At 44.5% G+C, this 72,089-nt stretch overlaps 1 protein-coding gene, 1 long non-coding RNA gene and 1 pseudogene across 2 annotated transcripts; 2 read left to right on the plus strand and 1 right to left on the minus strand.

Annotated features, from left to right (window-relative positions):
* The first annotated feature begins 7,395 nt into the window (after positions 1–7,395).
* LOC125537780 lies at positions 7,396–28,127 on the plus strand (annotated as a pseudogene).
* A 30,959-nt stretch (positions 28,128–59,086) lies between these two features.
* On the minus strand, positions 59,087–60,178 carry LOC125534000. The gene is made up of 4 exons (XR_007294396.1): positions 60,007–60,178; positions 59,525–59,681; positions 59,304–59,410; positions 59,087–59,156 (listed from the first exon to the last, which is right to left on the minus strand). It is a non-coding gene; the product is annotated as an uncharacterized LOC125534000 (long non-coding RNA).
* A 6,288-nt stretch (positions 60,179–66,466) lies between these two features.
* On the plus strand, positions 66,467–70,813 carry LOC125539629 (vacuolar cation/proton exchanger 1b-like). Its single transcript, XM_048703127.1, has 11 exons — positions 66,467–66,853; positions 68,485–68,552; positions 68,663–68,691; positions 68,784–68,980; positions 69,082–69,303; positions 69,392–69,523; positions 69,655–69,771; positions 69,872–69,925; positions 70,010–70,126; positions 70,265–70,355; positions 70,444–70,813. Exons 1-11 carry the CDS (start codon positions 66,590–66,592, stop codon positions 70,458–70,460), a joined length of 1,308 nt encoding a protein of 435 aa, XP_048559084.1. The 5' UTR covers positions 66,467–66,589; the 3' UTR covers positions 70,461–70,813.
* Positions 70,814–72,089: the final 1,276 nt, after the last annotated feature.

Below are 72,089 nucleotides of genomic sequence, written 5' to 3' on the forward strand. Positions count from 1 at the left end.
GCATTGTGAAGAGCTCGGGAGTTGTCTTGTTCATCCCTTGCATATTATAGTTCATTACGAAGCTTTTGTAGCTTTGTGGCAATGATTGAAGAACTCTGTCAATGACACTATCAATAGGAAGATTAACTCCAAGTTGAGTTAAGTGATTATGATACCCAGACATTTTGAGTATATGTTCACTGACAGAACTATTCTCCTCCATCTTGCAGCTATAGAACTTATTGGAGACTTCATATCTCTCAATCCGGGTATTTGCTTGAAATATTAACTTCAACTCCTGGAACATCTCATATGCTCCATGACGTTCAAAACATCATTGAAGTCCCGGTTCTAAGCCGTAAAGCATGGCACACTGAACTATCGAGTAGTCATCAGCTTTACTCTTCCAGACGTTCTTAACGTCATCAGCAGCATCTGCAGCAGGCCTGGCACCCAGCGGTGCTTCCAGGACATGATTCTTCTGTGCAGCAATGAGGATAATCCTCAAGTTACGGACCTAGTCCATGTAATTGCTAACATCATCTTTCAACTTTGCTTTCTCAAGGAATGCATTAAAATTCAATGAAACAACAGCACGGGCCATCCTTCTACAATCAACATAGACAAGCAAAATACTATCAAGTACTAAGTTCATGATAAATTTAAGTTCATTTAATCATATTACTTAAGAATTCCCACTTAGATAGACATCCCTCTGATCATCTAAGTAATCACATGATCCAAATCAACTAAACCATGTCCGATCATCACGTGAGATGGAGTAGTTTTCAATGGTGAACATCACTTATGTTGATCATATCTACTATATGATTCACACTCAACCTTTGGGTCTCAGTGTTCCGAGGCCATATATGCATATGCTAGGCTCGTCAAGTTTAACCTGAATATTCTGCGTGTGCAAAACTAGCTTGCACCTGTTGTAGATGAACGTAGAGCTTATCACACTCGATCATCACGTGGTGTCTCGGCACGACGAACTTTGGCAACGATGCATACTCAGGGAGAACACTTTTACCTTGAAATTTAGTGAGAGGTCATCTTATAATGGTACTGTCAAACAAAGCAGAATAAGATGCATAAAGGATAAACATCACATGCAATCAATATAAGTGATATGATATGGCCATCATCATCTTGTGCTTGTGATCTCCATCTCTGAAGCACCGTCATGATCACCATCGTCACCGGCGCGACACCTTGATTTCCATCGTAGCATCGTTGTCATCTCGCCAACTATTGCTTCTACGACTATCGCTACCGCTTAGTGATAAAGTAAAGCAATTACAGGGCGATTGCATTGCATAGAATAAAGTGACAACCATATGGCTCCTGCCAGTTGCCGATAACTCGGTTACAAAACATGATCATCTCATACAACAAAATATAGCATCACGTATTGACCATATCACATCACAACATGCCCTGCAAAAACAAGTTAGATGTCCTCTACTTTGTTGTTGCAAGTTTTACGTGGCTGCTACGGGCTGAGCAAGAACCGTTCTTACCTACGCATCAAAACCACAATGATAGTTTGTCAAGTTAGTGTTGTTTTAACCTTCTCAAGGACCGGGCGTAGCCACACTCGGTTCAACTAAAGTTGGAGAAACTGACACCCGCCAGCCACCTGTGTGCAAAGCACGTCGGTAGAACCAGTCTCGCGTAAGCGTACGCGTAATGTCGGTCCAGGCCGCTTCATCCAACAATACTGCCGAACCAAAGTATGACATGCTGGTAAGCAGTATGACTTGTATCGCCCACAACTCACTTGTGTTCTACTCGTGCATATAACATCTACGCACAAAACCTGGCTCGGATGCCACTATTGGGGAACGTAGTAATTTCAAAAAAATTCCTACGCACACGCAGGATCATGGTGATGCATAGCAACGAGAGGGGAGAGTGTGTCCACGTACCCTTGTAGACCGAAAGCGGAAGCGTTAGCACAACGCGGTTGATATAGTCGTACGTCTTCACGATCCGACCGATCCAAGTACCGAACGCATGGCACCTCCGAGTTCAGCACACGTTCAACTCGATGACGTCCCGGGAGCTCTGATCCATAAAAGCTCCACAAGAGAGTTTCGTCGGCACAACGGCGTGGTGACGGTGATGATGATGCTACCGACGCAGGGCTTCGCCTAAGCACCGCTACGATATGATCCAGGTGGATTATGGTGGAGGGGGGCACCGCACACGGCTAAGGGATCAATGATCAATTGTGTCTATGGGGTGCCCCTGCCCCCGTATATAAAGGAGAAAGGGGGAGGAGGCGGCCGGCCAGGGAGAGGCGCGCCAAGGGGGAGTCCTACTCCCACTAGGAGTAAGACTCCTCCTATTCCTTGTAGGAGTAGGAGAGGGGGAAGGAAAGGGAGAGGAGGAGAAGGAAAGAGGGGGCCGACCCCCCTTGCCCTAAACCAATTCGGTTTGGGCCTTGGGGGGCGTGCCCCACACTCCCCTTGCTGCCCTCTGTTTCCACTAAGGGCCCATGTAGGCCATTAAGCCCCCCCCCGGGGGGGGGGGGGGTTCCGGTGACCCCCGGTACTCCGATATATGTCTGAAACCTTCCGGAACCTTTCCGGTATCCGAACATAGTCGTCCAATATATCGATCTTTACGTCTCGACCATTTCAAGACTCCTCGTCATGTCCGTGATCACATATGGGCCTCCGAACTACCTTCGGTACATCAAAACACAAAACTCATAATACCAATCGTCACCGAACTTTAAGCGTGCAGACCCTACGGGTTCGAGAACTATGTAGACATGACCGAGACACGTCTCCGGTCAATAACCAATAGCGGAACCTGGATGCTCATATTGGCTCCCACATATTCTACGAAGATCTTTATCGGTCAAACCATATAACAACATACGTTGTTCCCTTTGTCATCGGTATGTTACTTGCCCGAGATTCGATCGTCGGTATCTCAATACCTAGTTCAATCTCGTTACCGGCAAGTCTCTTTACTCGTTTCGTAATACATCATCCCGCAACTAACTCATTAGTTACAATGCTTGCAAGGCTTATAGTGATGTGCATTACCGAGTGGGCCCAGAGATACCTCTCCGACAATCGGAGTGACAAATCCTAATCTCAAAATACGCCAACTCAACAAGTACCTTCGGAGACACCTGTAGAGCACCTTTATAATCACGCAGTTACGTTGTGACGTTTGGTAGCACACAAAGTGTTCCTCCTATAAACCGGAGTTGCATAATCTCATAGTCATAGGAACATTTATAAGTCATGAAGAAAGCAATAGCAACATACTAAACGATCAAGTGCTAAGCTAATGGAATGGGTCAAGTCAATCACATCATTCTCCTAATGATGTGATCCCATTAATCAAATGACAACTCATGTCTATGGCTAGGAAACATAACCATCTTTGATAAACGAGCTACTCAAGTAGAGGCATACTAGTGACACTCTGTTTGTCTATGTATTCACACATGTATCATGTTTCCGGTTAATACAATTCTAGCATGAATAATAAACATTTATCATGATATAAGGAAATAAATAATAACTTTATTATTGCCTCTAGGGCATATTTCCTTCAGCTAGGACGTGGATCAGTAGGGGGAGATCTTCGTGCGCACCCCAGTGTTCGAATCTTAAGGGTTTTGCCGGAACCCGTGATCCGACATTTGGCGCGCCAGGTAGGGGCGCGCCGGAGCCGCTCTCCCACCAGTCGATTCACCGACGCGCTGCAGTTCCGATGTCCGGCGACTCAAGGACCAACGCCGACCGCTGGGCAGTCTGGCCAGCCCGGGCGGCACCGCCTGCCCAGGAAGACCTCAACCCCGTGCTCCAGGCGACGTGCGCGCCACCCGACGCTGCGGGGCATGGGCGGCACGGCCAGGCGCCGTCCACCCTCTCCCCACGATAGGCGGCAGCTGTTGCAAGGGCTGCAAGCCACGCCACGGTGACGGCGCCGCACACCCGGAGGGAGCAGGCAAACATGCACGCTGCACTCACGATGGCACGGGAGCTGGTATGGTGCCGGCTGATGGAGAGTGGCCGGGATGCACTACTGGAACGCGTCACCGAGCTACTGGACGCCCTGGCTTCAGGAGCATCGCCCTTCTATTCTCTGCTCACGCCACAAGCTGTCGCCAGGTGACATGGCGGGCCACGCCGCGCCCGCGTGCCTACAGGTGCACCACCAGGCTTCATCGACACCGGCGCAGCCAACAGAGCTGCACGCCCGCTCACGCTCGTGCCACCTCCGCTGGGCGCGGTCACGGGCGCTGCCACCTGCGGTCCGAGCGGGATCCAACCCTGCCATCCTCGAGGCGGCCCACTAGGTCGAACGACGTGGAGTGTGGGGCACTACGGCGAGGTCTTCGAGGTGGCGGCCTCGGAGGCCTACGTGCCCCGCATGGTGGACCAGGACTACATGCTGGAAGACGACCCCGGCTCGTCCCTTGAGCCAGGCTGGGAGGAGGAGGCGCTAGAAGCCGGCGCCTTTCAGGACCCCTCTGGAAGCCTCACCAACCGCGTCGGCAACAACAGCTATAGGGTACCACTAATTCCTCAGGAGAAGGCTTACGCTAACCATGGTGCGCTGGGGGATCAGGTCACAGCAGCAGATGGCGGTCCCAGCTTGTCGGCCTCCCTCCCTCCAGGGGGGCACGCTGGGGACTGGAGGAAGAAAGCCGGGACGAAGGCCCTCCCCAGCGCTGCGCGGAGCAAAGTGTCCCCCGGAGGTAGGCCTACCCCCGGCAGAGGACCCGTGGTTGCCGAGGGTGCCACTGGCGTCCCCTTTTCCCCTTTGGTGTCATCCTGGTCTCCGGTCGCCCCTAACTGTGGCCGAGGGAGGCGCAAGGCGGGGCCCTCGTCTGGCGATATGAAGTAAGGCTCACGCCTGTGAAGGTCGCCGCCGTGACACTCTCATGTAATAACGAGTGGGGCTGTACATGCCCCAGAGTCTTAGGAGTGCCGCCCTCGGGTCTTTGGGGCTCCCTCCCACGTCCTAGTGGCAGCACTTAGCTCCGCGCTGGTGAGAAGACTCAAAACAAGAAGACTAGACTAGGTGCCGGACGCGGCCATTTGCTTTGGATCCCTTTTCTGTAGCCTTGCCTTGTGGATTTGGATTTGAGCTGAAGTTGAATTTTCATTGATGCGTGCGGGGGGTGCCTTTTCTCTTTCGAGCGATTTCTTGCTATCTGGTTCTTTCCTTATTTCAGAGTTCTCACCTGTTGCCCCTCCCTCGCGGGCCCCTCGTGAGCGGGGATGGGCAAGACGCACACGCGCCACGCGCATGTCGCGCCATGGCTAGCGCTTGCTTATCACGCGGTCCCCTCGAGCGTCTCGACGAGTTCCTCAGGAGCTTCCCAGAAACTCACAACCTCACGAGCCGGTTTGGGATTGTCCAGGCTAAGGTAAACCGCAATAGCAACTTTGCCCTAGGATATGTGAGTCCACGAAGACACATATTCAACTCGACCTAACAAAATAGAGGAAGTAGCAAATTTACATCAAGGGCTGCCCCTCCAAAAATGCTCTTACAACTTCAAGGGCTGCGCCCGAGCTTCTGTGTGCAGGACAAACAGCTGGGAAATACGGGATCAGTCAGACATGTCGCTCGCCGCGTCCCCCGGATCGCCCTCATACGCGTCGCTGGCATCGCTGCCACCATCGCTGGCATCACCATCACCTCCACCAGCGCCGCCATCACCATCGTCGACCATGTCGCCCGCGTCCGCCGCGACCACCACCCCATCATCATCGGAAGTGAAGGCCCTGACCAGCGTGTCCAGATTGTCTTCCACCCATCGCGACAGGTCGCCCCAGATGGCCTCGGGTACAAGAGTGATGGCGGCGTCAAAATTGAAGTTCGGGTCGGCGTTCTGGAGATGGCTGAAGACACGGGAGAACGCACGCCCGAGCAGGCCGCGGCTCCTCTCTTCAACAAGTTGGCGAGCCCTCTCAAAACGGTTCTGCAGGCGCATCACCACGTCGGTGAAGAAGCGGAGGTGGTTGGCATAGTCGTTCGCGTGGGGATGAGGAGCATTCCCATCACAGATGTGTCCCAGGGCGATGTTGGCCCTGTTCCTGAGATCCTAGAGCATGGGGGCGTGCACGCGCTCCAGCGTTCGCCGCTGAAGCACTTCCTCCCTGTTCTGCCGCGCGACGGACTCGACGTCAGCAACCCGCTGCTACAGAGGGATCAGCTCGGCGCGGGCGAAGGCCAGTTTCTCCTTTGTGAATTGGATATTCATATTACCTTTGTAGATTGCAAACCCTAGATGACAATCTCTTCGTAGCAAGAATGGACCGGAGACCGTTCGAAGCTTCGTCCCCAACGGAGTCGCCAAAAAGTGTGTTCACACACGAACATGTCACAGTGTACGCTCGACACCGGGGGTGATGCACCGCAGCTCACGTCGAAGGAGACCCGCCAGAAGCGCGGTACGCAAGACAATCCGTCGGGCGCTTTTGTAGACCCGAATTCCACATGCCCGGGAGGAATCCTGTCAGGGCACGCGGCGGCTATGGGCTGCCCTAGGTCGATCTGATCGCCCCTAGGGCCTCGAGGTTTGCCGCCCTGCAATGAAGAAGAATGAACGAAGAACGAGGAAGAAGAAGAACAAGGGAGAAGATAAAAGTAAAGGTAAAAGATGATAGATTGATTTGTCGAATGTGTGTTTTTCAATCGGCCGTCACCCCTTACATATATATGAGGCGGCTGGACTTCCCGTACAAGAAAAGGACTCAAATCTTGTCCAAATCATCAATAGTTACCCTAACTCGGACTACAAGGGCCGGAACTTCCGGGCTCAAATTACATCAAGTAGCCCTCTTGCACTGAATCTCCAGGTCGCATATGACTTCGGATCACGATGGTCCCAAAAGCAAAGTTGTAGATCTTGCAATGGAGAAAAACTCGTCAGTTGATCACTTTTTCATCCAAGGTCATCTTGAGGTTGAATTCGGGCCCGCAATTCTGCAAGTAATGTTAAAACTCCAGTTTTTGGGGCGCACCGCGTGCAAACTTTCGGTTTAGCCCAGAACCTCCCCGAAAGTTGTCTGGAACTTCTGGGGCATACTTTTGTAGCACACTGTTTTACCTGTAACTTTTGCATACAAACTCCGATTTACACCTTTTTTATATACAGATCGACCGTTTCGACAAGATGAAGACAACTCGTGTAGAAAGTTTTCTCATATGAGACCATCTTGGGGCATAATCAGTCGAATAGTGTTATGGATATTAAATCTCAGTACTTCAAACATATTTTCAGCGTTAGAGATGAGACCGGATGGCTATAGCCTAAACATCAAAGTTTCTCCTTTTGACGATACAAAACTTTCTCACTTTGAGCACTTTTCCATCTAAGGCCTTATTAATTATGATTTCGACCATGCCAAAATCTGGTGTTAACACATGGTGCCGCCGCAGACAATCTCCAGAGATCTTGGCAGGCTTCTCCTAATTTAGGGGCAGGGAGTGCCTAAGACGGAGTCGGAGTTGTCGCGAAGATGTTGCATGTTGCCGGACGTGACCTTCATTGTCGAGCAGAGTGAGATACAGGCGCACAAACTCATGCTCGCCATGCAATCACCGGTCTTTGTTGCGGAATTCCGAAGGCACACGACAGAGAGCACGCTGTGGGTCGACGGCATAAGCACCTCCACTTTCAGGGCCATGCTACACTTCATATACACCGATCAGCTCCAACTAAATAGCAACGATGATGGTCGTACGCCTATGGCGCTCGACCTACTTGTGGCTGCGGATCGGTATGACATCGAAAGCCTGAGGCTCATGTGTGAGAACATGTTGTCCGAGAGCATGGAATTCGAATTTGTCATGTCGACATTGATGGAGATTCATGGCCGGCATAGCTGTAGGTCGGTGGAGGCCTCCTGCATCGAGTACATGCTACCTCTTGAGCATGCGTTGGTTTTCCCTTGAAGAGGAAAGGGTGATGCAGCAAAGTAGCGTAAGTATTTCCCTCAGTTTTTGAGAACCAAGGTATCAATCCAGTAGGAGATAACATGAAAGTCACCTAGTACTTGCAAAAACAATCAATAACCTCGCAACCAACGCGATAAAGGGGTTGTCAATCCCTTCACGGTCACTTGCGGAAGTGAGATTTGGTAAAGATAGTAAGATAAATATTTTTGGTATTTTTGTTGTATATATTGGAAAGTAAAGATTGCAAAATAGTAAACGAGATGCGATAATAAAAGAGATGCAATATAATAAGGAAAAGACCCGGGGGCCATAGGTTTCACTAGTGGCTTCTCTCATGATAGCATGTATTACGGTGAGTGAACAAATTACTGCCGAGCAATTGATAGAAGAGCGCATAATTATGAGAATATCTAGGCAATGATTATGAACATAGGAATCACGTCCATGTTAAGTAGACCAAAACAATTCTACATCTACTACTATTACTCCACACATCGACCGCTATCCAGCATGCATCTAGAGTATTAAGTTCATAAGAACAGAGTAATGCTTTAGGCAAGATGACATGATGTAGAGGGATAAACTCAAGCAATATGATATAAACCCCACCTTTTTATCCTCAATGGCAACAATACAATACGTGCCTTGCTGACCCTACTGTCACTGGAAAAGGACACCACAAGATTGAACCCAAAGCTAAGCACTTCTCCCATTGCAAGAAAGATCAATCTAGTAGGCCAAACTAAACCGATAATTCGAAGAGACTTGCAAAGATATCAAATCATGCATATAAGAATTTAGAGAAGAACGAAATATTATTCATAGATAAACTTGATCATAAATCCACAATTCATCGGATCTCGGCAAACACACCGTAAAAAGTATTACATCGAATAGATCTCCAAGAACATCGAGGAGAACCTTGTATTGAGAACCAAAGAGAGAGAAGAAGTCATCTAGCTAATAACTATGGACCCGAAGGTCTGTGGTAAACTACTCAGACATCATCGGAGAGGCTATGGTGTTGATGTAGAAGCCCTCCGTGATCGAATGCCCCTCCGGCAGATCGCCAGAAAAGGCCCCAGATGGGATCTCACGGGTACAAAAGGTTTCGGCGGTGGAAAAGTGGTTTCGTGGCTCCCCCTGATGTTCATCGAATAGGCCCAACTTTAAATATTTTCAATGAACCCAATATGCCCTTAAAAAATGTTCATCATTTTTGGTTCTGGCTAAAACCTCTGCCAAAAATGGGTTCATAAATTTTGGAGCCATTTTGGATTTTTGAATTAAGGCATAACTATTTGCATTTGGGCATTTAAAATACTATAAATACTTTGAAATGCCCAAATACTTTTGAAAGTAATTTTAGGCTGTTGGGAGTAATTCCAAAGGTGCCTATGATTATTTTCAGAATTTTCTAAAATGGATTAGTATTTCTACTAATTCAAAACAAACAACAGAGAATTAAATAAATGGAAACAGAAAGAGAGAGAGAGATAGTACCTGGGCTTACCTGGCGGCCCAAGTGGCCGGCCCAACCCACCACCGCAGCCTCCCTGTCGTCTTCCTCCCCGGACAGAAGGACGAGCGCGTGCTCGCCGTGCGCTGGCCACGCGCCTCGCCAGCTCCTGCTTGCCTCTCCCCGTCGACGCCCTGGCCTTCTATGGAGACGCCACGCAAGCCTCGACCTCTCTCGCACTCTCCCTCGCCCTCGTCCCCTTCTCTGTCTCTCTCTCACGCGCGCGACCGAACGCAGCCGTCGCCGCCGACGAGCTCCCCCCCGGCCACAGCCATCTCTGAGCCTCTCCGACGCGCCCCCGAGCTCCGCCGTGACGCCCGGGTCCTCTCCGCCGAGCCACATGACGCCGGACGCCCTGGAGCGCCATCGTCGATGCCATCTTCGCCCTCTGCATCGACGGCCGTCGTCGACCGATTCGTCGTCACCAGGCCATCCCCGAGCACGCCGAGATCACCGACGACCCCGCGGTGAGCTACCGCTTCGAACCCCTCTCTTCCCCGCCTCGATTGCACCTTGTAGCCCTCGTTCTCACCGGAGCCGAAGCTCGCCGCCGCCGCACCATGTTGCCATCGTGGCTATAGCCACTGGAGCTTCCACCTGAGTACACTACCGTGCTCAGAATGACCCCACGAGACCGTAGCCACCAACATCTCCCCCTCTGGCGCACCGCAACCCCAAACCCGCAACCCACCATGCTCCGTCCGCCGCCGTTTTGGTCGCCGTCGTTGACTCCGTCCATCCCCGCTCGAACCACGGCCACCCACGGATGCGTCTCTGTCCCCTCTTTCAAACGCGCCCTTCCGTGCGTCGAACGGTGGCCCGTAGAGCAAACCCGAAGCGGGCACCGCCGCGGTCTGTCGTCGTCGGCGGTTAAACGCCGGTGGCTGACGTGGCACCATCATTAGGGCCTAAGCACCCTACTGATTACCCCCTGGAGTCAATGAAAACCGGGCCCCACCGCCCAACTAACCGGCTAACTAAAATAGATTAGGTTAGTGTAAATTATCGGTTTAGATTAGTGCTAACCTGGTGGACCCCACGTGTCAGCTTTGACTTTGGTCAAGTCAACGTTGACCGGTCCCACCTGTCATCCACCCAAACCAGCCTGAGACACTGGCGTATGGGTCCCACAGGTCAGGTTTGACCTGGCCGACCCAGTTGACCTGCTGACATCACACCTATGTCATGCTGACGCAATAAGTGATTTTTTGGATTTTTAAATAATTCAGAAAATTCCAGAAAATGCCCAAAACTTCTAAAATTCATAGAAAATCAACCGTAGCTCCAAATCAAATAATTTATATATGAAAAATTATCAGAAAAATTCAAGGAATCTGTTTATGGCATTTGTATGCATGTTTGAACCACCTAGGGTTGCTGTACAGGGCAATTTGCATAATTGATATTTAAATAAGCACATATGGAGTTTGAATTTGAACCCTTGGTTCAAACCAACTTCATTTAATATGATTGCTAGTTGCATTAGCTCAATCACAACATATTGACATGTCATGATCATGCATCATAATGTGCATTGCATTGATTGTATTCTTTCAGTGTTTGCCGGTGATTGTTCCCCCCTCGGTAGACGTATGTTTCGACGATGTGATCAATGACACCGATGAAGAGTTATACTACCTTCAGAAGTGCCAGGCAAGCACAACCCCCTTGTTCATTCTGATACAATCCCACTCTCTCGCTCCTGCTCTCTTTTACTGCATTAGGACAACAACGATTCATCCGTTACTTGTTGCGATAGTTGAACCCCTTATCCTCTGCATGACCTGTCATTGCCACAGTAAATAGATGAAACCCACTAGCATGAGTAGGAGTTGTTTGAGCCCTGATGTGCCTACTCATTCATGCTTGTTTGTCATGCCTGCTATTGCATAGAGTTGTGTCAGGTCTGATTCATCGGGAATGAATCGGAGGTGTGTGAACATGTCCTACTGTGTGTGAGCTAAGTGTGTGAACACGTTTTGGTAAAGGTAGCGGTGAGAGGCCATGTAGGAGTACATGGTGGGTTGTCTCATTGAAACCGTCCTCAGGAACTGAGTTCTGTGTCTGTGATCCATGAACAGCTACTACCACTCATTGGGATCCTTAATTGACCCTCTCGGCTTCTTAATCACCCTAGTACTCTGTCCAGGAGTTGCAACTAGTTTCTGGTGTTTGTAGGTTATGTGTTGGCGGCCGTGCGTAGCGCTGACCCTAGGGGTGGGCTATGATGCGGTAGATACACCGTGGCACGGTGTACCGGGCGCCCGTTTGGTGTCTCGGGAACCCTGTTCACATTGTTCGGGGCCGTATGTGGAAACCTCGGCCGGACTCCCTGCGGATGGAACCTGGATAGGCGATAAACCTGGACTAGAGACTTGAGTGTTTAGGTAGGCCGTGGCCGACACCCTCGTTGGGCTTCCGCTTAAGGTTGCCGAGTACATGTCGTGTAAACGACGGTAAGTGGTGGGAGCGTGTGTGAAGAAGTACACCCCTGCAGGGTTATCATTATCTATTCGAATAGCTAGATTCCTCGGATATGGAAACTTGGACCCCTTGCATAGTTCATAGATAACTTGAAGTGGATACTCTAAAACTCGCAAGCTAAGTGTGAGTACTATGGATGGCCTTCTCGTAGGGAGACGGGAGCGGATCCATAGTGGTGTATTGAATGGTGAACATGTGGACTCATGTGCGCCACGTCAAAAGAGTTGCTTGTAGTCGTAGTTCAGGTTAGCCACTGGGTCAAAGCTGGCTTGCTGCAGTTAAACTCCACTACCCCTTTGTTGATACCGATGCATATGTAGTTAGTTCTGATGTAAGTCTTGCTGAGTACAATTGTACTCACATTTGCTTAATTTATGTTTTGCAGAGAGACGCCAGTCTCGCTAGTAGTTCCGTGTGGGCTTCGATGTTTAGCTTGCTACCTCAGCTACGATCTTGTGCCCTCGGCAGGATATCGTAGATAGTCAGGCTTCTTAGCCTTTTTCATTTGTAGATGTCTGTACTCAGACATGTTAAGCTTCCGTTTGTGCCTTGAATTGTATGCTATGATTGTTGGGTCGTGAGACCCATGTTTGTAATATCTCGCTCCTCGGAGCCTAATGAATAAATACTTGAGTCATAGAGTTATGTTGTGATGCCATGTTGTATTTACACATATCGAGCATATTGTGTGTATGATTGGAATGCTTGGTATGTGTGGGATCCGACAATCTGGTTGTTTATCCTTGGCGGCCTCTCTTATGGGGAAATGTAGTCTGGTGCTTCCATGAGCCATAGTAGTCCGCTACAGCCCGGTTCACCGGAGTCTTGCTAGCCCAGCACTACTGCTCAGGGCACTTGACTGGCGGGCATGTGTTTCACTTCGTTCCTGTGTCTGTCCCTTCGGGGAAATGTCACGCGGTGACATCCGGAGTCCTGCCTAGCCTGCGACAGCCCAGGTTCCCGGAGTCCTATTAGCCCAGTGCTACAACCCGGATTCACACGCTGCTGACCGACATGCTCGATGTGATTCATGTATGCCTGTCCCCATAGGTTGGTGCCGTTTTGGGTTCACGACTAGCCATGTCGGCCCGGGTTCTCTGTCATATGGATGCTAGTGACACTATCATATACGTGAGCCAAAAGGCGCAAACGGTCTCGGGCCATGGTAAGGTGACACCGTGGGAATACCGTGCATGAGGCCGCAAAGTGATATGAGGTGTTACCGGCTAGATCGATGTGACTTGGAATCGGGGTCCTGACAGCTTTGGTATCAGAGCCAGGTTGCCTGTAGGATTACCAAGCTAAACTGGTCGAAGTCGAGTCTAGAAATGCTTTAATTATGTAAGGAAATTGATTGTGGAAGGGAACGTAAGGCTCTTTTTACTCCTTATATCTCATGCCCTCTGATCTGAGTCACCCTCTTCCTTTCTACGGGGTTAAGAAACTAGGCCTTCTCATCTATCTATCAGGATGACGTGTTACTAACCCGTTGACTTATAGGATTGATGGATTCATGCCGCAATTCAGTTTCCAGTACTTCCGTGTGTTCATAATTGATCTCGGAACCTTGATATTGTGATGTTGAGTGGTTATGCCACCATTTTGCAGGATGTCTCAAATCTTTTTGAGCATTTACAGCCGTTATGCTGTCCGAGTCATCCCAGGTTTCTAAGTAGTCTGATGCATTTGCAAACCCCTTCCTCCTGTTCCTGATGTCCATTTGGGCCAGATTAATCACACTAATCGGTGAGTTGAGGTACTTTGTTGCCTCGACATATATGTTGGAGCTATTATTATGACCCTAGGTGTTTTAGGGAGTCACCTAGTAGTCTAGCCATGTTTTGTGTTCCGGTGTGATGATTCTGGCCACCATTCTCGAAAGCATCCCGTGATGCCATGTAGTGGTAGGTATTCTATTCATGGGTTCTTGAACCCGAGATTCACCCTACTTACCTCATGTTGATAGTGTTGCTAGTTCCTTTAGGATATTAGTAACCTTTGCATTAGTCCTCGAGGTCCGTGGTATATCCTTCTTCCAAATACTACGAACCGCCTATGGCAGAAGTTCTTTGAACCAAAAGATCACAACCAGAGTGCTCTTGATGAGTTCTCCATTCTTCATTGTGAATCTGCCAGTCCTACCTTTCTGCATGGATTGTCCGGAAGGAATGTTGAGCTTTGCTCGACATACTAATCTATGCATCCACAACTCAGAAAATTATATGTTCCTTTGAGTTGCCCCTCTTTAGTTGTATTCTGACCCTCGTCCATCAATTGTTGGTCAAGAGTAGTTGTGCATTGGTGTTATCGATGCTTGTTATTCATGTGATCCGTCAAGCCATTCTATTCCAGAATGACTAGGAGAAACAAACTCCAGTACCTCATCCATATCTAGGATTGGGTCAAAACAGTTGTATTCCGCAGATCAAAGTGCCAATCCAGCTTTTGTTCTGTTCTACCTTGGAGTGTTGCCTCCTTATGTCAGAATTGTCATGATAATTGCACCACCTCTTATGAACTCTTGATGCAGTGATACTTCTCGCCATCATCATTCGCTCCTTGGATCCATGTTGTTGCAACCGGAATACCGACAAGTGAACCTTGATGTGTGAAATCAATACTCCTAGCAACTAGTTTCTTGGTAGTAAATGGACAATATCCGCATTCTTAGCGTGTTGGTTATTGAACCATCGTTCTGAGATTGATCGTGCTACCTAGTTTTTTTCCAGTGCACTCTTCGATCAATGAGTTAGGATTATTCAATCCCTTGCTTATTTGATCATGTCGTCTTGCTCTGAAGAGCAAGATTGTTCTCGAGTTTAGTAACATATCGGTGGTTCGTGATTTTCCGAAGATCTTCTCGGAAGTATTACCTGGCTGTCACCTGACCGCTATGTTGAGTTCGTGATCAAGTTGGTTTTCTTATAAATCACCCCTTCTCCAAGAATCTGTGTTGGATATCCCTGAGCTAGTTGGTTGAGCTAGACAACAACTTGGAGAGTTGGAAGATAAAAGCTTGTCTGACTTAGTTCGTGTTAAGGGATATCTTTGTGTGTGTGTGTGTTGAAGAAAGATGATATCTCCATCGATTGGTCCTCGTGATCAGTTGTTGGATCTATTGCCTTGTCAAAACTTTGACTTGAGTATGGGCTATCGTCAAGTCAAATCAGAACCAACGATGTTCGTAATGTTGTCTTACCCGTGGTTGATCCCTCGAGCATACACCATTATATCTTTTGGTCTGACCAATACTATCATCCTGTTCACATGATGGTGGAAGTCCAGTGATATGGAAATTCCAATGAGTTGTTGTTGAGCCCATCAGCAGCATTTTGTCTCCCCCATGATTCATGTTGAACATCAACCTAGTGTTGGAAACTTTATAAGCAATGCCTTCGTGTTCCGTTCATGAAGCTTATGCTTGGATGGAAGAAGTGACTTCCTCGAATTCATGTGCATCTAGTGCAAGTTGCCGTCGTGAGTTCGAGAAAGATTGTTTTTGTTTCCCCTGGTACCATCCCAAGTCAGTTATGCATGTGTGAATGTATTCTATGGTTTGGTAGATTAATTACCTCCACTCCATATGTATTCCCTAGCACACCAAGCCACTGATTGACTTGTTCAAGGCAAAGAAGTCTACGCTTGGGATCTAATCCATGGACTTGCGTAAAGGCTTCGAAATCCTTGATGATGGTTCCCCACCTGAACTCGATGGTGTTTTACTATAAGACTACTACATGGTCATGCTCGTCTTGGATAGCGTGTTCACAGGTTTGTAGCAGAACCAGCTCATGTTTTGGAGCTTGCTATCGCAGTTCATTCCCCGAGAATCTCGCAACGTCATCTCATCAATTGTGTTGCGACTCTCATTTTCCTTCTAGACTGGATGGGTCTGGAATATCCTAACACCAACCAGATCCGAATCTCAGGCAGATATGATGGTTGGAACGTACTCCAAGAACTATGTTGTTGGTCTCTCTATAACCGGTAACGTGGATGTCGTGGCCAACACACCTAGCCGGAAGGCCTATTATTGTAGTATCCTAGTTGAAGAAGTTGGTCACCTCCCCATAAGGATATCGCAGGATCTGCCTCCATAGTTATTCCTTATGGATTCTTGAGCTTCCGAAGTCCGACCTTTTACTTGATGTTCTAGATATACAACCATATCTATGAATGGATTACGCTAGCACATCAAGGAGAACATTAGAAGCGGAGTGCTAAATGTCTCTCGGTCGATCGTCCAGATTCTGTTCCCTTAGCCTCGCTAAGGGAAGATCTGAGAAGGTGTTATCTTCCTTTGTATCCGCATCATCCATCACTAGTCATCATGGTAGTATGTCGTGTTGCCAGGATCCTTGCCACGGATGTTGGTAGAACCTTGATGAATATGGAAATGCTCACGTTCTTGAGAGAACGCGTAAGCAAAATCATCCCTTGCGTTGTCTTCAACAAGGTAGTCCACATCATCCATCCTAGTCCAAGTATGCCGTCTCTTCAAGCTATCTCAAACGATCAATTGTAAATTGCCTTAAGCTGGTATGAAGAGTTTCAATGATTTATGGATCAAAAGTAATTCTTTTTGCCACTTAAGGGAACAGTTCAACGAGTCACCTTCTCCAAGGTGCCCTGTTATGGGTTCATGACAATTATCTCCTCGCAACCTTGAAACCTTGCACCACCTTACTCAAGTGTGGAATTACTACCTACCAACTTGAATCCTCGTCGTCTGATTTCCATCACCCTGATGTGAACTTTGTGTCTCAATTGGAGAGATGTTCCTATGTCTCACTCCATGAGTTGATCCTGAGTTGTTTGATCTTCGAGAAGATCGACCCTTCTAGAGTTTTCCCTTCCCTCTTGTTGTCATGTTGGTGGGAGTTCTCAGAGCAAGACATCGAGACAAAGATGGTGATCGAACCAACGTTCTTATGAAGTGCAACTTGGATCGTGAAGATTGTGTTAAGTTTGCGTCCCCCTTCATCTTACCCTACGCTTGAATCTCGGGACGAGATTCTTGTTTAGTGGGGGTGAGTTGTCATAGCCCTAGCTTTGCTTTGCTTACTCTTGCATGATCATCATGGCAGCATGTTTATTTTTTTATGAAACTGAAATGGGGATGATCAAACCCCTAGCACCAAAGCAATGCAAATAGGCCCAACTTTAAATATTTTCAATGAACCCAATATGCCCTTAAAAATGTTCATCATTTTTGGTTCTGGCTAAAACCTCTGCCAAAAATGGGTTCATAAATTTTGGAGCCATTTTGGATTTTTGAATTAAGATATAACTATTTGCATTTGGGCATTTAAAATACTATAAATACTTTGAAATGCCCAAATACTTTTGAAAGTAATTTTAGGCTGTTGGGAGTAATTCCAAAGGTGCCTATGATTATTTTCAGAATTTTCTAAAATGGATTAGTATTTCTACTAATTCAAAACAAACAACAGAGAATTAAATAAATGGAAACAGAAAGAGAGAGAGAGAGAGAGATAGTACCTGGGCTTACCTGGCGGCCCAAGTGGCCGGCCCAACCCACCACCACAGCCTCCCTGTCGTCTTCCTCCCCGGACAGAAGGACGAGCGCGTGCTCGCCGTGTGCTGGCCACGTGCCTCGCCAGCTCCTGCTTGCCTCTCCCCGTCGACGCCCTGGCCTTCTATGGAGACGCCACGCAAGCCTCGACCTCTCTCGCACTCTCCCTCGCCCTCGTCCCCTTCTCTGTCTCTCTCTCTCACGCGCGTGACCGAACGCAGCCGTCGCCGCCGACGAGCTCCCCCACGGCCACAGCCATCTCTGAGCCTCTCCGACGCGCCCCCGAGCTCCGCCGTGACGCCCCGGTCCTCTCCGCCGAGCCACATGACGCCGGACGCCCTGGAGCGCCATCGTCGACGCCATCTTCGCCCTCTGCATCGACGGCCGTCGTCGACCGATTCGTCGTCACCAGGCCATCCCCGAGCACACTGAGATCACCGACGACCCCGCTGTGAGCTACCGCTTCGAACCCCTCTCTTCCCCGCCTCGATTGCACCTTGTAGCCCTCGTTCTCACCGGAGCCGAAGCTCGCCGCCGCCGCGCCATGTTGCCATCGTGGCTATAGCCACTGGAGCTTCCACCTGAGTACACTACCGTGCTCAGAATGACCCCACGAGACCGTAGCCACCAACATCTCCCCCTCTCGCGCACCGCAACCCCAAACCCGCAACCCACCGTGCTCCAGCCGCCGTCGTTTTGGTCGCCGTCATTGACTCCGTCCATCCCCGCTCGAACCACGGCCACCCACGGATGCGTCTCTCTCCCCTCTTTCAAACGCGCCCTTCCACGCGTCGAACGGTGGCCCGTAGAGCAAACCCAAAGCGGGCACCGACGCGGTCTGTCGTCGCCGGCGGTTAAACACCGGTGGCTGACATGGCAACATCATTAGGGCCTAAGCACCCTACTGATTACCCCCTGGAGTCAATGACAACCGGGCCCCACCGCCCAACTAACCGGCTAACTAAAATAGATTAGGTTAGTGTAAATTATCGGTTTAGATTAGTGCTAACCTGGTGGACCCCACGTGTCAGCTTTGACTTTGGTCAACTCAACGTTGACCGGTCCCACCTGTCATCCACCCAAACCAGCCTGAGACACTGACGTATGGGTCCCACAGGTCAGGTTTGACCTGGCCGACCCAGTTGACCTGCTGACATCACACCTATGTCATGTTGACACAGTAAGTGATTTTCTGGATTTTTAAATAATTCAGAAAATTCCATAAAATGCCCAAAACTTCTAAAATTCATAGAAAATCAACCGTAGCTCCAAATCAAATAATTTATATATGAAAAATTATCAGAAAAATTCAAGGAATCTGTTTATGGCATTTGCATGCATGTTTGAACCACATAGGGTTGCTGTACAGGGCAATTTGCATAATTGACAATTAAATAAGCACATATGGAGTTTGAATTTGAACCCTTGGTTCAAACCAACTTCATTTAATATGATTGCTAGTTGCATTAGCTCAATCACAACATATTGACATGTCATGATCATGCATCATAATGTGCATTGCATTGATTGTATTCTTTCAGTGTTTGCCGATGATTGTTCCCCTCTTGGTAGACATATGTTTCGACGATGTGATAAATGACACCGATGAAGAGTTATACTACCTTCAGAAGTGCCAGGCAAGCACAACCCCCTTGTTCATTCCGATACAATCTCCTCTCGCTCCTGCTCTCTTTTACTGCATTAGGACAACAACGATTCATCCGTTACTTTTTGCGATAGTTGAACCCCTTATCCTCTGCATGACCTGTCATTGCCACAGTAAATAGATGAAACCCACTAGCATGAGTAGGAGTTGTTTGAGCCCTGATGTGCCTACTCATTCATGCTTGTTTGTCATGCCTGCTATTGCATAGAGTTGTGTCAGGTCTGATTCATCGGGAATGAATCGGAGGTGTGTGAACATGTCCTACTGTGTGTGAGCTAAGTGTGTGAACACGTTTTGGTAAAGGTAGCGGTGAGAGGCCATGTAGGAGTACATGGTGGGTTGTCTCATTGAAACCGTCCTCAGGAACTGAGTTCTGTGTCTGTGATCCATGAACAGCTACTACCACTCATTGGGATCCTTAATTGACCCTCTCGGCTTCTTAATCACCCTAGTACTCTGTCCACGAGTTGCAACTAGTTTCTGGTGTTTGTAGGTTATGTGTTGGAGGCCGTGCATAGCGCTGACCCTAGGGGTGGGCTATGATGCGGTAGATACACCGTGGCACGGTGTACCGGGCGCCCGTTTGGTGTCTCGGGAACCCTGTTCATATAGTTCGGGGCCGTAAGTGGAAACCTCGGCCGGACTCCCTACGGATGGAACCTGGATAGGCGATAAACCTGGACTAGAGACTTAAGTGTTTAGGTAGGCCGTGGCCGACACCCTCATTGGGCTTGCACTTGAAGGTTGCCGAGTACATGTCGTGTAAACGACGGTAAGTGGTGGGAGCGTGTGTGAAGAAGTACACCCCTGCAGGGTTATCATTATCTATTCGAATAACCAGATTCCTCGGATATGGAAACTTAGACCCCTTGCATAGTTCATAGATAACTTGAAGTGGATACTGTAAAACTCGCAAGCTAAGTGTGAGTGCTATGGATGGCCTTCTCGTAGGGAGATGGGAGCGGATACATGAGCCAAAAGGCACAAACGGTCCCGGGCCATGGTAAGGCGACACCGTGGGAATACTGTGCGTGAGGCCGCAAAGTGATATGAGGTGTTACCGGCTAGATCGATGTGACTTGGAATCGGGGTCCTGACACAGACTTCCACTCCAAGTCTCCTGGTTTGCGTTTGTTCCAAGAAAGATCCTTGCGAAGGTTTCGTTCCGTTTGGATTCCATTTGATATTCCTTTTATGTGAAACACTGAAACAGGCAAAAACAGAAACTGGAACTGGGCCTCCGGTTAATAGGTTAGTCCCAAAAATAATATAAAAGAGCATATTAAAGCCCATTAAACATCCAAAACAGATAATATAATAGCATGGAACAATCAAAAATTATAGATATGTTGGAGACATATCAAGCATCCCCAAGCTTAATTCCTGCTCATCCTCGAGTAGGTAAATGATAAAAATAGAATTTTTGATGTGGAATGCTACCTAGCATAATTTTCAATGTAATTTTCTTTATTGTTGCATGAATGTTCAGATCCAAAAGATTGAAGACAAAAGTTTAATATTGACATAAAAATAATAATACTTCAAGCATACTAACCAAGCAATTATGTCTTCTCAAAATAACATAGCCAAAGGAAGTTCATCCCTACAAAACCATATAGTTTGGCCATGCTTCATTTCTGTCACATAAAATGCTCCCATCATGCACAACCCCGATGACAAGCCAATCAATTGTTTCATACTTAGCCTTTTCAAACTTTTTTAACTTTCACGCAATATATGAGCACGAGCCATGGACATAGCACTGTAGGTGGAATAGAGTGGTGGTTGTGGAGAAGACAAAAATGAGGAAGATAGTCTCACATCAACTAGGCATATCAATGGGCTATGGAGATGCCTATCAATAGATATTGCCATGCAATGGATGCACTAGAGTTATAAGTGTATGAAAGCTCAACAAAAGAAACTAAGTGGGTGTGCATCCAACTTGCTTGCTCACGAAGACCTAGGGAAATTTGAGGAAGCCCATCATTGGAATATACAAGCCAAGTTCTATAATGAAAAATTCCCACTAGTATATGAAAGTAACAACATAAGAGACTCTCTATAATGAAGATCATGGTGCTACTTTGAAGCACAAGTGTGGAAAAAGATAGTAACATTGCCCCTTCTCTCTTTTTCTCTCATTTATATTTTTTCTGTTTGGGCCTTCTCTTTTTTTATGGCCTCTTTTTTTGTCCGGAGTCTCATCCTGACTTGTGGGGGAATCATAGGTGCCATCATCCTTTCCTCACATGAGACAATGCTCTAATAATGAAGATCATCACACTTTTATTTACATACAACTCAAGAATTACAACTCGATACTCAAAACAAAATATGACTCTATGTGAATGCCTCCGGCGGTGTACCGGGATGTGCAATGAATCAAGAGTGACATGTATAAAAAATTATGAGTGGTGGCCATGCCACAAATACAATGTCAACTACATGATGATGCAAAGCAATATGACTATGATGAAGCATGTCATAATAAAAGGGAACGGTGGAAAGTTGCATGTCAATATATCTCGGAGTGGCTATGAAAATGCCATAATAGGTAGTTATGGTGGCTGTTTTGAGGAAGGTAAATGATAGGTTTATGGTACCGGCGAAAGTTGCGCGACACTAGAGAGGCTAGCAATGGTGGAAGGGTGAGAGTGCGTATAATCCATGAACTCAACATTAGTCATAAAGAACTCACATACTTATTGCAAAACTCTACAAGTCATCAAAACCAAGCACTACGCGCATGCTCCTAGGGGGATAGACTGGTAGGAAAAGACCATCGCTCGTCCCCGACCGCCACTCATAAGGAAGGCAATCAAAGAACACCTCATGCATCAAATTTGTCACACAACGGCTACCATACGTGCATGCTACGGGACTTGCAAACCTCAACACAAGTATTTCTCAATTTCACAATTACTCAAATAGGACGACTCTAATATCACCATCTTTATATCTAAAAACAATTATCAAGTATCAAACTATTCAATGCACTCTATATGAAAGTTTTTATTATACCCATCTTGAATGCCCATCATATTAGGACTAATTTTATAACCAAAGCAAATTGCCATGTTGTTCTAAAAGACTCTCAAAATAATATAAGTGAAGCATGAGAGATCAATAATTTCTATAAAATAAAACCACCACCGTACTCTAAAAAGATATAAGCGAAGCACTAGAGCAAAATTATCTAGCTCAAAAGATATAAGTGAAGCACATAGAGTATTCTAATAAATTCTGATTAATGTGTGTCTCTCCAAAAAGGTGTGTATAGCAAGGATTATTGTGGTAAACTAAAAAGCAAAGACTCAAATCATACAAGACGCTCCAAGCAAAACACATATCATGTGATGAATAAAAATATAGCCTCAAGTAAAGTTACCGATAGACGAAGATGAAAGAGGGGATGCCTTCCGGGGCATCCCCAAGCTTAGGCTTTTGGTTGTCCTTGAATTTTACCTTGGGGTGCCATGGGAATCCCCGATATTAGGCTCTTTCCACTCCTTGTTCCAAAACCCATCAAATCTTTACCCAAAAAACTTGAAGACTTCACAACACAAAACTCAACAGAAAATCTCATGAGCTCCGTTAGTATAAGAAAGCAAACCACCACTTTAATGTACTGTAATTAACTCATTCTTTATTTATATTGGTGTTAAACCTACTGTATTCTAACTTCTCAATGGTTTATAACCCCCGATACTACCTACAGATTCATCAATAAGAAAACAACACACGAAAAACATAATTTTTCAAAACAGAACAGTCTGTAGCAATCTGGAGGTTTCGAATACTTCTGTAACTGAAAAAATTCTGAAAATTTAGGACAGCTTAAATAATTTGTATATTGACCTACTTCAGTTGGATTTGGTATTTTATCGCTCTCTGGAAAAAAATTAAAATTATTTTCGTGAGCGCATACTTTCTGTTTTTTTCCAGCAAGATCAGACAACAATCACCCAAGAAGATCCTAAAGGCTTTACTTGGCACAAACACTAATTAAAACATAAAAAAACAATCATAATAGAGGCTAGATAAATTATTTATTACTAAACAGGAACAAAAGTAAAGAACAGAAATAAAATTGGGTTGCCTCCCAACAAGCGCTATCGTTTAACGCCCCTAGCTAGGCATAAAAGCAAGAATAGATCTTGGTATTGTCATCTTTGCCATGCAATTCATAAGTGGCTCTCATAATTGATTCATAAGGCTTAATTTTATTTCTAGGAAAGTCTTTCATGCCTTTCCTTAACGGAAATTGAAATCTAATATTTCCTTCTTTCATGTCAATAATTGCACCAATCGTTCTAACGAAAGGTCTACCAAGAATAATAGGACATGTAGGATTGCAATCTATATCGAGAACGATGAAATATATTGGCACATAATTTCTATTTGCAACAATAGGAACATCATTAATCCTTCCCATAGGTTTCTTAATGGTGGAATCCACAAGGTGCAAATTTAAAGAACAATCATCAAATTCACTGAAACCTAACACATCACACAAAGTTTTTGGAATCATGGAAACACTAGCACCCAAATCACACAAAGCATAGCATTCATAACCTTTAGTCTTAATCTTAATAGTAGGTTCCCACTCATCATAAAGTTTTCTAGGAATAGAAACTTCTAGTTCAAGTTTTTCTTCATAAGATTGAATTAAAGCATCAACGATATGTTTAGTAAAGCTTTATTTTGATCATAAGCATGAGGAGAATTTAACACGGATTGCAACAAGGAAATACAATCTATCAAAGAGCAATTATCATAATTCAATCCCTTGAAATCCAAAATAGTGGGTTCATTGCTATGTAAAGTTTTGACCTCTTCAATCCCACTTTTATTAATTTTATCATCAAGATCTAAAAACTCTGAATCATTGGGACGCCTTTTAACTAAAGTTGACTCATCTCTAGTCCCATCTTTATCAAGACTTATAGTGGAAAAAAAGATTTAAAAGGAGACACATCAATCACTTTTAGATCTTCATCATTATTATCATGAAAACTAGAAGAACACGCTTTCACAAAGCAATATTTTTTAGCATGCATCCTAGTGGTTCTTTCCTTGCACTCATCAATGGAAATTCTCATGGATTTGTGAGACTCATTGATGTCAAGCTTAGGTGGAATAGATCTAAGTTTCAAAGAACCAATATCAAGAGAAATTCTATCCACGTTCCTAGGCAACTCATCAATCTTAAGCAATTTTTCTTCAACCAAAGCATTGAAATTCTTTTGCGAACTCATAAATTCTTTAACACTAGTCTCAAAATCAGAGGGCATATTATTAAAATTACCATAAGAGTTGTTGTAGGAATTACCATAATTATTAGAAGAATTATTAGGAAACGGCCTAGAATTAAAGTTTCCTCTATACGCGTTGTTACCAAAATTGTTCCTACCAACAAAATTCACATCCATAGATTCATTATTATTCTCAATCAAAGTGGACAAAGGCATATCATTAGGATCAGAATAAACACTCTTATTAGCAAACAATTTTATAAGTTCATCCATCTTTCCACTCAAAACATTAATCTCTTCAATCGCATGAACCTTTTTACTAGTGGATCTTTCAGTGTGCCATTGAGAATAGTTAACCATAATATTATCTAGGAGTTTACTAGCTTCTCCTAAAGTGATTTCCATAAAAGTGCCTCCCGCGGCCGAATCTAAAAGATTTCTAGAAGCAAAATTCAATCCGGCATAAATTTTTTGTATAATCATCCATAAATTCAAACCATGTGTAGGGCAATTACGTATCATTAAGTTCATCCTCTCCTAAGCTTGTGCAACATGCTCATGATCAAGTTGCTTAAAATTCATAATATCATTTCTAAGAGAGATGATCTTAGCGGGAGGAAAATACTTAGAGATAAAAGCATCTTTGCACTTATTCCATGAATCAATACTATTTTTAGGCAAAGAAGAGAACCAAGTTTTAGCATGATCTCCAAGAGAAAACGGAAATAGCTTCAATTTAACAATATCATTATCCACATCTTTCTTCTTTTGCATATCACACAAATCAACAAAGTTGTTTAGATGGGTAGCGACATCTTCACTAGGAAGGCTAGAAAATTGATCTTTCATGACAAGATTCAACAAAGCAGCATTAATTTCACAAGATTCGGCATCGGTAATAGGAGCAACTGGAGTGCTAATAAAATCATTGTTGTTGGTATTGCAGAAGTCACATAATTTAGTATTATCTTGAGCCATCGTGATAAACAATCAATCCAGCACACAATCACACAAGAAGCAAGTGAAAGAAGGCAAACGAAAAAGGGCGAATAAAACGGCAAAGGTGAAGTGGGGGAGAGGAAAACGAGAGACAAATGGAAAATAATGTAATGCGAGGGAGAAGAGTTTATGATGGGTACTTGGTATTTCTTGACTTGAGCGTATATTTCCCCGGCAACGGCGCCAGAAATCCTTCTTGCTACCTCTTGAGAATGCACATTTTCCTTTGAAGAGGAAAGGGTGATGCAGCAAAGTAGTGTAAGTATTTCCCTCAGTTTTCGAGAACCAAGGTATCAATCCAGTAGGAGATAGCACGCAAGTCACCTAGTACCTGCACAAACAATCAAGAACGTCGCAACCAACATGATAAAGGGGTTTTCAATCCCTTCATGGTCACTTGCGAAAGTGAGATCTGATAAAGATAGTAAGATAAATATTTTCTTATTTTTGTTGTATAGATTGGAAAGTAAAGATTGCAAAATAGTAAACAAGATGCGATAATAAAAGAGATGCAATATAATAAGGAAAAGACCTGGGGGCCATATGTTTCACTAGTGGCTTCTCTCATGATAGCATGTATTATGGTGGGTGAACAAATTACTACCGAGCAATTGATAGAAGAGCGCATAATTATGAGAAAATCTAGGCAATGATTATGAACATAGGCATCACGTCCATGTTAAGTAGACCGAAATGATTCTGCATCTACTACTATTACTCAACACATCGATCGCTATCCAGCATGCATCTAGAGTATTAAGTTCATAAGAACAGAGTAATGCTTTAGGCAAGATGACATGATGTAGAGGGATAAACTAAAGTAATATGATATAAACCCCATCTTTTTATCCTCGATGGCAACAATACAATACGTGCCTTGCTGCCCCTACTGTCACTGGGAAAGGACACCGCAAGATTGAACCAAAGCTAAATCACTTCTCCCATTGCAAGAAAGATCAATCTAGTAGGCCAAACTAAACCGATAATTCGAAGAGACTTGCAAAGATATCAAATCATGCATATAAGAATTCAGAGAAGAACCAAATATTATTCATAGATAAACTTGATCATAAATCCACAATTCATCGGATCTCGGCAAACACACCGCAAAAAGTTTTACATCGAATAGATCTCCCAGAACATCGAGGAGAACCTTGTATTGAGAACCAAAGAGAGAGAAGAAGCCATCTAGCTAATAACTATGGACCCGAAGGTCTGTGGTAAACTACTCACACATTATCGGAGAGGCTATGGTGTTGATGTAGAAGCCCTCCGTGATCGAATCCCCCTCCGGCAGATCGCCGGAAAAGGCCCCAGATGGGATCTCACGGGTACAGAAGGTTGCGGCGGTGAAAAAGTGGTTTCGTGGCCCCTATGATGTTTTCACGGCATGGAACAATAAAAAATTATAGATACGTTGGAGACGTATCAGTACATGGCGTCAGATCCTACCGTGTACGCCACTGTGAAGGCAACGGATGACTACTAGGAGTTGAAGGAGAGTTGTTGCTCTTTCATACTCGAGGTCGCTGACAAAGTAGCAGCCATCAACATGACTCATAACTTGTGCTCCAATGCTCCTTCCTCCTCCAGCAGCCGCCCGCAGATGAATGTGTGCACACATTACTCATTGTAGGTGGCCCAGGGCACACATGAGTTTAAAATCCCCCATTTTGTCTTTGTGCAAAGGAGGCATTGAGTTGGCAAAGAAATCAGTTCCGAAGCATTCCTGGTTGGCGATTACGGTTGGAAGATAAGGGTATACCCATCGCCGTCATCGTCAAAGAAGATACAAGGGCACATCTCCGTGTACGCCAAGCTATTGACTGATCCTGGACCTGAAGGTGTCAATGTGACATTGGGCTTTAAGTTGGATGATCATAGTGGCGAGTCACCGCATTTGATGAAATGGTCAGAGAAAACCTTTACGGCCAAGTCAGATTGGGGATATGCAAAGTTCGTCACCATTGAATCTACCAAGTCATGTCACCTTGCAGATGATGGATCCCTTACCATACGTTGTGTTGTTGCCATCACCAGGAAGGTCCACACTTGTAGTACTAGGACCACCACCATGGGCACCAGAGCCACAATGCCACCGTCTGATATTGCCTCTCACCTGAAGCTGTTGTTGGTGAGCAAGCACGGGTCGGATGTAAGTTTCCTGGTCGAGGACTGTGAGCTCTGCGCGCACAGCCTTATGATAGCTGCATGATCACCAACCCTATGTGAGATGATGGTAATGGGTAACAAGGATGACCACGTCATGTCGGTTCACGATGTGACAGTCGAGGTCTTCAAGGCCGTGCTCCACTTCATCTACACCGATGAGTTGCCTCCAATTCAAGACCTAGTCCATGATGGTGCTGACCAAGATGAGGTGATGATAGCAGAAGATATGTTGGTTGAGGCGTGCTGGTTCGGTCTCGATAGGATGAAGGCCATGTATGAGAATTTGCTGGTTAGGTTCCTCGACTCGGAAGAAGATGCATTACAAACGGTAAAGTTGGGCTGCGATCTCCAATGCTCAAAGCTCATAAATTACTATCACCAGTTCATCATGTTGACAAAACTTAGGCAAATACTAGGTGAAAATTTTCCCTGGTCGACCGTTTTGGCACATATTGTTTGAGTCTTTTTATTCTAGTCCACATGATTTTCGTTGTCGCTTACTTGCTTATATATATAAGGTATTTCTTCTTTGCCAAGATAAAAAGGCTTTCGTTTCTGGCCTAGGCAGCGAAAGGAAAAACACTTCTTTGTTTTCTTGCCGACCTAGACATCTAGTAACCCTATAGAGATGAGCAGGGGTTGCTATTGTACAATACTAGATCATTGATGGTGTGTGTTGCCGTGCTTGTCCATTTTTACACTATAATGAAATTTCATAAATATGTGAAAAGAACACAATATATATTATTGAGGGCAATTTTGTGCTAATGTATTATATGTTTACTTTGAGCTATCAATTATGTTGTGGTTGGCTCTAAAATAGCAGTACCAAAAAAATAATGCAGCTTCACATTGCATATAAATTATTTCCAAATGTTTGAAGCAAAAGTGATGATCAAATTTGTTAATAGAAAAAGTTAAATACTACATATCGGGTGTCCACGAATCGTTAATTAAACTTCAACACATATCGTTATTTGAACAACAGCAACACAAATTGTTCCATCAAGTTTTGAATGATATTGATTCTCATGAAATCCATTACATCAATGACCTTCAGAATATGTGAGATAAAATGAATTAGATTAGGAAAGATGTAGTACGAGATCTTAGGTACCCTGCTGACAGAATATTGCGTGTGATGAGTCCAAAGGCTTCCAAGGGCACATATGAGTCATGAAGTAGTCGGCGAGATATATATCAAGGCCTTCATACATGCTCAACACCAGAGTTGTAGTGGTTGCCGAGCTCATCGAGTGCGCTGGGAACACGTGACAAATGTGTGACAAGTGCATGCTATTGAATGCATGCTCTAGTCAACTCATCCAAAAGTTTAAATTGATGGAGGGAGCTGGGCAATATATTTTAACACTCCACCTCATGTTTATGCTATTTTAGTCCTTAGATGTGGGATCAATGTAGATCACATAATCGTTTTAGGTCTTAAACTCAACACCGCTTGGCTCGGATACCATATTGAATTTATGCTCCAACTAGTTGGTCCAAAAGTCCGAACTGATGGAGAGAGATAGGCAATATATTTCAACACACGGGACGTGCATCCTTGGCTTCTTCTTGGCCTCTAACCATTGTGCAGCTCCCGTATAAATTTGATAGCACCATTCGTTGATGTACTTCTATTCATGGTATTACGATGGCCGGGAGAAATTTTTGGTAGTTGCTCATCTGTAATTGCAGGTCGCTAATCTATCGTCACCATAGAATGGTCGGGCGACCCTTGCTTAAAATGAGGGGTGAGGGGTGCCTCCGAGGGAAAGCATGGCTACGAGCCACTTCCCAGCCTTCTCACGCACTCAGCAATTTTTTACATCGGATGTCATGTTTCAATTATTTCTGGTCGTTTAATTGTTGTGTTGTTTTGTATTTTCCAGCTAAATGGGCCGACTGTCTTTCTAGGGTTACCATGGGATCAACAGAAGGAAGGCGAAATAAATACAAGAGTGTTCAACGGATGACGACGTGTGTGGTGACCACGCGTGAGGCGGTTCCACCCGATCGCCGATGGGTGGTTCATCTCGTCGCCGATCTAGCGACGTCGGCGCTGCTGATCTTCAAGCGAGGCGTCCTGATCCAGCGCGGTGGCTCCCCGGTGTTGACCCTCATCGACGACTGCGGCGTACGCATCGACTCAATGCGGGTACACGATGAGATCTTGATTGGAGAGGGGACACATGTACGTTTCCCATGTCACGTTGTTCTGGTCGACAGGGCGTTGGGTCCCGAGGCGGAGGCACGGCGCGACGCGCAGATCGAGGTAGAGGAGGAGAGGGAACGTCGGGAACAGAGACGAATTAAAGTCGTAGCGCGGTGCGGTGCGGCCATCCCCTCCCCACGCGACGAAATCCGCTACCCCTCTTCCCCACAAGTGAGCGTGCCGCAAACGAGCATCCATGGAGCCCTGGAAGCTGAGACTCGAGAAGAGGGCTCGGGTGATCACCGACGGGGACGAATCGAAGCTGGAGAAGCTGATGGAGATCATTGTCAGGTTCTCAACGGAGAGAAATCTGAAGGAGGCAGCAGGGTGTGCCTACAGGAAGCTCACCGAGGCAGAAGATTGGCGCCTCACACCAACAGGCGAGCCGGTGGGGGCGCTCAGGATGCTGCTGTGCGCAATGGAGGAGGCGGAATCGGACGATCCGATGCAGGCCATGAATTGGGTGGCGTTCCGCTCACGCCGCTGCTCTCTGACGGGCCCGACAGGATTCGTGGTTGGTGCGGTGATGGCTCTGCCGGCCGCGGTCCCGGCGATGACCATGGAGAGGGGCCCTACTTCTGCGGTGGTGTCGGAGGCGCAGACAGATCTGGGGCGCGGCAAGGGCGGGAAGGGGACGAAGCCTGGGACAACGAAGAAGATCCAGAAGAAGATGTCGTTGATTTTGAGGAGGTAACCGCACTTCCCACGCTGCTCCCCGCGCCTGCTCAGTCTCGCTTGCCCCACTGGGCGGGGGTAGGGGTCTCGCCAGCAGGCGGCCGCTTCTGGCTGCTCGCTGGGGAGGATTCTGACAAGGAGACTGGGCTCCCGTTGGATTACCAAGGTACGATTCCCTCCATATCACTTTACCGAACCTACTTCGTTAAGGGAAAACAGAAGAATCAAAAGGGGAAAAAGCGGCTGATAGCCGCAGAAATTACAAGGGAATTAGAGGGAGATTGTTGTAATAGCCCTCCTCAGGGGAAAAAAGAGGGGACAACAATTAATCCAAACCAAGTATTACTTGGTAGAGAGATTATGGAGAAAATGAACAGAAAACATTATGCCCAAATTCCAGATATCGGGTCTAATGAGGCGAATTATATTGATGAAATGGAAATTGAGACTGGTGGGTTGGCCTGGGGAAAAATTGCTAATGAGGAAGGATTCGATGATAAAGAGAATCGAGGGCAAAAGGGAAAATGGGTAGAGATGCCCTGTAAAAATACGCTTTCTGCAAGCTTTAACAGTATAAATAATGAGACTCTCTCTCTCTGTGGAGAGGAGAGTGTGATCCCCTCAAGGATTTAGGGTTTCCCCCCTCTCTCCGCCACCAGAGGAAAAGGGAGAGGGAGAGATGAATAGATGCTATGGAGGAAATCGTGGGGGGGGGGGGTAGATTCAACCGAGGAGGTCGAGAGGGATTCCAATACAGAAAGAAAGAAGAAGAGATTGAAAAATATAAGGGGAATCTACCACAGTTTGGCAGGGGTCCCGAAGGGTTTGGATCTGGATCCACAACTGGCGCCTCAAGTTATCTGGAAAATGGAGGAGAAATGGTAAATTCAGAAACAAAGAAAGCTGCTGAAGAAAAAGGGGGAGAAGAGAATAAGTTAGAGGCTGGCCGTGCTGGATCCGAGGGCAAAGGTAAAGATCCTGTTCATGGTTTCAACCCTCCTCTTGAGTTCTTTCAGCATCAACAGTGGTTTGGGGCTCTTCTTGCCCTGATGGCCCAACAAGGGGCAGGAGTGACTTCTGGATCAGGGAAACAAGGAGAAGGAGAGAAAAAACCTGAAGGGGATAGAGAAAAAGGAAATCAAATGTACAACAGAGATACCAACTATGGAGGAGATGCAGATACTGGTTCAGGATCTAGACAAAATCAGAAAACTTGGAGTGGGACTGGTAGATTTGCACAAAGAGAAGGGCCTGAGCTGGTGAAAGGTGGGAACAATTTTAGAATGATGTGTAACAAATCCAAGGATTCAGACATCTGACTAGGGATTGCAAGCTCCCAAATTGCATAATCTGTGCAAAAAAACTCACACATCTCTGAGGACTGCAACTGGCTGAAACAAATGAAACCTCTACCTAAATATGTAGGATATGTAGTCAGAGGGCTGGGAGTACTTCTGATCCAGAATTCTAAGGAAGTGGTGAGTAGTGAACATGTTAACCCAATGGCAATCATCAATATTGCTTCTGGAGAGATCAATGAGACACATTTCTTGAAGGGCTTCAACTACATGTTCAAGTGGGACTAGCAATGGAGATGTAAAAGACATGGAGACAGGGCATATCTTATGAGATTTCCAAACAAGAGCAGGCTGATTGAACTTCACATTTTTTGGAATTTCAATCTGCTAGGAACTAAAGCAGTCATAAATGTGGATAGTTGGACTTATAACACTCAAGCCATAGGGAAGTTACACACTGTGTGGGTGTAGATTGGTAAAATGCCAGAATGCTTTAGACATTTTTTTGGTGCTTGTGAGGTAGCTGCCACCATTGGCCCAGTTTTAGAGATTGACATGACAACTATCCTGATGGAAAAAATCAGAGCCAAGGTGGGAGTCAGAGACATTGAAAAAATTCCAAAACACACTGAAGTAACTGATAAGGACCTCATGATTTACAGAGTGGCTTTAGAGCTTGAAAAGGTGGTGGAGCAGGGATGGTATGAAGATAAAAGGAAACGTACTAAAACTAATTCAAACAGGGAAGCTGATACAGATGACATGAGGAAAAAATCAAGATTGGTGGAGCTATTGTAGAAGGGACCAAAGAAAACATCTATCTAGGGAGTGTGGGACTCAAGCAATTTGAAGAAGTAAAGAAGAAGAATGATGAGATTTTGAGTATTCATAAGGAATATCTAGCTGAGGTCGGTTTAAGGAAAAAAGCTGAAGTTGATCTGGACAGACTGCTACAGAAGATGCAAGAAATGGAAGAAAATAAATATAAACATGAAGCTTGGAGGGCAGTGGAGGAAAAAAGCATAATGCATGGGAAGAAGAGAAGAACAGAATGGTGGAGATGATTAAAAAACAACAGGAGTTGATAGACAAATGCATGGAGAAAGTGGACCAGTGGGATGAAAAAGAAATTTCTTGTGAAGAGTTGGTAGAGAAAAATGATCTTGACAAAGATGCTCCACAAGATCCCCTGATAGAAGATAATTATGTTGAAAATGTGGATTATAGTGCCAGTCAGGACTCTGTGGAGTCTCTGGGGTCAAAATTGGGGATCACTGCCAGAGATGACAAAGATAAGGACAAGGATGGACCAACCAGAAGAAGTGACAGAAACCTGGACAAGAAAGATGCTAAGATTGAAGATTTGGCTAAAGAAAGAGCTACTGACAAAGACAACTATGGTAAGTCTACAACACTTTCTGAAGGGCAAATTTCTTTATTTGAGATGGATAGGAAAGTGGGGGTTGAGTTGGGGTGCACCATTGATATGGTCCACCAAAACCTAGACCTGATTTCCAGTATGGAACAAGCTAGAAGAGATATCTGTCTACAAAATATTAAAAATCAGGAAGAAAGAGAAAGGGAAAAGCTCTCCTGATCTAATTGATATTGGACATGCTAGACTAGAGGAATTGTGCTCCGAAGATGACCACTCTAATGCAGAGCTAGAGTTAGATTATTATAATAATCTCAAAAAAATATTTTCCAGCAATAAGAAAATCAAGATTGGCACCTCAGCCACTAGTGCTGGGAAACATGCCACATCCATTGGGGAAGGGGGAACAAGAAAAAGAAAAAGAAACAATGAAAGGAATGTTTTGGAATGTGAGAGGGATTAGACAAGACATCAAAAGAAATTTCATTACGGAAACAATTGTAGAAAAACATTTAGATTTTGTTGGTCTACTTGAGACTATTAAATGAGAATATACTAGAAATGAATTGCATAATCTTTCTGGAGGAAGGAATTTTCTCTCGGAATGGATTGCCCCTGGTGGAAAATCTGGGGGGATTCTAGTTGGGATTAACAATGATGACTTTGATTTAATACAAGTTGAAAAAGGCATCTACTTTGTTAGGACACTCCTCTTTGATAAAAAACCTAAATTTAGCTGGAACTTAGTGACAGTTTATGGGGATGCTCAAAAAGAAGGTAAAACAAATTTTTTAGCTGAATTATATAGATTATATCAAGATAACCCTCTCCCTTGTGTGATTGGGGGAGATTTTAACATCATTAGGAACAGTGCTGAGAAAAACAAACCTGGGGGGATTGATCACTTCAGTTTTGTCTTCAATGCCATTATAGACATGCTGGATTGAGAGACATCCCCATCAGTGGGAGACAATATACTTGGGCTAATAATATGCCTGACCCCACCTATGAGAAACTTGACAGAATATTAATTTGCCCGGATTGGGAAGATAAATACCCTATGACCATGGTTACTTCCTGATAAGTCTCCAACGTATCTATAATTTTTGATTGTTCCATGCTATTATATTATCTGTTTTGGATGTTAATGGGCTTTATTTTACACTTTTATATTATTTTTGGGACTAACCTATTAACCCAAGGCCCAGTGCAAATTGCTGTTTTTTTGCCTATTTCAGTGTTTCGCAGAAACGGAATATCAAACGGAGTCCAAACGGAATGAAATCTTTGGAAGCGTGATTTTTGGAACAAACGTGATCCAGAGGACTTGGAGTGGACGTCAAGCAACCAACAAGGAGTCCACGAGGTAGGGGGCGCGCCCTCCCCCCTCGTGGGCCCATTGTGGCTCAACCGACCTACTTTTTCCTCCTATATATGTTCACATACCCCGAAAACATCCAGGAGCACCACAAAACCCTATTTCCACTGCCGCAACCTTCTGTACCCAAGAGATCTCATCTTGGGGCCTTTTCTGGAGCTCCGCCGGAGGGGGCATTGATCACGGAGGGCCCCTATGGCCCCTCCGATGATGTGTGAGTAGTTTACTTTAGACCTTCGGGTCCATAGCTAGTAGCTAGATGGCTTCTTCTCTCTCTTTGGATCTCAATACAAAGTTCTCCTAGATCTTCTTGGAGATCTATTCGATGTAACTCCTTTTGCGGTGTGTTTGTCGAGATCCGATGAATTGTGGGTTTATGTCAAGTCTATCTATGAACACTATTTGATTCTTCTCTGAAATCTTTTATGCATGATTGGTTATCTTTGCAAGTCTCTTCGAATTATCAGTTTGGTTTGGCCTACTAGATTGATCTTTCTTGCAATGGGAGAAGTTCTTAGCTTTGGGTTCAATCTTGCGGTGCTTGATCCCAGTGACAGAAAGGGAAACGACATGTATTGTATTGTTGCCATCGAGGATAAAAAGATGGGGTTTATATCATATTGCTTGAGTTATCCCTCTATATCATGTCATCTTACCTAAGGCGTTACTCTGTTCTTATGAACTTAATACTCTATATGCATGCTGGATAGCGGTCGATGTGTGGAGTAATAGTAGTGGATGCAGGCAGGAGTCGGTCTACTTGTCATGAACATGATGCCTATATACATGATCATGCCTAGATATTCTCATAATTATTCGCTTTTCTATCAATTGCTCGACAGTAATTCGTTCACCCACCGTAATACTTATGCTATCTTGAGAGAAGCCACTAATTAAACCTATGGCCCCCGGGTCTATTCTCCATCATATAAGTTTCCAATATATTTTATTTTGCAATCTTTAATTTTAATCTATATCATAAAAATACCAAAAATATTTATCTTATCATTATTATCTCTATCAGATCTCACTCTCGTAAGTGACCATGAAAGGATTGACAACCCATTTATCGCGTTGGTTGCGAGGTTCTTATTTGTTTGTGTAGGTACGAGGGACTTGCGTGTGGCCTCCTACTGGATTGATACCTTGGTTCTCAAAAACTGAGGGAAATACTTACGCTACTTTGCTCCATCACCCTTTCCTCTTCAAGGGAAAACCAACACAGTGCTCAAGAGGTAGCAAGAAGGATTTCTGGCGCCGTTGCCGGGGAGTCTATGCACAAGTCAAAACATACCAAGTACCCATCACAAACTCTTCCCCTCGCATTACACTATTTGCCATTTGCTTCTCGTTTTCCTCTCCCCCACTTCACCCTTGCCATTTTATTCGCCCTCTTTTCCGTTTGCTTTCTTCCCGTATGTATCTTTGTTTGTGTTTCCATTTGCTTGCATCTTTGCTTGCTAAAAATTTATTGATATGGATCCACTTAAAGTATTCTACTTGGATCATCTTCGATCCTTATGCGCTTGTGTTGAAACCCCAACTAGCCTAGTTGATGGGAAATCTTTAGATGAGCATGCTCATTTTGTGCGCCATCGTTAGTCTGAAAAAGGGAGACCCTTATGGGATCAAATAAACAGATTGCTATGTTATGCTTGGAGCTTTTGTGAAATTTGTGATCTTACTTGTTGCTCTAAGAACCCTAAAAAACACTTGCCCTACCTATGTGAGTTTAATGACAATGAAATCTTATCTTCTTATGCAAAGGGTGTTTATAGTTACTACGATATCGAACAAATTGAAGAATTTGTTGCTTTTAAGGGTGTTTATGAAGTTGCTTCTTTGATTGAAAAATATGATGTTACTCTCTACGAATCTGAAAATTATGACATACTTAAATATTGCTATGAAAACTATGCTCATAATGTCTATGTCAAAGAATTTATTGAAAGAATGACCATTGCTTCGGAAGAAAATAATGGTATCCATGAATCTATAGATAATCATGATTCCGATGATTTGATTGAAATATCCCTTAATGAACATGATGCTTGCTATTTTTGTGGCCATGATGCCAATATTTATGAAGATGAGTTTGCTATAGTTCCTTATGTTAAACATGATATCGTTGCTATTACACCCATATTTGATAGTTCCTTCGATGAAAAGCATGATTGCAATGATGTTATTATAAATTCTATTAATGTCAATTGTGCGAATAATATGCAAAACCCTAAGCTTGGGGATGCTAGTTTTGCTATGTCCTCTACTTGTTGCAATGATCATGATTGGGGTGATTCTTCTTTTGATCTTGAAAATTTATTTAAGCCCCATGATGAATATGAGATTGATAATGTTTGCAATAATATTGAAAGTGGGTTTGGAAGAGTGTCAACTTTAGATCCCACATATTTGGAGAATGTTCAATATTATTAAGTTTTTGATAAAAGTGGGTTTGGACAGGTCATGACTTTAGTTAATGTTAATCCCACTATTTTGGAAGAGTCTCAACTTTGCATACATGTGGATTGTGTTAAGAATATGTTTTGTGATATCTATATTGTTGAATTTGCTTATGTTCCTACATGTAATTATTATGAGAGAGAAAAATATGGTGGTAGAAATTTTCATGTTACTAAATTACCTCTCGTTATGTTGAGATTGCTATTGTTTCTTTCTGCTTCCTTGCATATGCTAGTTTTTGCTTGCCTTGATAATTTGTTTGCCTATAAGATGCCTATGCATAGGAAGTATGTTAGACTTAGATGTGTTTGTCACATGTTTTATGATGCTCTCTCTGTGCTTCAATTCTTGTCTTTCATGTGAGCATCGTTGAAATCTTATGCCTAGCAAGGGACGTTAAACGGTAGCGCTTGTTGGGAGGCAGCCCAATTTTATTTTTGTTTCTTGATTTTTGATTCTGTTTAGTAATAAATAATCCATTTAGCCTCTGTTTAGATGTGGTTTTATGCTTTTAATTAGTGTTTGTGTCAAGTAGAACCTTTGGGAAGACATGGGGAAGGTCTTTGCGATCCTGCTGTAAAAAACAGAAACTTTAGCGCTCACGAGATTTGCTGCCATTTTTACTGGAGAGTGCTATTTAGTTAATTATTTTTGAAGATGATTAATAGATAAATTCCTCACGTCCATAAATTTATTTTAGAAGTTTTGGGGTTCCAGAAGTATTCGAAACCTACAGATTACTACAGACTGTTCTGTTTTTGACAGATTCTGTTTTTCGTGTGTTGCTTGCTTATTTTGATGAATCTATGGCTAGTAATAGAGTTTATGAACCATAGAAAAGTTGGAATACAGTAGGTTTAACACAAATACAAATAAAGAATGAGTTCATTACAGTACCTTGAAGTGGTGGTTTGTTTTCTTTTACTAACGGAGCTCACGAAGATTTTCTTTTAAGTTTTGTGTTGTGAAGTTTTCAAGTTTTGGGTAAGGATTTGATGGATTATGGAACAAGGAGTGGAAAGATCCTAAGATTGGGGATGCCCAAGGCACCCCAAGGTAAAATTCAAGGACAACCAAAAGCCTAAGCTTGGGGATGCCTTGTAAGGCATCCCCTCTTTCGTCTTCGTCCATCGATAACTTTACTTGGAGCTATATTTTTATTTGCCACATGATATGTGTTTTGCTTGGAGCGTATTGTATGATTTGAGTCTTTGCTTTTTAGTTTACCACAATCATCCTTGCTGTACACAACTTTTGGGAGAGACACACATGAATTGGAATTTTTTAGAATACTCTATGTGCTTCAGTTATATCTTTTGAGTTGGATAATTTTTTCTCTAATGCTTCGCTTATATCTTTTAGAGCACGGCGATGGTTTTATTTTATAGAAATAATTGATGTATCATGCTTCACTTATATCATTTTGAGAGTCCTTTAGAACAACCTGGTAATTCACTTTGGCTATAAATTTATAAAAGCTAAGAGAAGTTGGATGCTTGATGGATGGTTTTGAGATACAAAGGTGGTAATATTAGAGGTGTGCTAGTTGAGTAATTGTGAAATAGATGAATAATTGTGTTGAAGTTGGCAAGTCCCGTAGCATGCACGTATGGTAAACGTTATGTGACAAATTTGGAGCATGCGGTGTTATTTGATTGCTTTCCTTACGAGTGACGGTCGGGGACGAGTGATGGTCTTTTCCTACCAATCTATCCCCCTAGGAGCATGCGCATAGTGCTTGGTTTTGATGACTTGTAGATTTTTGCGATAAGTATGTGAGTTCTTTATGACTAATGTTGAGTCCATGGATTATACACGCTCTCACCCTTTCATCATTGCTAGCCTCTTCGGTACCATGCATTGCCCTTTCTCATCTCGAGAGTTGGTGCAAACTTCGCCGGTGCATCCAAACCCCGTGATATGAACGCTCTATCACACATAAGCCTCCTTATATCTTCCTCAAAACAGCCACCATACCTACCTATTATGGCATTTCCATAGCCATTCCGATATATATTGCCATGCAACTTTCCACCGTTCCATTTATTATGACACGCATCATCATTGTCATATTGCTTTGCATGATCATGTAGTTGACATCGTATTTGTGGCAAAGCCACCATGCTCAAATTGTTCATACATGTCACTCTTGATTCATCGCAATCCCGGTACACCGTCGGAGTCATTCACATAGAGTCATATTTTGTTCTAAGTATCGAGTTGTAATTTGAGTTGTAAGTAATTAAAAGTGTGATGATCATTATTAGAGCATTGTCCCATCTGAGGAAAGGATGATGGAGACTATGATTCCCCCACAAGTCGGGATGAGACTCCAGATGAAAAAAAGGAGGCCATAAAAAGAAGAGAAAAGAAGGCCCAAATAAAAAAAGAGAGAAAAAGAGAGAAGGGACAATGTTACTATCCTTTTCCACACTTGTGCTTCAAAGTAGAACCATGATCTTCATGATAGAGAGTCTCTTGTTATGTCACTTTCATATACTAGTGGGAATTTTTCATTATAGAACTTGGCTTGTATATTCCAATGATGGGCTTCCTCAAATGCCCTAGGTCTTCGTGAGCAAGCAAGTTGGATGCACACCCACTTAGTTTCTTTGATGAGCTTTCATATATTTATAGCTCTAGTGCATCCATTGCATGGCAATCCCTACTCCTTGCATTGACATCAATCGGTGGGCATCTCCATAGCCCATTGATTAGCTGCGTTAATGTGACACTTTCTCCCTTTTTGTCTTCTCACACAACCTCAATCATCATATTCTATTCCACCCATAGTGCTATGTCCATGGCCCGCGCTCATATATTGCGTAAAAGTTGAAAGAGTTTGAAAAGGCTAAGTATGAAACAATTGCTTGGCTTGTCATCGGGGTTGTGCATGATGGGAGCATTTTGTGTGACGAAAATGAAGCATGGCCAAACTATATGACTTCGTAGGGATACGTTTTCTTTGGCTATAGTATTTTGATAAGACATAATTGTTTGATTAGCATACTTGGAGTATTACTATTTTTTATGTCAACAATAAACTTTTATCTTGAATCTTTGGATCTGAAAATTCATGCCACAATAGAGAAAAATACATTGAAGAAACATGCTAGAAAGCATTCCACATCAAAAATTATGTTTTTATCATTTACCTACTCGAGGACGAGCAGGAATTAAGCTTGGGGATGCTAATACGTCTCCAACGTATCTATAATTTTTGATTGTTCCATGTTATTATATTATCTGTTTTGGATGTTAATGGGCTTTATTTCACACTTTTATATTATTTTTTGGGACTAACCTATTAACCCAAGGCCCAGTGCAAATTGCTGGTTTTTTTGCCTATTTCAGTGTTTCGCAGAAAAGGAATATCAAATGGAGTACAAACGGAATGAAACCTTCGGGAGCGTGATTTTTGGAACAAACGTGATCCAGAGGACTTGGAGTGGACGTCAAGCAACCAACAAGGAGTCCACGAGGCAGGGGCGCGCCTACCCCCCTGGGCGCGCCCTCCCCCTCGTGGCTCAATCGACCTACTTCTTCCTCCTATATATGTTCACATACCCCGAAAACATCCAGGAGCACCACAAAACCCTATTTCCACTGCCGCAACCTTCTGTACCCAAGAGATCCCATCTTGGGGCCTTTTCCGGAGCTCCTTCGGAGGGGGCATAGATCACGGAGGGCCCCTACATCAACTCCATGGCCCCTCCGATGATGTGTGAGTAGTTTACTTCAGACCTTCGGGTCCATAGCTAGTAGCTAGATGGCTTCTTCTATACTCCTTGCATTGACATCAATCGATGGGCATCTCCATAGCCCATTGATTAGCTGCATCAATGTAAGACTTTCTCCCTTTTTGTCTTCTCACACAACCTCAATCATTCTATTCTATTCCACCCATAGTGCTATGTCCATGGCTCGCGCTCATATATTGCGTAAAAGTTGAAAGAGTTTGAAAAGGCTAAGTATGAAACAATTGCTTGGCTTGTTATCGGGGTTGTGCATGATGAGAGCATTTTGTGTGAGGAAAATGAAGCATGGCCAAACTATATAATTTTGTAGGGATAAGCTTTCTTTGGCTATGTTATTTTGATAAGACATAATTGCTTGGTTAGCATACTTGGACTATTATTATTTTTATGTCAACATTAAACTTTTATCTTGAATCTTTCAGATCTGAACATTCATGCCACAATGGAGAGAATTACATTGAAGAATATGCTAGAAAGCATTCCACATCAAAAAATCTTTTTTTATCATTTACCTACTTGAGGACGAGCAGGAATTGAGCTTGGGGATGCTTGATACGTCTCCAACGTATATATAATTTTTGATTGTTCCATGCTATTATATATTCTTTTTTGGATGTTTAATGGGCTTTATTTTACACTTTTATATTATTTTTGGGACTAACCTATTAACCCAAGGCCCAGTGCAAATTGTTGTTTTTTGTGCCTATTTCAGTGTTCTGCAGAAGAGGAATATCAAACGGAGTCCAAACGGAATGAAACCTTCGGGAACGTGATTTTTGGAACAAACGTGATCCAGAGGACTTGGAGTGGACGTTAAGAAAAAAACAAGGAGTCCACGAGGGAGGGGGAGTGCCTACCCCCCTGGGCGCGCCCTCCCCACTCGTGGGCTCCTCGTGTCTCAACCGACCTACCTCTTCCTCCTATATATACTCAATTACCCTGAAAACAACCAGGAGCACCGCGAAACCCTATTTCCACCGCCGCAACCTTCTGTACCCAAGAGATCCCATCTTGGGGCCTTTTTCGGAGCTCCGCTGGAGGGGGCATCGATCACGGAGGGCCTCTAGATCAACTCCATGGCCCCTCCGATGATGTGTGAGTAGTTTACTTCAGACCTTCGGGTCCATAGTTATTATCTAGATGGCTTCTTCTCTCTCTTTGAATCTCAATACAAAGTTCTCCTCAATCTTCTTGGAGATCTATTCGATGTAACTCTTTTTGCGCTGTGTTTGTCGAGATCCGATGAATTATGGGTTTATGATCAAGTCTATCTATGAACAATATTTGATTCTTCTCTGAAGTCTTTTATGCATGATTGGTTATCTTTGCAAGTCTCTTCGAATTATCAGTTTGGTTTAGCCTACTAGATTGATCTTTCTTGCAATGGGAGAAGTGCTTAGCTTTGGTTTCAATCTTGTGATGCTCGATCCCAGTGACAGAAAGGGAAATGACACGTATTGTATTGTTGCCATCGAGGATAAAAAGATGGGGTTTACATCATATTGCTTGAGTTTATCCCTCTACATCATGTCATCTTACCTAAGGCGTTACTCTGTTCTTATGAACTTAATACTCTAGATGCATGCCGGATAGCGGTCGATGTGTGGAGTAATAGTAGTGGATGCAGGCAGGAGTCGGTCTACTTGTCACGGACATGATGCCTATATACATGATCATGCCTAGATATTCTCATAATTATTCGCTTTTCTATCAATTGCTCGACAGTAATTCGTTCACCCACCGTAATACTTATGCTATCTTGAGAGAAGCCACTAGTGAAACTTATGGCCCCCGTGTCTATTCTCCATCATATAAGTTTCCAATCTATTTTATTTTGCAATCTTTACTTTTAGTCTATATCATAAAAATACCAAAAATATTTATCTTATCATTATTATCTCTATCAGATCTCACTCTCGTAAGTGACCATGAAGGGATTAACAACCCCTTTATCGCGTTGGTTGCGAGGTTCTTATTTGTTTGTGTAGGTACGAGGGACTTGCATGTGGCCTCCTACTGGATTGATACCTTGGTTCTCAAAAACCGAGGGAAATACTTACGCTACTTTGCTGCATCACCCTTTCCTCTTCAAGGGAAAACCAACACAGTGCTCAAGAGGTAGCACTGCCCTAGAAAGAGAGATTTCTAATCACACACCCTTGCTGTTGGACTTGGGTGAACAAAAAAATGCTCCACCTATCTTCAGGTTTGAAAATGCCTTGATGCATATGGAAGGATTCAAGGAATTTGTTGAAAAAAATTGGGAGGTGAAATGCAATGGGTCCAGTGTGGACACCTGGCAAAAAAGACATAGAAATATCAAACAGAAAATAAAAGGGTGGATCTTAAATGCAAATGATATGTATAGGAAGAGGAAAAAAGAATTACTGAATATGCTTGACATTCTGGATAAAAATGCAGAATCCAGAGGAATTAATGCCCAAGAAAGAGTTATGCAAAAGGAACTTAGGAGAGAGCTAAAAGAAATCTTCAAGTTAGAAGAGATTAAATGGTTGCAAAGGTATAAATATAAAGAAATCAAAGAAGGAGATTCTAACACTAGATACTATCATGCTAAAGTAAATGGGAGAAGGAGGAAAAATAGAATTATTAAATTGGAGCAAGAAGGAGAAGTGATTGAAGGGGAAAAAGAACTGATGGACTATATTACTGCATTTTATAAAAATTTATTTGGTCAAGCTGAAAATTCTACTATAAACCTTAACATTCAGGGATCCACTGAGATCTCCTCCCAGACTCAAGAAGACTTAATTAAAAAATTCTCTATGGAGGAGATCAGAGAAGTTGTCTTCTCCATGGAAAAAAAATAAAAGCCCAGGACCTGATGGTTTTGCCATAGAATTTTACCAGAATTTCTAGGATATAGTTAAACATGATCTAAAAAATATTCTGGATGATTTTTACAGCGCGGGGTGGGGGGTGGACTTGGCCAGATTGAACTATGTGATTATTACCCTGGTTCCTAAAGTTAAAGATGCCAAACAAATCCAAAAATTCAGACCCATCTGTCTATTAAATGTTAGCTTCAAAATAATTACTAAAGTCTTGATGAATAGACTCAGTAAGGTTGTTAACCCTATTATTTCACCCATTCAAACTGCTTTTGTGAAAGGCAGATACATAATGGAAGGAGTGGTCATCCTACATGAAGATCTGAACTCAATTAAGAAGAAAAGACAGAACGCTATGTTGTTTAAGGTTGATTTTGAAAAAAAATCATATGACAAAATTAAATGGCCTTTTGTCCACAAAATGCTCAAACTTAAAAACTTCCCTGACAAGTGGTGTGACTGCGTGATGCACACCATGAGGGGGGGACAGGTGGGGGTGAAGGTCAATGATAATATTGGTAAATACTTCAAAACCTTCAAAGGACTCAGATAAGGGGATTCCTTATCCCCTTGCTATTTGATCTAGCTGTAGATGCCCTGGCAATAATTATGGATAGGGCGAGAATGGAGGGATACATTAAAGGAGTACTCACTGACACTCATGAAAACGGAATTAATATGCTGCAGTATGCAGATGACACTATTTTTCTGATACAAGATGATGAGGAGTCAGCAAAAAATCTGAAATTTATTCTGACAGCCTTTGAACAAATGTCAGGGCTGACAATCAACTTTCATAAGAGTGACATCTAGCTTTTGGGGGAAGCTAAAAATAGAAAGGATCTATACCAGGGGATCTTCACCTGTGCTCTGGGGGAAATGCCCATAAAATACCTAGGTTTACCTGTTCACAATAAAAGGATATGTAATAGAATGTGGAGGAATGTTACTAAAAAAATTGAAAAGAGATGTGTGTGCTGGTAGGGCAGATTGCTTAATATAGCTGGTAGAGTCACAATGGTTCAGTCGTGCCTTACTAATATACCAATATATAAGATGTCTTTCTATCTGCTCCCTACTGGAGTCAGAAAGAAAGTTGACTTCTTCAGGGCTAGATTGGTTTGGCAAGCTGAAGAAGATAAGAAAAAGTATCACCTAGTTAACTGGAAAATGTGTTGTTTACCAAAACAACAAGGAGGTCTGGGTTTGATCAACATGGAAAAAATTTAATATTGCCCTGCTGGCTAAATGGATCTGGAAGCTGGAGGCTGAGGATGGACTCTGGCAAGATATTATAAAATCTAAATATCTCCATGGCAAATGCTTGTCTGGTGTCAAGAAAAGACATAGAGATTCTCAATTTTGGACCTGTCTATTAAAGATTAAGGATCTGATCTTTCCCCATATCAAGAAGAGAATTGGAGATGGGAAAAACACCAGATTTTGAGAAGATTGGTGCCCTTCATTATACTCGATTAGCAATAATAGGGAGATTACTGTTAGTGGAGTGATGGATAAAGGATGGAATGCCATGTCCTTTAGAAGAACAATTAGTGGGGGATATAGTATTCTATGGGATAGTCTTAAAATAAGATGTGAAAAAATCATAATACATGGGGGTAGAGATAAACCCCTGTGGATGCTAAATGCTAATAGAATTTTTTCGGTGAAATCTTTATAACTGCACCTTCTCAAAACTGATCTTGGCTTCCCACACAAATTTCTGTGGAGACCTAAGGTGCCTACCAAAATCAAATTCTTTCTCTGGCTAATGACCAGGAAAAGTATTCTAACCAGAGATAACTTACTCAAAAGAGGGTGGAAAGGGGACAAGCAATGTGTGTTTTGTGGAAAAGATGAAAACATTGACTATCTTTTCTTCTCCTGTTCGGTGGCTCGCTTGGTTTGGAACCTGATAGGATGTGCATTCGATCTTAAAAAAATTCCTAGAGATACCAATGAATGTTTTGGGAGCTGGTTAGGTCAATTTAACAAGGAGAGCAAAAAAATGGTCCTGACTGGCACTTCAGCCCTCCTTTGGGCGATCTGGAACTGTAGAAATGATATTGGTTTAACAAAAGAAATTTGAATGACCCAATTGGGATCATCAAAAGAATGTGTAGCTGGATCACTGACTGGTCTATTTTACAGAAAAAGGACCCAGAGGAAAGAATGGTGATGTTGGGGGCAAGGCTCATCGAACAGGTGGCAAGTGAGATCTTGAAAGCTTCGCAGGGATGGCGCTTCCAAGTTCCGAGGCTGCAGATGTGAAAAAGATTAGTGAAGCTGCGACGCTCCCAGCTTGTCTTCCTGTTTCTGTGCTTTTAGCCTTCTTCTTTTGCGTTGGAATTGTAATGAAGTCTTAAGTTTGCTCATCGTGGGGATGTTGACAGCTCTAGGCCTCCTCCCCTGTTATGTTTCGTTTTTCTTTTCCCGTTTATGAACTTGTATCAAGACTACTGAACTGTCACTCGGCTTCGGCCTGGTTTCTCTAATAGAAATCGGAGGGGAAACCCTCTTTTGCTCCCAAAAAATTGGCGCGAAATCAGGCTACTCTGGTTGATTTGGGTCTAGAGGGTACTGTAGCCCATTGACCGACTCAACCCGTTCGTTTCACGTTCCAACGTCCCCCTCCCTCCGTTCTCGCCAGGGGCAGACCTAACAACTTTTTTGAACGGGGAGGGGGGGATACTTGAGTGGGGGCATATTTTAGCACATTTTGTATAAATTTAGAGAGTTTTAGTTTTTTTCCTAATAATACAACCAAATCTATATCTATATCTATATCTATACCTACTAATAAAACAAGGTGATATTCTTGCTTTCGTCCCGCGGTGATTTTATTTTCTATATGTATGCGAGGTGGTACTATTTGGGGACATATGACACATGCACGCCCGTCCGTCGAGCACAGCCTGTGTTGTGTTGTTGTGGCCCATCTTATATCTTAGTTGTAGCCCGTTTAAAACATACACCCCGGCGGGCTGACTGCGGTCCAGGAAAATAGAAGGAAAAAAAATTGCTCTCCAGAATCGAACTAGCGATCTCCAATGTACTGTACACGGCCATGTGAGATAACAAGGGAAGGGTAAACTAAACAGAATTAAAGGAGGACGATGAAGGTTCTAGCACACGGACGTTATTAAAGGAGTTAGGAAGGCAAAGGCTCCGGGCCTCCGGCGCATGGCGTCCTTGAATTAAGCGGATTCATTCATATTTAAAAAAATAGGAAGGTTGACTCACGATGTGGGCAAATTAAATGGATTCATCCCTAATAAAAGAGAATTAAATGAGATTAGGAAGAAGGGCGCACGGCGTGGCCAAATCCAATGGAATCATCCGTAGAATAATGAAAAAATTGTACATTGCTGCATGATGATGCCTTAATTGGTTTCTAATTACTAAGCAGGATTTTGCTTGGTCTTCAACGGCAGGCTTAAAAGCATAGCCGGGAACTGCTTTCTTTCCTCACTAGAGGCTAAAATAGGCCTCCAACAATTCATATGGTAATGACAGAAAATATTGTCCCCATGCAAAAATTGCTACAAGTTAAGTGGTGCTAATTTGCGGCAGCACTAGCGACTCTAAAACCAAAATAAACTAGTAGAGTGCCCGTGCATTGCTACAGGCGACAATGTAGATAATCAACATTCTTATACTCACAATGTTTTTTTTTCTGCATGGGTAGTTGTGAAATTTTGGTAGGAGTCAATAGATCATGTATATGTTTGAGGCAAACAACAACTAGTTCCTAATTACAGTGAGTGAGATGTGTCTTCGGGGAACAACTAACACTCTTTTGATTAAATGGAAGTGACACAATCCAGCCAGGAAGATAGAAACCTGACAAATAAAAAAAGGATACAGGCAAACTGCACCCACAACATACCACTTGATCATATTCATACAATAGTGTTGGCAGCATGCTGTTGGGCCTCTCCGGCCTCGTCCTGGTAGATAGCCTCGTCGGTGTCGCACTGTGATGCCTCTCGTCGTGCTGTTCAGCCTGGTGCTCGTGCCCCCCGCGCTCGTCGTCACCGGGTTCATCGCCATCAGCGTGCATACCTTGTTCTGATAACAGTGATTGAGTTATCATGTTTATTGTCCTGAACCTAGAGTCAAACAAAACCATGTTTCAGGGACATTCACACGCAAAGTAAAGATAAACAGCATGCATAACTTTGGCTAGACCGAACTATAGTGTGGTTTGGTCATACCTTAACAAAACGCCAGAGATGCCATCCGGCACCCATCTGTTGCATCCGTTGATCAAATAGTAGGACCTACAAACTGGTTATACACTAAAAAGCTAAGCATGATCAGTATAAACCTAAAACAGATTTAGCAAACAGAACCACATATAACTCCCAAGCAAGGAAAGGTACCTCTGCATCAGTAGAACGCCTATGAGTTGCAACGGGTTGCATTGACGACTTCTTTTTTTTACCGTTCAAGCACCCTTCTTCTCTTCCTTCTCCCAGCTAAAAATGTTTCTCCGAGTGATATGTCAATGGTTAAATTTACACTACATAAAGGAAGGCGAAATGGCTCATCATGAGATATGACTCACTCATCTGTAATCATAAACATCATATTCTTGTTTCATCAAGCAACAAATAACATGGTTGTACACAATGGCCATGCAAAACTGGTAAAGAAAACAAACAATTGGACCATGGTATGTTTCCAAATGAAATTGATGTGCATTGCAATGGAAAGTATGGGACCTATCTTGGAATAGTTGCAGAAAACAAGAGAATATGGGTGAAAGACTAAAATATTTGTTGCAACTAATCTACTTTTCTTAAAATTAGTTTACCTACAAAATCACCATTCAGTCTGGTAGTTCAGAGGATGTGTTTGATGTCAGTTCAGAAGGTTGAATATGAGACTATACCAGAAGCAAAGGATTCCCTGAAGGAGTAGCTATTGAAGATATTTCATATTCTTTATGTCGAACAGGTGTGACTGGCTGGTATTATTTTTCAAACAAGCGTCTTCTGACATGTCAAATATCCAATCAAAGTGTGACCTACCTAGACTGAAACCAAAGTTCATAGACATGCATGTAAACTGGAAACTATCCCGCGCCACAACCCCAACATGCCACCGCTCTTCCTCGAGCAGCAACGCCGCATGATACAACTAACTGTAGCCCACGCTGCTCATGACAGCCGTACACAGGCCACGAACGCCGCTACCCCCACCACTGTCCCTTGAGCACTAACGTCGAACGATACAGCTACCCGCAGCTCACGCTGCTCAGGCCAACCGCACATAGACCACGAACGCTGCACCACATCCTCGGCCGCTGCCCCAACATGTCGTCCAACAGTCCCGACTGGGGCGCATTGACAGACCTGACAACTGTGAGGACTGAACCGGGTGTCGATAGTTTCAGTTAACTGTAGCAGATCAAGGAAAACGCTTCAGAAGAAACGGATGGCTAAGATGACTCCTCACTGTTACCGCTCGTCGCTAGCCGTTAGATTGAATTGTGTCTTTACCGTTAGCTGTTATTGTTCCGTTTCACCCCGTTGCCGGGAGCTATCGCCTATAAAGACAGCCAGGCTGTGGCTGGCTGGAGGCATCGTGCTGTTGCTGAGAATTGCCTATATGGCTAAGTAAACCCATATATTAATACATACATTCGAGATCTGGGCGGAATTCCCCAATCTCTCCCCTCCAAATCTCTAGATCGCATCCCGATTGCTAGCTAGTTCCTGACAAATTGGTATCATGAGCAGTCGTTCCTCGGCGGAAGTTAGTGAAATTGGGGAAATTTTTTCTCTCTAGCCAGATCCCACCCGATTTCCCACCCTAGTTCTTCTATTCGGCGGCGATTCATAGGTGGCGTTGGTGTCGGGGCTGTAGTCAGGAGGCGGTGTGTGGAGGCGTTGGCGGCGATCGTTCGGGTACAGATTAGTCGAGCAGGAGCGGTTGGTCAGGCACATCGCCTGATCAGTAAAATCCCGTGTCTGAGCACTGATCTGTGTACCTTGGAGGCGTGGATCGTGGCGACGGCAGGATCTGAAGTTGAGCGAGGGTTGCTGGGCATCCAGTGGTAAAATTCCTAAGCACCACTTCAGATCAAGGAGATGGGGCGCGCAAAGGCAATTGACGAGGCAGATCTTCAAGAGATGTTGTCTTTGCGCGAGGATTTGGGAGTTTTATAGAAAGATCAAGCTCAGATGCAGGCAGATATGGCGAAATTGCATGATGATGTCCACTCCGTCAGTTGCAAACAGGGCGAAATATCAGTGCAAGTGGGGAATGTTGAGCAAGTTGTGTTGGACCTAGGCAAACAACTCTCCACAATTAATGCAGTGCTGCAAACATTGGTGAAGAACCAAGTACAAAGAGAGGCTACTGATCTACCTTCCAGCTCACAGCAAGTTCCTAAATCACCAGCAGGACATCAGGAGCAAATGCAGAACCAACTACTCAGAATAGAACAACTCAGGAAGCATCTAGAAGCAGAAAAAGAGAAAACTAGGCAACTGGAAGAGTTGCAGATACAAAACTTACCTCCTATCAGAACAAGTAAACTGACAGTACCTCCTGGATTTAATCAGCAGGGCAGAACAGAGCAAGCAAGTCCATTGGGAACACCTCTGACAGCTAGGCACAATGCTTATACTCCTGCATTTTAGCAACATTATCAGCAAAGCAGAGATAGACAGTTATGGCAGGGCTATGCAAAAACTTATGAACAGGACAAGCAGTGCCAGTTCATGAGATCTCTGACAAAAGGGCCTAAAATGGATTTTCCTAGATTTGAAGGTGAAGATCCAGTTGGATGGATTAGGCAGTGTAACAAATACTTCCAAATGTCTGGAGCACCAGAAGAATATAAGGTTTCTTTGGCACAATTATACATTATAGGGGAAGCAGATGTGTGGTTGAGGAGATCAGGACTGTTAAAAAAGAAAGTATCATGGAAGGAATTCTGCACTGAAATCACTAAGAGGTTCTCTACACAGGGTTCTTATGACTTAACTGAAAAATTCAATTCAGTTAAACAGTTTAATAGCACTATATCTGAATACACAAAGCTCTTTGAAGATCTCATGGCTGATGTTCAGGAAGAAAATCCAGAACTGGGAGAATCTTGGTTTGTCAGATGCTATGTCAATGGATTAAGAGATGGCATAAAATTCTAGATCAGACCCCTGAGACCTCAAACACTTACTGATGCATATTGGTTAGCTAAAGATGTGGAGCCCTGCTATCCACTAGTATCAACAGTTCCCAAAAGAAATATTGTTCCTTATAGCAATTACTACCAGAAATCACATGGCAGTTTTCCTCTTAAACAGAACACTACTCCCTCTACTCAGCAACAACTACCTATCAGGCAAGCTGAAATTCCTGTTAACAACACACAGAAAATCAGGAAAGTAGGAGAGTGTTGGAGGTGTGGTGACAAGTGGGTGCATGGTCATAAGTGTAAATTAGTGCCAACTGTTCATGCCATGCAGCAGGAAACAGAGGAGCAAACAACTTATGATATGGAAGAGCAACAGTTTGAGGAGCAAATGGAACCAGTATCTGAAGGAGGTCAAGCTATGTTTATATCTGCCTTTGTTACGGGACAACAGTTAGTTGTACCAACACCAGCAATAATAATACATATCGATGGAAAAAGGGCAGTAGCTTTACTTGACTCTGGCAGTACTACTTCTTTCCTTAATCAGGATTTTGCAGTTAAAGCTAACTGCAACATGTTACCTGTAAAGCCCAGAAACATTTCAGTAGCTGGAGGGGGCATATTAGTATCTGATGCAGTAGTTCACAACTGTAAATTTCAGATAGCTAAACTGACATTGTCTCACAACTTCAGGGTAATACCTCTACCCAGCCATGATGTTATCCTTGGATATGATTGGTTCATTGCTGTAAGTCCAGTATCATTTGACATACCTGCACAGCAATTTGGATTCACTCATGGAGGGAAACAAACTGTATCTACAACCATATTCTCAAGTGCTGCTAATCTGAAAGAAGTGCCACCTAAGAGAGTGGACAAACTGATGGAAAAAGGACCTGAAGTATTTCTTTGTCAGATCAATAATATATTGATGGATGCCCCTGCAGATTTCAAAACCCCTCCTCAAATACAAAAGTTACTACTGGAATATGCAGATCTCTTTGAAGAGCCAAAAACACTGCCACCACAGAGAGCTCTGGACCACAAAATTCCTCTAGTAGCTGGGGCTACTCCACCTCAGGTCAGACCTTACAGGGTTCCTCAGCACCAAAAGAAGGAAATGGAAGAGCAAATCAAAAAGCTGCTAGCTGCACACATGATAAAACACAGTCAAAGCCCTTTTGCAGCTCCTGTCCTCCTAGTAAAGAAAAAGGATGGATCTATGAGGTTATGTACAGACTACAGAAAGCTCAATGCTCTCACCATTCAAAATAAATTTCCTATACCAGTTATAGAAGATTTGTTAGATGAACTCCATGGAGCAAAATACTTCACAAAATTGGACTTAAGGTCTGGGTACCATCAGATCAGGATGTCTCCTGAAGATATACCAAAAACTACTTTTAGAACATTTCTAGGGCATTTTGAATATCTTGTTATGCCATTTGGACTTTCAAATGCTCCTGGTACATTTCAGGAATTAATGAACACCATATTTTCTCCTTACTTGAGGAAGTTTGTATTGGTTTTCTTCGATGACATATTAATATTCAGCAAATCTCTCAAGGAACACTTGGAACATATCAAACTAGTAATGGAATTGCTTAGAGAAAATCAGCTATATGCAAAGATGTCCAAGTGTGTATTTGCAGTACAGCAAGTGGAGTATTTGGGTCATGTTATCTCTCAGAAAGGGGTAGCAACAGACCCTCAGAAAATTTTAGCTATAGCAGAATGGCCTACTCCTGAAAACATAACTAAACTGAGAAGTTTTCTGGGTCTGGCTGGATATTACAAAAGATTTATTAAAGGTTATGGTATAATATGCAGACCCCTTCATGACTTATTAAAAAAGGGCAACTTCTCCTGGCAACCTGAGCATAGTACGGCTTTCCAACAACTAAAACAAGCTCTCACATCTGCTCCTGTGTTGGCTCTACCAGATTTCACACAACCTTTTGTGTTGGAAACTGATGCTTGTGGGAAAGGTATTGGAGCTGTGTTAATGCAGCAGGGAAGACCTATATCTTATTATAGTTCTTCTCTCCGCCCTAGAAATGCTGCTCTGTCTACTTATGAAAAAGAGGCCTTGTCCATTCTGGAAGCTCTCAAGAGGTGGAGGCACTATCTCCTGGGCAAAGAGCTAATTATCAAAACAGACCAGCAGTCATTGAAGTTTATAACTAACCAGAAAATTACTTAAGGAGTACAGCATAAGTTGATGATGAAGCTATTGGAATTTAATTTCACCATCCAATATAAGAAAGGGATTCAGAACAAAGTAGCTGATGCATTGTCAAGATTGCTCCCTAAATGCATGGCCATCTCTGCTGCTACTCCTATATGGACAGAAGAACTAGTTGACAGTTATCACAAAGACCCAGAAAGTCTTCAGTTGTTGGAGAAATTGCTACTGAAGAAAGACAACTCAATATCACATTATTCCCTTACAGCTGGCATTATAAGATATAAGGGAAAAAATTTGGTGGGCAATATCCCTGAGTTAAGAAACAAACTACTACTTGCACTGCATAGTTCTCCTGTGGGGGGTCATTCTGGAAGAAGAGCAACTTACCACAGAGTTAAAAGCATTTTCTACTGACGTGGATTGAAATCAGCAGTAGAGGCTTTCATTGCTGCCTGTCCCATCTGCTAGAGAGCAAAACATGAAAACTGCTTGCAACCTGAACTACTGGAGCCACTCCCTATAGCTGACATGGCATGGCAACATATATCAATGGACTTTATTGAAGGACTGCCTAGTTCTCAGGGAAAAGATGTGATCATGGTAATAGTGGACAGATTTACTAAATATACACATTTCATCCCACTTCCTCACCCATATACAGTACTCAGTGTGGCTCAAGCTTTTGTGGATAACATAATTAGACTGCATGGCCCTCCTAAAATGATCATATCTGATAGAGACAGAATTTTTACTAGTCAACTCTGGAGAGATATTTTTGCAGCCCTTAAAGTAGAACTGAGGTACAACACAGCATATCATCCACAAACTGATGGCCAGACCGAGAGAGTAAATCAGTGCCTGGAAACTTACTTAAGATGCATGACAACTTCAGCTCCTAAGAAATGGCTTTCATGGTTATCTCTAGCTGAATTCTGGTACAACACTACTTACCACACATCAATCAAGATGTCCCCCTTCCAGGCTTTATATGGTTTTCCTCCACCACTCATTTCAGAGTTGGCCATTCCTGGTCCTGATGATCCAGAAGCACAAGATTTTCTGTCTGCCAAACAACAAATTTTGCAACAACTGAAAGAGAACTTGTTGTTGGCTCGGAACAGGATGAAGAAATTTGCAGACACCAAGAGAAGTGAAAGCGTTTTTCAAGTTGGAGATCCTGTTTACCTCAAAATGGCACCCTATAGACTAGCTGCATTTGGATTCAGGGGAGCACTGAAGTTACATAACAAGTTCTATGGGCCTTTTCTGGTGACACAAAAAGTAGGCAATTCTGCATACAGATTACAGTTACCAGAAAAGTGCAAATACACCCTGTTTTTCATGTCAGCCAGCTGAAGAAGCACATAGGGGACAAATCCATCCCAAGCCCTAACCTACCATTGGTGAATGCGGATGGTACGGTGAAAATGGGGCCAGCCGAAGTACTTCAAGTTCGTCAGGTTCCGAGACACAACGTGCCAGTGGTGCAATGGCTGATTCGATGGGTTAACTTGCCACCTGAAGATGCAACGTGGGAGGACGCGGATTTCATCAAGTACATGTACCCCGAGTTCTTCAGTACCACTACACGAGCATGGCGGCGAGAAGCAACATCATCGTGAGGCCACGTCGAAACTCAAGAAGGGGGCAATGTCAGGACTGAACCGGGTGTCGATAATTTCAGTTAACTGTAGCAGATCAAGGAAAACGCTTCAGAAGAAACAGACAGCTAAGATGACTCCTCATTGTTACCACTCGTCGCTAGCCGTTAGATTGAATTGTGTCTTTACCTATTAGCTGTTACTGTTCCGTTTCACCCCGTTGCCAGGAGCTATCGCCTATAAAGACAGTCGGGCTGTGGCTGGCTGGAGGCATCGTGTTGTTGCTGAGAATTGCCTAGATGGCTAAGTAAACCCATATATTAATACATACATTCGAGATCTGGGCGGAATTCCCCAATCTCTCCCCTCCAAATCTCTAGATCGCATCCCGATTGCTAGCTAGTTCCTGACAACAACCTTGCTGCTTCCGCACTTCAAGGTCCTCACCCAAGCCATGCCGACAAGCAGCCCTACCTCTTGGAGCTATTGTCGCAGTACTTCCCGAGGCCACAGCCTCGACACTTAATAGAAGATCCCAGAGCCGCATCCCCGACATACACCGCCCTTGAAAACGAAAGAGCCCCACACGACATCCAAAGGCTGACCCTCCAAGGCAACGCCTCCGAAGATGGTTACGACGTAAACGCCATTGTCGCCCGTAGAAAACTGGACTTTAGGTTCTGATCCGGAGAGCCCAAGCACATGAAAGGATAGGAAGATGTCTACGACTATGCCTCTAAGAAGGTCACGGAGCTTTCGCTCGAGTCCCTGATCTCCTATCAGTGAGCTTGCTTGCAAATCTGGTCACGCAACGATACCCAGGCCATCAGAGCCAAGAACATTGTGTAGGTCACCCCCCTGCCATCAGCCGACATAGCCCTCACGCGACGACCAGCTACAGCAACTCATGCGACACAGAAACAACGCAGTTGTCAGGGTCAGATCTGAGTGCATCGCTCCAAATCCACCATCCCGAGCCGGTGCAGCAGCCCCTGCCATAGCAGCCATCAGCCCAAGGCCGCTGCCCCAGCATTCTCTGGCGCCGCAACCACCGGCTACCCCGCTGCAGATCCACGAAACCAGGAGAACAACGTCATCAATCTGCAGAGCAGCACAGTCACACCTCTCGCCGCGAAGAATCGCACAACGCCCATATGTCCACCCTCGCGCATGCTAGGCGCCAGATCCACGCCCACCTCGCACCTCCGCCACAGACCAACGCACACAGTCGGCCGGAGCACCTGTACGCCTTACTTTGCCAGCGCACATGCCAGATCGGCTCGCACCCTGGCCGAACCTGCGGTCACGCGCACCAGCGCGCCATGCCGCCGCCAGCTCGCCCTCACCAATAAATATAAATGAAAAGTGAAATTATGTAGTCTTAATTGCACAATGAAATCATCCTCAAGCAAATAAAGAGGTAGTTGTTCATCTAAGGCTGCATACCTAGTAGTTGGAAATTGGAAGCACTTAGAAATAAGCATAACATATCAGAAGCACAATTTTCTTTTCTATCAGCGATCTCCCCCACATGAAAAGAAGATAGTATGCTCAAAAATCATTATTCGTCACAAAGGATGTATTTAACTAAAATGCATAAGACCAAACAATGCACAAAAATGGTAATAGTAGGCATAATTGTTATCCGAGTAGTGCTGACTAGAAACTACGTATGTTCATTGTGTCGATCATCCATACGTTCGGATAAAATATAATTTGGTCGAACCAAGAAATAGAATGAAAGTTATTTTTTACTTATGCTAACAGACTACCTTGAGTTTCCATATTCCTGCAAACTCATGAATAATATTTCCTTTTCTCTTCTCTTTGTAAGACTAATTCCCAAATTCCATCTGGTACTAATTAAAACATATAGAAATACCATGAGAATACTCGTACATGTCTAAAATACCAGTTGCAAACTGACCAAAGGCCTAGTAGTGCAAGTATGTAAATTGGTATCAAGGAGAACTTATGCAACAATTGGTGCAGACTAATCCTATTAACTTCCCGTGTCTAGTACAGTCAATAAAGTATCACGTTCAAGACAAATCTGATATAGTGTGAATAAATTAATAAGTAAATCAATATGGTGCATACTCTAAAAGGTCAGATCTTTGATGTCGTAGAAGTTACTAATCTTCTGCTCGTTTCAAAAATCCCTACAGAAAAAAGGAATACATTTCAAGCTCCAGCATGAACCAGCAATTTATTATGTGAAATACGTTCTTATCAGCAATAGATATTTTCAGATCAAAAAATAGTATCCAATCTTATAAGGAACTCTATATTATGAAACTCCCACTCATAGGTGTTAATATGAGACCTTCATGAAATAGATAAACCGAGGGTAGTATTTCATATCAGTTATTTTACCATATGAACTTGATACTATTACTATCATCGACGGCAAAACTGACACAATTTATTTTTATAAAAAATAACCATAAGGAAGGTCATACAGCAGTGCCAGCAAAAATATGATCATATACCCAGCACAAATTTATATGCCCAACAAAACCGCAACCCCAATCAAACAAAAGATCAGATGGGCTGATCCCTAAGATCGAGAAGATATCCTATTCTTCTCAGCTGCAATTGTTTGCCATCCAAACTGGTGGGCCTAATTATAGGCATGTAAATAGTCCTAACATGTATTTTTCATAGCAGCATCAGGTATGACTGAACTTTCTTAAAAATAGCTCGCATCATGCTAAGTTTACCAAACCAACATACAAATGAAATATTAGAAAAGACTACATGACAATTTTTACCTCGATGATTAGTTTGGGATCTCATGGTTTTTGCTTTCTGGCGATGTAATTGGACATGGATATTCTTCACATCTGCAAGTGCCTTCGGCCGTGGGTGGAGGCTGACTGACCCTTGAGGAGCTTGTGGCGGGTCTTGCACTCCAGGCAGTTCCCTCGTGGTGCTCGTACTTGTAGCATGTTTGGCAGACGAAGAAGGCCACACCCATTGCAGGTGAAGTGCTCGACGTGAGCCCCACGTCGTCCCCGCAAATGAAATATTTGATTTACAGAAGGGGTTGAGTTCATACTGTTTTTTAAAGTTCAGTGCCCATCTCCATATTAAAGACAAAGAGGAATTATTTCAGTTTGAAGTAGAAAGGCAATAACTTCGGAATTGCCAACCTGCAAATATAAAAAACAAAGCAAAGCAAATATTCTTATGATTTGGAAAATCGACATCCTATACAAGAAACAATATAAGTTCTAACAAATCGCTGGTTCGGTTCAAACATCAACACACATAACAGTGGCACTGATTCGCCATGAAACCATGCTATTGAGTATTGAGAGATATAGCAGCAGATGCATTTTGATATATCTAGGCACAACGGCACAAGGACTCACAACAGTGATTATATGGGGAGTAAAAAAACATTTAGGCTACATCTGGAGCTATCTATGTATGTCCAAATTTTGATCTAGTGACAGTACGTTTAAAGATACACATACACACATGTTACTACCAATAATTATGAATGGATTGTACCTTACAAATACACCATACTAAAACATTATATTCAAGCTATCAAGGTCTATATAGAGTTTCTTGAAAATAAAGGAACACGCAACTGAGTTCTCGACAACAACTTTCCCGAAAAGGAGATGCTCTAGAAAAGAAATGTTGATCCTAGCATTTGGCAATTTGTTTCAGACCAACCTTCCTTTTCCGTGTGCCACCATGGTCGTAAATGTGCAATCTCAGATAGTGGTGCTGACTGCTTACTACTGAGATAATCCTACTTGTTGCCCGGAGCTTGACACCATTCATCCTTCTATAGGCTAGTGTTACAGAAAAGGGCAAAGAGCTAACAAAGGGCATACTCATAGTGCAGTGTTCCTTCCTACAACCCCTCGTTCCTAGTCAGTAAAAGGCTTACAACAATTTATCTTGGCTCCGCATTTACTTTAGCTTGTCTGTCGAGTTAAACAAGGATTGAGCTGCAGGTGGTTGTCACCTACTTTGGCAGTTTTGTAGAACTAAAGGCCTAAAGTTATCATGGCACAGTCAACAGATAGAACTTGCAAGTATTATGTACATTTAAGTAGATGTTTCTCAACACAAAATGCAAGCAACTGTGCAAGTAGGGTCTAAAATTCATGCAAGTAGTCAGAATATTTCCGACGCAAATCCTACAAGTAGCAGGAAGAAACAAATAAAATGTAAATAAAGAATAGTTACCTTCAGTAAATTGGTTTCTCCTAAAAAGGAAGGCAAGATGAACAGACTATGTAGCCGCAATAATGGGCCTGATGAATTAACAACTTAGCAATAATGGGCAACGTTGCGTGGACAGAGGAAGGGAACTATGAGTCGAGCAAATTGGTGAAATAATCACTGGTGCCCTGCTCCGCCAGTCTGTCGTGCATCCTCGGGATGGTGATCGGTGAGAGATCGATGCAAGTGATGTCGCAGGTGACGCCCTCCTGCAGAAGCTCTATAAGAATCAACAGAAAGAAATCGAGTTAACAGAGATACTTTTCTAAGGGCCTGAGAGGTTATATAATGTATAGAAGATTCATGGAAAGACGTCACTTAGATGATACATGTAGCTAGAGAATCACAGTGCCCTCAATTGAAGTTTTATGTTCTCCCCATTAGTGATCGCACTAAATCAAAAAGCAAAATGTCAGACAAACAGATTACCTGGAGTGAAGGCATCAGGTAAACAAATTATTTGAATCAAAAAGCTCACTAAAAACATAATCAAAAAGCTAAATGCCAAACAGATTGAGTACTTTGCCTGGTATACAGACTTGTCCCGCCTTGCATCAACCCCGTGCATGGTGGTGGCATCAACAGCGTCATGAGCTCCTGCTGCCCTTGCGTCGATAGAAAGGTTGTCATCGTCGGCGCCGCACACCTCCGAACCAAGGATTCGTTTGGCATGAAGGAGAGCGCAATCAGATTGATGTGTCCATCCCCAAACAACAAGCCAAGATAAAGAATATTATGACTGGGAGTTGTGTGTCCCCACTTTGTGTCTGCAACCACCTCCTTTCTACAGCTCTAAATCAGGGGAGCATCTCTTCATTCCCAGCGAGACGGTCTATGCAGGTGCCGCCAGCGGCAGCGACGCCCCACCACAAAAGATTGTCTTTGAGCCGCGAGTTGCCGCACCCAACCCCAAGGACCTGCAGTTGGTAGATATTTATTGGGGAAAACGACCAATAAAGCATGACTGAAGTTTAAACTTTGCATAACTAAAAAGTAATCAATGCATCAAAGGATTTGATCTGTGGGCATTTTCCTTTTTCCCAAGTAACAACGTCAAACTTTTCAGGGGAAGGGTATATACAATATTTACAAAACTGAATTATTTCCACGTGTTTTTAAATCAATGGATCCTTCATCTAGTCCTTTTGCTATCTCCTACAAATTCTTTAAAGAGTACTACTACACTGCAGCAAAATAATGCAATACCTAGAGTTAAATCTATCAATTTTGGCACATACGTACTTGCATGGTCTTCTCCTCCTCTGTTAGCATTTCTCAGTCCAATTCGTGCCTGCATGAACATGGTGGCGACAAGAACACCCAACCCCAAGGACCTGCAGCACAAGAACACACAACATACATGGTGGCGAGATGGCGTGCTTCAACTGCAGTGAGTCCCCGGCCGTACACGGGTGCCCCTTTGGTCGCGACACAGCACCGCCCGCGGTGGGCATCACGATGCCGTCTTGGAGGCACAATCAGATCGACAAAACAATGTATCTACCTTGCCATCCATCCCAATACAGAATTGAGAGCTCCCGTGTGTATAATACCGACTGCTATAGTTGCTTGCCATCACAATTAACGAAGTAAAGCACATAGATAGAGGATAAGATTACAGCAATAAACTAAACAAGTTCAGCTTCTATTGGTGAAAGGCAACTGATGACCCTAACCGCAATTCTACACACAATGATAACCTAAATTTACATCAATTCAACAAGGTTTGGACCATTTAATTTTGCTTGGCTATCACGACAATTTGGATAAACATGAAACATACAGTTCCCATGACACCTATGAGTGCATCACATGTGCTTAAACATCAAGTTTATTCTAGATGGTCCAGAAATATTACACACACAGTGGTGCATATATACAGCTACAAGCAATCATACATAGCGAGTAGAATTCAGAGTAATATGCATAGAACAAAAAACAGAGCAAGTAACCGAGGTTAGTCAGTGAGACTGACCCTGCAATCCGACGAACATGACGACGCTGGGCTTGCCCTTCTTGGGGGTGAAGGCTGGCTTCCCGGGATCCAGCATGTTGCAGAGCTCCGTGAAGACGGCCTGCAGCACGAAACAGAAACAAAGGCATCAACCTCTCGCGTAGCCGGCCGCCGCCCTCGTTGCCGCAGACGGAGGCTGCCTCCTCGCCGGATCGGGTCGGAGCGGCGTCCCAAGAGACAAGACGCACACGGTGCCCGCCGCCTCGATCTACCTCTCCCGGCGCGGCCCATCTGGACGAGATGTTGCCGTGGCGGATCTGGCCGCCGCCCCGCTGACTTGCTCGAGACGATCTGGGGCATTCCCGCTCGTGGTGGGCAGTGCCGGCGGGGAAGAGAGCGGCACGGGCGGAGGGAGAAGCAGTGGGTGGAGCGGCATGAGGTGGGGCTGATCGAGGAGCTCCGGTGCGGCGGCGGCTCAAGGAACCCTAGCGCGCGAGAGGGCTATCGGGGAGAGGAGTTGTTTGCGGGAGCGGGGTGCAAGGTGGGACGAAATAAAACCAGCAAAAAAAACCGTGACGAAAAAAAAACCATGATAGGTGGGATCCGTGGTTTATTTTCGATCCTTTCAGTTAATAACGACGGGAGTTTGGGCATGTGCGGGACTCGATCGAGGGGTTTTCCTTGGTTTTTCGCGGCTGAGAGGAAGGTGGGAGGAAGTACCAAAGAAGTACCAAAAAAGACCGGGTGAGGTGGGACGAAAATTAAACCCGGAACACGACCTACCAACTGAGACATTAGGAGTAGAGATATGGCAAGAGCGGTTGAGGATTTGTGCCGCGGTCCCTCAGATGTGATTTTATTTCTGGCTTTCGGTTTTCAAACTTTTATATCTTTTAAATGAAAAGTTTAAATTAAGTTTTGTTTCCGAATTCGTATTTCTCATGACGAGGGATTTCAAATAAGATCCATCTTAAATATGTTTGGATGGATTTTAAAATTAAATGTTAAGTTTCAACACTTGAAACTTAGCACACAAACAATAAAATCATGATTTTTGCGTCTATGATCGACAGAAAAATGTCTTCAAATTTTATCTATAAATTTGGTAAAAGCGAATGAGAAAATAGCAAGTTTCAAATAAAAAAAGCAAGTATCAATGACTGAAATTCAAATTTACTGTTTCCTCGTGTGTGATCCAACTACTTCGCAAATCGCGTGGCAGTCGAGACACCGGACAGGGCTTGGCGGGTTTGTGCCCCTGCGGATTTGTGCGGCGGGAGCTCCAACAGTTGAAACTAAAAGTCCAGCAAATCCAAAAACACTGTTGGCCACACATACAACTCCGGGTCCTACTGCGCAATGGGATTCTAGGATTCCATTAGTTTATTGCAGTGAGTTGTTTTTATTCCTGAATAAATCGTTCTGATATTATTATACTGTGCTGGTGGACATTTTCATGAACTAGCAGTTTCTTTGTATGAAACACGTGGCGTTATATTTGCATATACAGTTCTCACCAAATTTGATTATAGGTCAGTTTTCTGCCCCGTTACAACGCACGAGCATTTGTCTAGTCTATATCTATATCTATCTATTTATATTTATACCTATACCTATACCTATACCTATACCTACTAATAAAACAAGATGGTATTTTTGATTTCGTCCCGCTTAAATGATTGTACTATTTAGACTTTTTTAATCTAATGAGGTGGTACAATTCAAGTGAAATTCTGGTTGTCTTTTCGTGCGATGGGAAAACATAGTCGGAAGGTGAAACGCCTCAACTGGCTGGGCCTCGACCTTCCTTTGATGGGCCTACTCCTGCCCCCTTGACGAAAAAAGGTGAAAATATATGTTTGGCCTCTTTTGGTTCATAGGATAGGATTATCATAGGAAGGAATAGGAATCTTCTAGGAAATGAGATGACATGTATCTCAAATCTTATGAGTAGGAATAGAAAACAAGATGTCATTTGGTTGACACCAAAGGAAATTTTTCATTGAGTCTAGGCTCTTTTTTATTTTCCTAGGATAAGAACCAATCCTATGTAGGAATAGGAATCCATTCCTATAAACCAAATGGCTCTAAAGAAAAAAATCCTATAAAAATTCTATCCTCTAGAATTCCTATGAAATTCCTCTAAACCAAAGAAGGCCTTAACTGCGTATCGAACTCCCAACCTCTGGGTTAGGCCACGAAGGCTATAGCCAGCCAGCCTATATTCAGATTGCAGTAAAGAACTGGTCCAATATATATTAGTCCCACCTCGCTCCTTTAAATCAAATATCACCAACTTATATACACACACGTGAGTTGTAGTAGAATCAACAAGCCAAGAAAGACCCATTAAGTCCAACTCAAAAAGAAAAAAGAGACCACATAAAGACAGGGTGTGGGAGGGAGGGACATGCACGGCTGGGGCTAGCGAGCTTTGTTTTGTGATTTCGAGCGATCGCCGGCCTCCAAGCCAAACATGCAGGTCAGTGAAGCTGCTATGCGCGTCGGGCAGCGGAGCAGAGTACGTACGTGCAGCAGCGGCCACTACTAGCTGAATTTCATATGCAAGCTGGACACGGCGACGGCATGATGGCTGGTGGTGGCCTTGAGCACTTTTGGCTGCGTCATCTAATTTAAACATGAGCGCACAATGGCCTTAGATACAACTTCCAATCATCTGGCACCCGCTGCTCCAATTAGTTAGTTTTTTTTTACAATTTTGGAGATTGTGTTATTGCACAGAAAATTTGAGCTATTATGCATAATTGGTCAGTACAACTAATAATCTAAACTTAATGTTGTTCACGCTACACGATCCTCAAATGTTCCATCCTTTTTTGTCAGTAGAGAATATTCTTCTGCTACGTACATAATTCCTCGACCCAGCCAACCTTGATCGATAGGCATCATTGTAATTTTCTCCTGTTGCAATGCACGGGTATTCTTAGTTTCATCCGGCATCTGATCTTACGTTATGTGAAATACACGAGATGGTACTAATTCGTAGTCAAAAAGGTTCGTATTGGCCATGCATGCGCTTCCTCGACTTGGGCCGCCGCCTAGATTACAATATTTTTAGTCCATCCATCGCATTGAAGGAGAAAGCCAACCTGAGACTAATCTGCGGGGTTTTTTTTCGTTTTGGGAGGAGAAAAAAAATGTGCCACCGGCCACATAGAAGGACAAAGCCAACCGACCTACCATGCTTTTCTGCCATACTAAAGGGTTCCCCATCTAATAGTCCCACCTTGATTTTTAATATCAAATCCCACCAATTTATATGGATTTGCATGTTGTCTTAAATATCAGCAAGTCACCTCCAAAACCAAGAAAGAGAGGAAACAGCATACCAAAAGGAGAGAAAACTCCATAAAATGAAGGGGACATGGACGATGCAACCATGTTGTATTGGCTCTAATTAGAAGGATTTGTGGACTTGGCATGATGTGATTGGCTCTAATTAAATTAAATGAGAAAAAGAGCATGCATGGCTCTAATTAAATTAAATGAGAAAAAGTACATGCATAGCTCTAATTAAAGAAAATGATGACATGATAAAAGCGTACATGCAGGACGCATATGCCGCATTGATGGGCATTTTGGTGAATGGCGAAACTAGCCTTTTTCTTAAATCAATGCATCATTTTTCTTCCCCGTTACAACGCACAGGCATTTGTGCTAGTCCTACAAGATTTTCAAAACATGGCCCCACTCAACGTCAACATGGGTCCGCCCCTGTTCTCGCAGCCCTTTTCTCCCCAACCTCCCCCCCCCCCCCCCCCCTCTCAATTCCTCGACCAACATAATCAAATAAATCGTATAAAATCATTGTTTAAAGTACATCCTCAGCAAATAAGAGCATTTCAGATTTTCACCCCTAGCTACTGGCTCACCGGTTGTCCTAAATGCAATTGACAAACAACTGTTTTAGTTTTTGTTTTTGTTTTTTTGGTTTCCAGTGCTTGTACCGTCCAGCTGCGTGCCTGCGTCCCACCGTCTACCAGCTCAGCTACTTTTTAATCCAGCCGCGACACAAACAAACAGGTCGTCAATGTTTACCGGCCGTGGGGAAACTTTTCCTCTCGAGGTTTTGTTCCGGGCCTCGCTGGGGACGAGTGAGGAAAGGTGTGCATGGCACTGTAGCTCCATGACGAGATGCCACAGATCACAGATGGCACACGCGCACACACGAATCGAGTAACATCCGATTCTGGACCTTGGAGAGGCGCACGATCGCAAGCAGCGCGCTGACGCCGAACCGGGAGCCCCAAACCGAGCAAAAACCAAGACCAGCACGCACACGCCACACCAGCACGAGCTGGTTGCTTTTAAAGAAAAACACGAGCTGGTAGGAGGAAGCTTCCCTGTAGCTTCAGAGTTTTTGTCTCTCTCTTGGTCGCTAAAAAAGAAAGAAGACATTCGTCCCCATCGACCTCTCTCGTACGTACGTAGCCACCGCTTAGCTTTGCCGTACTTTTTTATATACACAAGAAGATATGTCCAAATATACCATCAATTCAAAGGCCAGAGCTCATACGCAAAAAAAAAAAAATCAAAGGCCAGAGCTGCCGTATTTTGTTAGACACACATCGCCAAGGAATTGTGTATTTTTTCATAGTAATACATGTCTCATTTATATCATAAAAACAAAGTTAAGAACTGATATGACAAAACTGAAAAATATAGCAGAACATCTCTGAGGTTGACACCAACGCCTGTCACCTGTCTCTGGCACCACCACAATAGCCACCGAAGAAAAGAATAACGGATCACCTCCTCACCCGAGCTCGACGCGCCTCCATCGTTAATATGCAGCTTTGCGGACCTCCAAGATGACTTACCAAAAGTGAAGCCATTGCCGTTGAACGAATCAGACTGGGGCAACACCCCAGACACGTTATCGAATTCCAGATCTGGCACCCCATCACGACTAAGACGACGAAGAAGGAAATCATATCTGCCATCCAGGAACCACGAACCCAGCACCGGTTCCGTCTTTCAGATGTCGTCGATGCAGACCACAATCTGCATCTGCTCCTAGACTACCTCCCAAGCTCCGCGCCAGCGTTGAAGCAAACGCCGTCGGGACGGCGGAGCCCGAGGACATAGGTCCACCACGAGGATGTCGCCGCCGCCACGCCATCTTTGCTTGAACAGACTGGTTTCCAAATTCATCCCCAACCATAGGACCGATGGCCTCGTCAGGGAAGAATCTGAAGAATCTTTATTCAGTGCCGTCATCGTCGCCGCCGAAGCCAAGATGATGAACAGCCTAAAAATCTAGACTACAAAAAGATAAAAACGATTCACGCACATGGATTCGATGACCCCCCCTATCACCGACGGCCGGGGGCGTCGGCGGAGGGGGCTGAAAGAGGGCCTCTCCTGGTAGGGAGGGTTCCGGCCGCCAGGAGAGAAAAACAAGGATTGTGTATTTCCCGTTCCTCGTCGTCACCCGCATCCCTCGTACGTAGTAGTACGTACACATTCGCTTCGCTGTATGCTGCGCCGTACGCGGGTGGGTGGGTGCCGAGCGGCAACGAATCTAGGCGAGGCTAGCGGGGGAGCTGTTACCCCATCCACGTCATCCCGGTACCCGATTCCAGCACCAGCGGCCACCGGCCAGGCCGATCCCCTCGGCCGGCCTAGGCTATCCCGAGCGGTACCCTGGCCTGGCCCGCCCCGCCACACAACCGAGGCGGAGGGCGTGCTAACGGACCAGCGGCGCCGCACGCCACGTTGCCTGCCCCTTTTCTAACCCCTGCACTACACGGTATACATGCCCCCGCCCCCGCCCGGGCTGTTGAGGAGGTGGAAGCCAGCCGAGAGAAACAGAGCGCAGCCGAGCGAGCCTGCCCGCGGCCTGCGAGAATGGACTCCTCCGCGGTGGCGGTGGCGGCGCCGCTGCTGGAGGCCGGCGGCAAGGAGATGCGGCACCTGGGCCGCACCGCGCACAACATGTCCTCCTCCTCGCTCCGCAAGAAGTCCGACACCTCGCTCGTCCGCAAGGTGCCCTGCGCCGCGCTCCGCGGCTTCCTCTCCACCCTCCAGGAGGTGCTCTTCGGCACCAAGCTCTTCGTCCTCTTCCCCGCCGTCCTCCTCGCCGTCGTCGCCAGATACATGCGCTTCGGCCAGGTACGCCCCCTTCTTTCCTTCCCTGTAACCTCCTCCTCCAATCTCACCGGCCCTTCAGCGCCTGCTTCCACCTGATTTTCTGCTTGTTTATCGATCGAACCTCTTTGATTCCGATTGCTTCCTCCGTTATCGCAATTGGATCGGATCATATATGTTATGTGCAGGGACAATTGGTTTGCTCTGTGGTTGTGTGTTAAGCTTACATGTGCCTATCCAACATAAAACACACATTACATTTTCATCACCCTAGGAGGATTACGGTCGTACATCGGTTTCAGTGCCATTTCGTCTACTAGAAAGATCTCGCATTCTCCTCTGCTTTTGTCACATCAACGCAGGAACATCTAGCTAATACTCCAAGTAATTAGGGACGATTGATGTGCTCTCTGATCAACCGCTCTATGTAAAACCTGCATGTGCCTTGTCTCCAACATACTGTAAAACAAGCATCCTGAACATTTTCATCACCACCATAAAAATATATCTTATTCTCCTCTGCCCACCGCTAACTAACTCCTGCATTTAGTATTACCTTATTAGTCCTTAGATTAATAGTTCGACAGGGCGTTGCACAAACATGTGAAGAGAGAGAGAGAGAGAGAGAGAGAGAGAGAGAGCTGTGGCCAATGCATTCATAGTCCCATACTAAGTTTTCTTATTGATTTCCATTAAAGAAACCGCCAACATAACTATTCACAGCAATTACTACTAGTATATGTTTATGAGAAGAATGGAATGATGGTGATTTGATTTACATATTATTTTGGAGAAAGATTTGATTTACGACGAGCTGTTTACATGTGAGTGACCCCATACCGGCATGTGGGCTAGGCCTCAAACCCCAACCACTAATCAAAATTGACGCGTTACAGATGGAATCGTGGGATGGAATAAGCCGCGACTAATATGCCCCGGCTCTGCGAATCACATGCACATTCTTGCCCTCCACCACCACCCATGTCGCCCATGTCGGTCCATCAACATCCATGCCCCTCTGCACCTCACATCCACCTCCCTAATGCCACTGCTAGTGTAGTATATTATCCATCCATGATCCATCCAGCGATGGCAGCCATTAATCTCGCCCCTGGGCTCACTGCACATGCAGCAACAATGATATAGGATTAGCAGTACTCTACTAAGTTAACAACGTGGTCATCAGGTGAATCCTGTCCGTACGTAGGCTCCACTGCGCTAGCAGTTCTCTGAGACAATGCTGCGGCTGATCGGCGAGAGCTCAGCTCAAACACGAACACGGGCCGTTTCCACTGTGGGATTCCTCTGGACAAAGCAGAGGTTGATGCCCTTGTAGTACCGCCTTCTCTTGTCATTTTACCAAAGGTTTCAGTCCGGCATGTGACTCCTACGTCTTCTCAGCTCTCACTGTCGTGCCGGTGCTGCAGAGAACACGTGAGACACACCAGGACTGAGGACTGCCTATGTTTTTAGTTTGTACCAACATATTCCAAGCTGTACCATGTTCAAAAATCTGGCCGGTTAAACAGGGACAGTGATATTTTCGAGGCTGAAAGCAATAGGACAGGAAGAGCATATGGATCCCGAATATTCTTCACCGTTTGTCCATCTTTTCGGACACTTGCTATATCTTTCCTAATGCTGAGCTCATGCAGGTGTGGCTCTTCGTGCTTAGCTTAATCGGGCTAATTCCTCTTGCGGAGCGACTCAGTTTCCTGACGGAGTAAGCTTCTCTGCTCATCGTCATAGCGTGTTCGGTTCGGCGTCACCTTCTTTATTATGTCGCTGACAAAGCTTGCACTCTGTTCTTTGTGTTATTTTGATTGATCACAGACAGATCGCTTTCTACACCGGTCCCACTGGTAAGAGTTGTTGATCTCCAAACGTCAAATCATTCTAAGTTTCTAACCAACCTACAACTTGGACGTCATGTGGTTATCTACCTGAACTGCAGTCGGTGGACTGTTGAATGCGACATTCGGCAACGTCACCGAGGTTATCATCGCGCTATTCGCCCTGAGGGAGGGCAAGATAACGGTGGTGAAATGCTCCCTGCTCGGCTCCATCTTGTCCAACTTGCTGCTTGTCCTCGGCACCTCCCTCTTTTTTGGTGGGCTTGCCAACCTCGGTGTCGAGCAGCCATATGACAGAGTAACCAACTCGGCTATCTACTTCGTACTACTGTTATGCTGTTTAAGATTGCACGAATTTGTCATGACGCATGAACGACGATATGGCTTTCATTTGTGCAGAAGCAAGCAGATGTCAGCACAGGGCTTCTGATTCTTGGTGTGCTATGCCAATCGATGCCGCTGATGCTGAGGTATGCAGTAAGCGCTGGTGAGCATGCAGTAAACTCCGACGATTCAGGATTGGTGCTATCCCGGGCGTGCAGCGTTCTCATGATCCTGGCCTATGGAGCCTACCTTTACTTCCAGCTGAAGACGCATCGCCAGCTCTTTGAGCCACAGGAGGTGTGTAATATTTGGCTTAGTGCTGATCAGATACCAGAATAAATTATTACCATGCATATAACTAGTTGTTTAATGACAAAATGATTAGGTTGAAGATGATGGTGATGATTTGGTGTCTGAAGATGAGGCGGTACTGGGATTTACAAGTGCGATGGTTTGGCTAGCGGTCATGACTGTGATAACCGCCTTACTGTCGGAGTATGTCGTGAGCACAATTGAGGTATGCAGCACCATGCCATGTTCATGTTGGCCAAGTTTGGATGGGAGTTCTGAAGAAACTTCCTCTGTAATTTTACTCTGAGCTAACCTACAGCGCAGGTAACAAATTTTTTTTGGGAACAAATTTTGCAGGCGGCCTCAAAATCCTGGGAACTATCAGTGAGCTTCATTAGCATCATCTTGATTCCGATTGTTGGGAATGCAGCAGAGCATGCTGGGGCAATAATATTTGCTTTTAAGAACAAGCTGGTAAGTAGCATCAGAAGTTCAGAACCCGTGCATACTCACTGAAATGCCGTGGAGCGATAAGTAACACGAAATCCGTTCTATTTTGTTGTTGTCGTAACAGGACATCACCCTCGGAGTATCTCTGGGGTCAGCTACGCAGATTTCCATGTTTGTGGTCTGTATTAACTGACCTCTCGACATTGTTATCTTCATATGGTCTTGCCTTTGTCTCTTTCCTGATGGAACTGAACTGTTGTAGGTGCCACTGAGTGTCCTTGTGGCTTGGGTCATGGGGGTTCCAATGGATCTTGATTTCAACCTGCTAGAGACCGGTTCTTTGTTCCTGGCAATATTAGTGACAAGCTTCACCCTCCAGGTAATTTACGTTTCTGTTTCGCATTGCCACGTGCGTGCGTCGAGCCAACCTATGTTCTGTCGGTGTTTCTGGCATTGCTGTCAACATCATTGTGCTTAGCAACTCATTCAGTGAAGGAATTGTTCGTGTGTTGCGCAGGACGGATCGTCGCATTATCTGAAGGGACTGCTTCTCCTCCTTTGCTACGCCGTGATCGGCGTGTGCTTTTTTGTCCTGAGACGACGTTCAGGTAGGGGTTGTACACTCCCTCCCATTTTCTGTTCAACACATCTGCAACTACTCATTGTTTCTTAACATTTGTTATGTTTCGATGACAGCTGACGGAAGCAACTAATCTGGCTCAGCCTAGCAGATCGGCTTAGTCCAGAGTGCCGGTGATTGAGTTGCAGATCGTGAAGATAAGAGAAGAAGGTAGTAGAGCACCTCCCTGGGCAGATGAGCGTGCATGAGGCAGCAGCTAAGCCAAGCAGTAGGGCCTGCCTGCCTGCGTGTAAGATTGTAGATCGAGACTAGTGTTGGCTAAATCAGGTGTGTTTATGGTCATCGCAGGCCTGTAAATTAATCGAGTTTAATGTATCCATTAGTGCACCTAAAAGGCTATGGTAGCTACGGAGGTAATTAAGGCAGGAGCAGGACAAGCATGATTCAAAAAAAAAAAAGCAGGACAAGCAGCCACAGTGAAAAACACACACTGCTTTGCCTCCACCGTGTCGAGCGGTGGGGAACGAACCATCAACGCCAGGGGAGTTCGTCTAGGAGAAATGCCTGGGTGCTGCCGTTTGCAGCTCCACAGATCACATCTCGCGCCAACCGCTACCACCCTGTCCCAGTGTCCGGTGCATGTTCCGTCGACTAGACCGTGTGTGTGTGTAGTAGGGGCTTCTTGAGCAAAATCCTCCAAGCGCACTTGGGCACACTTGGGCCACCCTCATCGATCAGTTTGCATTGTCCATATTATAATGTTTTTCCCATCATGCTTGGGGCACCCTAACTTGGCTATCTATTTTCCCATCATGCTTGGGGCACCAAGTTAACAATCTAGAACTGCCCCCGCGTCGCTCCCGCAGGGGCGACTCGGGCGGCGTAACCCTAGCCCGCCGCCGGCCCTTTCCCTCACCTCTCCTCTCCCTCATCGCCACCGGAGGTGGCCGCCGGCTCGCCGCTCGGCCGCCGGTGAAGGTGGCGGCGAGGATCTGGCCACCCTGTTCTTCCTCGGGGGGCTTTGGATCCGTGGTGGTGGCCCCGGCTGGTGGAACGACGCCGGGTCTGCGGTGACCGGTGCTCGTTGGTGCTGGCCGTTCTTCCTCGGCCACGGGGGCGGCGACAGGTGGCGGCTGTGGTGCGAGCGTCTCGGCGGCGCCCGATCCAGATCTGAAGGCCTCCGTCTACTTCAACCAGGGCTGCCTCCGATGGTCCTGCTTTGGGCGGCCTTTGTCGCCGGAGTTGTACCTGTTTGGCGGCCGGAGGTGGGAGGTGGCTCCGGAGAAATCCGAGGCCAGCAGTGCTGGCCACGACGGCGGCGACGCCCGAGGGCGTCGTACCCTTCTTGTAGGCACCGTCCAGGTTACCTCCTTCCCCTCCTCCTTCCACCCAGTTCGTATGCCGGGCGAAAGCCCTAATCCTTGCCGGATCGAGCGACAGCGGCGCTCCGGGCGTCGTCACCCTCTTGGGGGTGTCGTTCGTGGTGAGCTTGAGGTGGATGTGATGCTTTGGTTGCTTGGCGGCGGTTGGTGGCGTGGTCGGAGTTCGTCTGGTGGCGGTGCGTTGGCGCTCTGCCGCCTATGTGCTCAACTTCGGAGTCCTTCTTCCACGGTGCTTGGTCTTCAGCAGCCTTGCCGTACTCGGCGGAGCGGTGCTTCATCTCACACATTGATGGCGGCGGTTATCGGCGGCATGGCGTTGTGGAGACTCGGCGTCCGATGCGCGGGATGGACTCACGCAGGAGGAGGTAACTGTCTGGCGT

The sequence above is a fragment of the Triticum urartu genome, chromosome 2 (assembly GCF_003073215.2).
Source record: "Triticum urartu cultivar G1812 chromosome 2, Tu2.1, whole genome shotgun sequence".
NCBI classification, from domain to species: Eukaryota; Viridiplantae; Streptophyta; class Magnoliopsida; order Poales; family Poaceae; genus Triticum; species Triticum urartu.

Coding starts and splice junctions, on each gene's coding strand:
- LOC125539629 (XM_048703127.1), top strand. CDS start 66,590: ATGGACTCCTCCGCGGTGGCGGTGGCGGCGCCGCTGCTGGAGGCCGGC. Junction 69,304..69,391: donor AGCTCTTTGAGCCACAGGAG/GTGTGTAATATT, acceptor CAAAATGATTAG/GTTGAAGATGATGGTGATGA. Junction 69,926..70,009: donor CGCAGATTTCCATGTTTGTG/GTCTGTATTAAC, acceptor GAACTGTTGTAG/GTGCCACTGAGTGTCCTTGT.